The sequence below is a fragment of the Coenobita brevimanus genome, chromosome 49, assembly GCF_032717465.1.
Source record: "Coenobita brevimanus isolate Jiangsu-jjx chromosome 49, ASM3271746v2, whole genome shotgun sequence".
NCBI classification, from domain to species: Eukaryota; Metazoa; Arthropoda; class Malacostraca; order Decapoda; family Coenobitidae; genus Coenobita; species Coenobita brevimanus.
In genome coordinates this window covers 21,642,144-21,704,643 of record NC_137002.1, presented here as the reverse complement: position 1 = coordinate 21,704,643, position 62,500 = coordinate 21,642,144, and the positions used below count along the sequence as shown (strand labels likewise).

Below are 62,500 nucleotides of genomic sequence, written 5' to 3'. Positions count from 1 at the left end.
CTGTGGCGGCTGCTGCTGCTGCTGCTGCTGCTGCTGTTGCTGCTGTTGCGGCGGCTGATGCTGATGATGATGCTGCTGCGGCGGCTGCTGCGGCGGCTGCTGCTGCTGCTGCTGCTGTGGCTGCTGCTGCTGTGGCTGCTGCTGCTGCTGCTGCGGCTGCTGCTGCGGCTGCTGCTGCGGCTGCTGCTGCTGCTGCGGCTGATGCTGATGATGATGCTGCGGCTGCTGCTGATGCTGATGATGCTGTGGCTGATGCTGCTGATGCGGCTGCTGCTGCTGCTGCTGTGGCTGCTGCTGCTGCTGCTGCGGCTGCTGCTGCTGCTGCGGCTGCTGCTGCTGCTGCGGCTGCTGCTGCTGCTGCTGCTGCGGCTGATGCTGATGATGATGCTGCGGCTGATGCTGCTGATGATGCTGTGGCTGATGCTGCTGATGCGGCTGCTGCTGCTGCTGATGCTGCTGTGGCTGCTGCTGATGCTGCTGATGCTGATGATGCTGATGCTGATGCTGCTGAGGCTGATGCTGATGCTGATGATGCTGAGGCTGATGCTGATGCTGATGATGCTGTGGCTGCTGCTGATGCTGATGATGCTGCGGCTGCTGCTGATGCTGATGATGCTGCGGCTGCTGCTGATGCTGATGATGCTGCGGCTGCTGCTGATGCTGATGATGCTGCGGCTGCTGCTGATGCTGATGATGCTGCGGCTAATGCTGATGCTGATGATGCTGCGGCTGATGCTGATGATGCTGATGCTGATGCTGATGATGCTGCGGCTGATGCTGATGCTGATGATGCTGCGGCTGATGCTGATGCTGATGATGCTGCGGATGCTGCTGATGATGCTGCGGCTGATGCTGATGCTGATGATGCTGCGGCTGATGCTGATGCTGATGCTGCTGCAGCTGATGCTGCTGCTGCTGCTGCTGCAGCTGATGCTGATGCTGCTGCTGCTGCGGCTGATGCTGCTGCTGCTGCGGCTGATGCTGATGCTGATGATGCTGCGGCTGATGCTGATGCTGATGATGCTGCAGCTGATGCTGATGCTGATGCTGCTGCTGCTGATGCTGATGATGCTGCGGCTGATGCTGATGCTGATGATGCTGCGGCTGATGCTGCGGCTGATGCTGCGGCTGATGCTGCTGCTGATGATGCTGCGGCTGATGCTGATGCTGATGCTGCTGCGGCTGATGCTGATGCTGATGCTGCTGCGGCTGATGCTGATGCTGATGATGCTGCGGCTGATGCTGCGGATGCTGCTGATGATGCTGTGGCTGATGCTGATGCTGCTGCGGCTGATGCTGATGATGATGCTGATGCTGCTGCGGCTGATGCTGATGATGATGCGGCTTATGCTGCGGATGCTGCGGCTGATGCTGATGATGCTGCGGCTGATGCTGCGGATGCTGCGGCTTATGCTGCGGATGTTGCGGCTGATACTGCGGATGCTACAGCTGATGCTGCGGATGCTGCGACTGATGCTGATGATGCTGCGGCTGATGCTGATGATTCTGTGGCTGATGCGCGGATGCTGCGGCTTATGCTGCTGATGCTGCAGCTGATGCTGCAGATGCTGTGGCTGATGCTGCGGATGCTGCGGCTGATGCTGCGGCTGATGCTGTGGATGCTGCGGCTGATGCTGCGGCTGATGCTGTGGCTGATGCTGCGGATGCTGCGGCTGATGCTGCGGTTGATGCTGCGGATGCTGCGGCTGATGCTGATGCTGCTGCGGATGCTGCGGAAGCTGCAGCTGATGCTGCGGCTGTTAATGATGATGATGATGATGGTGATAGTGATGGTGGTGGTGGTGGTGGTTCTTCTTCTTCTTCCTCTTAATTATTATTATTATTATTATTATTGTTGTTGTTATTTATTATTATTTTGATGATGATTATTATTATTATTACAATCATCATCATCATCATCGTCATCATTATTATTACCATCATCATTATTACCATATTTTAAATCATTATTCTTTTTTCTGTCTCAACAGAACCATGTTGTTCTCACTGCTCTTCATTTGTTCACTCCTTTATTATTGCATTGTCTTTATTATACATTTGTGGCGTATTCTGTTTTTATTGCAGTTATGGTGTTTCTCTTCCTGTTATTTGTCGCCACCTCCTCTGCAGTAAGTCTTTTCCTTGGCTGTTTGTTTTGCTTTGTTCCTCACTTGTTCGTGTCGCATTATTTTCTCTCGCTATCTATTTCTCTTCCTGCTGTCTCCTTTTTCACTGTCTGTTTCCCCTGGTTTTACTGTGTGTGTGTGTGTGTGTGTGTGTGTGTGTGTACAGAACCATTTGTACAGAGAGGTATAAAACTTTAGCGTGTGCCTGTGTATGTATGTGTTTCCATGTGTATGTATTTGCGCTTGTATATGTGTTTGCGTGTGTTCTGACGAGTATAAAACCGCTGTGTGTGTCTATGTGAATACGTGTACATATGTGTGCATGTGTATGAGTGTGTAAGAACCTTTGTATTTTTTGTTCGCGTGAGAGCTACACCTGCACAACCTCACTACACAACAACTGCAGCGCGCGCGAGTGTGTGTGTGTGTGTGTGTGTGTGTGTGTGTACTTTTACCTGTGCCCTAACCCATACCTACACAGTCCCTCTATACCCCAACAACTACACACAAAACTAAAAGTTGCCCCGGTGAAACTGAGGCAAATTTCGCGATAACTTTCCGTGAACCCGTCAGCCAAAAAATATGACCAACATATGCGTAATCCAGCCAGACCCAAACAGTGAGAACAGAGAAATGAAGCAATAATCGGTCTTTATATGATCGTCAATGCATATATAACATGATCAGGCTCCTATAACTCATTCAGGTGCATAAAGCCTTCAGACGTAGGTTTAAATTAAATTAAAGAGTTGTCTCGACCGTAAAACTTTATTATATTTATTTCTAGATGATTTTCTTCAGAGTCAAAAGGAGTATGGGCATCTTAACACCGGCACCATCACCCTCCCACGGTTGAGATAATTCCAGCATCATATTACACCTAAACCCAGACGATTTTATTCAGCTGAGAGTGAGGTATTGGAGGGTGGAAATCTGAATACAAGCGCCATTAACCTCTCATCATGGGAACAACTCCAGTATTTATATTAGATTCAAAGTCAGACGATTTTCTAAGCTGAGAGTGAGTCGTAGGACCCTGGGAGTCTGCATACAAGCGCCATTAGCCTTTACATGGTCGGGGAAACAATTATATTCCATTCCGCCTGACGTCACATATCTTTTTTTTTTGTTGGGAGTGAGAGAGTGAGGTCTTAGGAGTGTTTTTACTAGTGCTAAGTGCCCTATTATGGGCCCGTATTCTCGGTTAAGGCAGCTCCCTAACACCTTTTCCTAAGCGATTTACCTTGCTCATTATACGTTGCTATACTCCTCTGTGTTGCTTAAATCAGTCTAATATCGCCATACTCTGCATAAGCAAGGTACAAAAGGATATTAACCAGCCAGATCTAAGAATAAATCGGTAAGGAAAACGTGCTAGTGAGCTTCCTTACCCGACGAGAATAAGGGCCTGAGAATATTGTGTTAAGCTACAAGGGAAATAATTCTCTTCCCGGTTACAGTAGTTCAGACTGCCTTAGACTCGCAGGTAATTTGATAGAGGAGGCCAAGGTGCCCTCAAAGTTAATTAGTCTTCCAGGTGTATATGGAGGAAGAGGAGAGAGGAGCGATACCTGAAGGCGTAGAAGACGAGGGAGAAGAAGTAGGGTCTGTCCAAACACGGGCCACAGGAGGCTTCGTAACACCTTTTCCTAAGCTATTAATTTAGCGTGTAACACCTTGACATTCTCTTATGTTTGTTAAATCCTTAAATATGGACATAGTTTTTCATCAGTAATATAAAGGGGGCAGTAATGTGTCATATGTAGGATAACTCGTTGGGCAAGATGTGTTACGAAGTCATCAAAGCCACTTATGATACTACCCTGAAACCTTAACCCCTTCAGTCCAGTGACGTACTCTTAACTTTATGCTTGCTACCTCCAGACAATTTTATTCACCTTAAGGAGAGAGGGGGAGACCGAGGATGAGGTGGAGAATTGGAGTGGAGAGGTATATGAGAGAGGGGTGTGTGAGCTAGGGGGAGGATAGTGAAATGGCGGGGGACAGGGCAACATGGAGGCGATTTGTTTGTGGTCGTAGAGACAAATTCCTTCCAGATGATTTTAGGATCCGGTCAGTTGCTATCCTCATGCACCTTACCTCTCCCGAGTATGAAATGTTAGAAGGATTTATATAGGAGGCATTTTATATCACTGTATGAGCCCTTTCCATTTTTCCTACCCTCCTTCACCATAGCAATTACAGCGGCGATCAAAAGTTTGCCAGTCATTTCCTCCCCCTCCAAACCGTACTGCTCTACCCTTCTCCACCCTACATACACAAGGGTCTGCGGTCCATCTTCTGAGAGGCATTATCAGAGACTCCGTAACATCTCTTCCTGAGCGATTTATTCTGGATACATCTGCATATGCACATGAATGCTGTCAGTATCCTCTTGGAGTAGTAAATATGACTTTGCTAAATCCTGGGAACGCACATCACAATTAGCATCTTCAGACAGAGTGATATCTGAAGATGTAATATACGAAAATACTCACTGACGCTACTTTCATTTCTCCTGTGGTTATTTTTCATATACAGTATATCTTTACGGTGAAGTGAAGTTTCTGCATATATACGGTATATATATATATATATATATATATATATATATATATATATATATATATATATATATAGCTTGGGATAATGGTGGAATTCCAGTAGTGGAAAAATGGAGTGATTATAAAAATACCAAAAAAAGGGAGATTTAAGTGTGTGTGGCAATTGGAAGGGGATAACTTTGACACCTGTAGTTGCAAAAGTTTTTTCCAAAATCTTGTTGAACAGAATAGAGCCAGTAATTGATAAAATTTTAAGAGAAGAACAAGCGGGTTTAAGAAAGGGTCGAGGTTGTAATGATCAGATTTTTATTGTAAGACATCTAATGCAACAAGCTAAAGAGATGAAAATGCCACTTAGTATGTGTTTTGTGGATTTTGAAAGGGCGTTTGATAGTGTTTCACGTGGAGCTATGTTGAAAATTATGAGATTCTATGGTATACCAGAAAAGTTTGTAAATATTATTAGAAGCTTGCATGAAGGTACTTTCTGTAAGGTAATGGTGGGTGGTTCTTTGAGTGATCCATTTGAAGTTAGGTCAGGAGTGATTCAAGGAGTTCTTTCGCCATTGCTGTTTGTTTTGGTTATGGATTATGTTATGAAAAATGTTGTAAGAACAGGTGCAGGAATTAACTGGAAAGAAAATAAGAAGCTGATTGATTTGGACTATGCTGATGATATTGTACTGATTTGCGGAAGTATTTACGAGATGCAGAGGGTTCTTGATTGTCTGGTGGAGGAAGGAGAAAAAGTGGGATTGGTAATAAATTGTGGAAAGACTGAAATTATTAATATGAACGTGGAGAACCAAATCGATTGTGTAACTGGGAATAATCTGGTGAAGAACGTAGAAAACTTTAAATATCTGGGAACGATTGTATCATCTAATGGATCATTAAACAATGAAATTGAGGACAGGATTAGACAGGCTCGGCAAGCAGTTGGAATGTTGAAATCTGTTTGGAATAATAATATGCTCTCGGTACATACTAAAGTGAAAATTTACAAGTCCATGGTTAGACCAATTTTAATTTATGGGCATGAGTCATGGTACAGTACAATTGCAACAGATCAGAAAGTATTAGGATTTGAGAATAAAATACTGAGAAGGATTCTTGGAGTAAAGTGGCAAAACAGAGTTACAAATGCAAGAGTATGGGATTTGACGAGAGTGGAACCAGTTAATGAATATGTGAGACTGTCTCGCTGGAAGTGGCTGGGGCACATATACAGAAAAGAAGGTAGTTTAATACAAGATGTGCCAGAGTGGATTGCTAGAGGAAGAAGAGGTAGAGGTAGGCCGAGGGAAACCTGGTTGAGGACAATGAAAAAAGAAGCAGGAGAGGAGTGTTGGTGGGACCTGAAAGAGATGGCAAGAGACAAATATTGGTGGAAAGAGTTCATTGAGGCCCTATGCATCCCGTGGGGTGCCACAGGAAATGATTGATTGATTGGTTGATGTATAAACAAATGCTCGTGGGCTCTTTGGGCTCCTCGCACTTTTTTTTCTTATGTGAGGAAGAAGGAACCAAAGGCAACGAGCCCTCAGAACTGTTCCTTCCAAGAGAGAAACAAAATACAAGAGAGAGCCAAATTCAAGATCCATTCATTTCGAGATGCCTGGACACAATGCGTTTGAAAGACTGGAGATCATTGGAAGCAGGAAATACAGACAGAGGGAGACAGTTCAAGAGCTGACCTGTTGCATAAATGAAGGACTGGGAGTAACGGTTAACTCTAGCATTAGAGAGTTGGACAGAAAAGGGGTGAGAGTTTGCTGCTAGACGGGTGCTACCCGTCATAGAGGTGGAGGAATGCATGCAGACAGTTCAGAGGAGCAGTGACCATTAAAGTAGCGATAGAAAAGTGATAAAGATGCAACAGTGCGACAAAGAGACAGAGGTTGAAGGGAGTCAGTAAGAGGGGGAGAGTTAATGAGAAGAAAAGCCTTTGACTCCACCCTATTGAGAAGAGCTGTATGTGGGGAGTTTCCCCATACCTGAGAGTTGTACTCCATGTAAGGGCGGATAAAACCCCTGTATAGAGTCAACATTTGTGCTGGGGTAAAGAAGGAATGGAGTCAGCTCAGCACACCCAATCTCTTGGAAGCAGATTCCACAAGAGATGCAATATGAGCTTTTCATGATAAGTCCCGAGTAAGTGAAACCCCAAGCGTGTTCAGCGATGATGCAGGAATAAGCTGAATATTATTAAACATTAGTGGGTATACCTGTGGAAGACTTTGTCGGGTTGATAGGTGCAAAAATTGAGTCTTTGATGCATTAAAAACAACCAGATTATTTTTACCCCAGTCACAGATACGAGCCAAGTCAGACATTAAATGTGCCATAGCCTCATCCCTTGTTTGTTGAAGTAGCTGAGAGATGGACTTTGTGGGAATCGAATGGAAAGGTGAAGGGTGGAGTCATCAGCGTATGAGTGCATAGGGTTAGATGTACAGCTTAGAAGGTCATTGATGAATAAAAGGAAGAGAGTTGGTGATATGACAGAGCCCTGAGGAACACCACTGTTAATAGACCTAGGAGAAGAACGATGGCAGTCTACAACAGCAGCTATAGAACGACCAGAAAGGAAGCTAGAGATGAAGGCACAGATAGAAGGATAGAAACCGTAAGAGGGCAGTTTGGAAATTAAAGATTTATGTCAGACTCGATCGAAAGCCTTTGAGATGTCAAGTGCAATGGCAAAGCTTTCGCCAAAGTCCCGAAAGGAGGATGACCTGGAGTCTGAAAGGTAGGTGAGAAGATCGCCAGTGGAGCGTCCCTGACGGAACCCATACTGACGATCAGAAAGAAGGTTGTGATAGGAAAGATGCTTTAAAATGTTTCTGTTTTGAATGGGCTTGAAAACTTTTGAGATACAGGCTGTTAAAGCACTTGGACGATAGTTAGAGGGTTGGGAATGGTCACCCTTCTTTGGGACTGGCTGAATGAGAGGAAACTTCCAGCAAGAAGGAAAGGTACAAGTCGACAAAGGTGAAAGAGTTTGCCTAGGCAGGGTGTAAGCACAGAAGCACAGTTCTTGAGAACAACAGGTGGGACTCCATCAGGCCCATATGCCTTATTAGTATTGAGGCCTGTGATGGCAGAAAATACATCAGCTGAAGAAATTTTAATGTTAGCCACGAGGAAGTCAGAGGGTGGAAGTGATGGAGGAACAGCACCGGAATCGTCTAAGGTGGAATTGGAGGAGAAAGTTTGAGAGAAGAGATCTGCTTTATCAGTAGAAGAAATAGCTACAGAGCCATCAGAGTAGAAAAGAAGAGGGAAGGATGATGAGGTAAAGTTGTTAGAAAGGTTTTTGGCAAGGTGCCAGAAGGAGCAGGAAGAATTTGAGTGAGAGAGCCGAGAGCATTTAGTACGGGTGAAATTATTTTTAGCTGAACGAAACAGACTTAGCACGATTGCGCGCAAAAACGTATAAAAGATGTAATTCAGGGGTGGGTTGGCTCCGGTACCTTTTATAGGCCCTCTCCTTGTTGCGGACAGCATTAGAACAAGCGTGATTAAACCAAGGCTTTCTTGCATTAGTCAGAGGATATGAGAAAGGAATGTATGCTTCCATGCCCGAGAGAATAACCTCTGTAATGCGCAAGGCACACTCATATGGCTCACGGCCATGGAAGCAATAATCATTCCAGGGAAAATCAAAGAAGTACTGCCTGAGGGCCTCCCAATCTGCAGCTCCAAAGTGCCACAGACGACGTTTCTTTGGAGGGTCCTCAGGCCGTACTTACTCCTGCGGAGGGCTCTCACGTTTATGTGCTGTTCTAGTGTAACATTGTCAGTGGATTTTTTGCACCTAACCAATTGATCTTGTTATTTGCAGTAGCTTCGGTAATGGAACCCAAGTTGTCCGAACGCAAGTCCAAAATACTTTATACTTGTGGGCAAAAAGTTCTACGGAGATCCTATGCCAGGCTCCAGGAGTGTTTTTTTTTTTTTTTTTTGTCAAAATGTGATCGCTCATTAAATATAGTAAAAGTTTTTCAATAGTGATGGGACCAAGTTTTTTTCACATCAGCGAATTTTATGTGATTTCTGTTGCAATTTTGGTGCGATTTGAATGTGTAGTTTTGGCTGCCCCAAATACACACACACACACACACACACACACACACACACACACACACACGGCTAGTGCTATAGAATATTATATATATATACAGTATATATATATACATATATATTGGTGAGAGAGTTCAAATACCTAGGTACAGTGTTAGAAAATAGAGGAAAATGTGCAAAAGAAGTTGAAAGTAGAATGACACAAGGAAGAAAAGTAGCTGGTGCAATGAAGGCCTTGATAAGAAACAGAGGCTTGAGTGTTCCAGCTGCACGAGGCTTACATGAAGGAGTGTTAGTGCCAACTTTAACATATGGATGTGAGACTACGTTGTGGCATGAAAATGAGAAGTCAAAAGTAAGAGCAGTGGAGATGGAACTGCTGAGGAATGTATGTGGAGTAGAGAGGGTGGATAGGATACAAAATAATGTGATTCGTGAAAGATGCGGAGTGAGGGAGCCGGTGGACACCAGAATTGAAGAAAGTGTACTGAGATGGTATGGTCATGTGGAGAGAATGGATAACAATAGAGTGGTGAAGAAGGTATATGTGAGCGAATTCGAAGGAGGGAGGAGGCGAGGTAGGCCATGAGAAGGTGGAGAGATATGGTGGATGAAAGTGTGCGGAAGAGAGGTTTGAAAGTCGGTGAGGCTAGGGAAATGACAGGAGATCAAGCTGGCTGGATGAATGTTGTGAGGAGAAGTGCATGATCAGGGATTTTGGGCACCCCTTTTTAAAGTGGCAGCGTTTGGATTGACTCTGTCGGATACGATTATGTGAAGCTACAGAACGTGGTGAATGTTTTTGGCATATCCGATAGAGCCAGGATTCCAGGGGCTTGAATGATGAGTAAATGGAAGCATGGCCCATTGGATTGGGCAATTTTGGGCTGTCTGGACATTGCTACTCCTCACCCTGCCCTTGGGTGGGAAAGGAGGTCCGGATGATGATGATGTTTATATATATATATATATATATATATATATATATAATGTGTGGGCAAGATCCCACTGCTACCTGGCGCATCCCCGGGTGACTGACAGGGGAAGGCCTTGTAGATACAAGGTACCGTCTTAGACGGCGCGGGCCATGGAACCCCCTATAGATATATAGGGCTCCACCGAATATAATGAATAAGGTGGCACAAAAATTACATCTCACCAGAAACTATGTGGCAGGGAGGCGAGATTATTTGCCACAATCCTCCCAACCAAACATGAGTTCTATTGCAAATGATCTGACGGGAGTTCCTGTTGGATCATCGTCTAGTAAACGTCCAACCGCACTGCCTCCTGTGCTTATGGGCAGTGTGCCACCGAAAGTGAGTAGGCACTGTGTTGGAAAATTAGACTCTTGGATATTAAACAAAGTGAAATCCTTGAAGATCTATGCATACAATGTAAGAAGCCTTGCAGAAGATTACAAACTTAATAACCTAATGGCTGAACTGGAAAGCATTGTAGGTTTGAGTGAGATCCACAGAAAAGAAGAAAAAATAATTCAGCTAAAAGACAGCAACCACCTATTTTACTATAAAGGATGGGAAAATGAGAGTTAGTGGCATTGGATTTCTAATTAACAGAAATCTTGCAGACAACATTGTTAAATTCTGCAGTGTATCTGACAGAGCAGCATTTGTTGTCATTAGACTGTGCAAAAAATATACGCTGAAAATAATACAAGTATATGCACCAACTTCTCAAAGCTCAGATGAAGAAATAGAAACATTCTATGATGACATCTCCCAGATTATGGAAGAAAAGACAACATATACTATACTCAAGGGAGACTTCAATGCAAAAGCTGGGAAGTCGAAAAATGGAGAAGCATGTATGGGAAAATTTGGAGTGGAAGAAAGGAATGAAAGAGGAGAAATTCTGGTAAATTGCTTAAATGTTTAACGTGAGAATAATGAACACATTCTTCCACAAAAGAACAGGGAGAAAGTGGACCTGTAGAAGCCCAAATGGAGAAACAAAGAATGAAATCAACTTCATTATAGCAGATAAAAATAACACGATCACAAATGTCACAGTTATCAACAAAGTAAATATGGGAAGTGATCATAGAATGGTGGGTTGCACAGCCAGATTCAATTTCAGAAGTGAAAGAAAGAAGATGATTAAAGATAAAAAGATATGTCCAATAAAAGTAAACGAAAACAAAGCAGCCTTTCAGTTGGAAATAAGGAACAGATTTCAGGCTTTAAGTAACGCTTGACATTGATGAGCTGAATGACAGCACTAACAAAAGTGCTAAGAGAATCAGCAGAGGAAGTAGGAAAACCTAATACAACCAAAGCCAAGAAATATTCAGAAAAGACACTCGAGCTTATGTAAGAACGAGAGGAAATGAAAGTAAAAACAAAGAAAGACGAAACAGAACGAGCGGAATTAAATAAGCTTATCAACAAAAGACAAAGAGAAGAAAAAAGAAAGAGTAACATACTCGTATATCAGATCAAAGAAACCATCAAAAAAGGAAAAAGTCTGAAACAGGTCCGAAGTAAAATGGCACTAGGAAAGCAACAAATGACATCACAAAGAAAATAACACCAGACGAAGTAAATATTTCTCTCAAAAATATGAAAAGAGGGAAGGCTCCGGGAGAAGATGGAATAGTAACAGATTTACTGTTGGATGCAGGAGTAGAAGTACAAAATAGGCTTGCTCACTTATTTACCCACTGTATACAACAGAAGAAAATTCCCAAAACATGGTGTAATGCAATAGTTATTTTACTCTACAAAAAAGGTGACTTAAAAGATCTTAGTAACTATCGATCTATTAGCTTATTATCAGTCATATACAAACTCTTCACTAAAGTCCTTATGAGCAGAATAACAACAATTTTGGAGGAAAAACCAAGCTCGTGAACAGGCAGGATTCCGAAGCGGGTACTCGACCACCGATCATCTACATACAATGAATCAGCTAATTGAGAAAACTACAGAATATAATAAACCACTGTGCTTAGGTTTTGTTGATTACGAAAAGGCTTTTGATTCAGTGGAGCACATAGCAATTATAAATTCATTGCGAGAACAAGGAGTGAATGAGAACATTGTAAAACTGCTCGAAAACATATATAAAGAGGGAACTGCTACGGTTAAATTACATAAGGACTCGGAAAAAATTAAGATTGAGAAGGGCGTGCGTCAGGGAGATACAATTTCACCAAAATTATTTACAGCATGACTAGAAAGTATTTTCAGAAAGCTAGACTGGGAAAACAAAAGAGTGAACATAGATGGAGAAAAGCTAAACCATTTAAGATTTGCAGATGACATTGTCCTAATCTCAGAAACAGCAGAGGCATTGCAAGAAATGTTATATGACCTGAACAGAGAAAATCTGAAAGTAGGACTGAAGATGAACCGGAGTAAAACTATAGTAATGTTTAATCCACAAACACCAAAGAGCGTCATCAGAGTATGCAATGAAATTCTTGAAGAAGTGAAGGAGTACAACTACTTGGGACAAATACTAAAAATAACGAAAGATCATGATAGCGAAATAAAAAGACGCATTGCAATTGGATGGAAAGCTTTCGGTAAACATAGAGACATTATGAAAAGTAGCTTGCCAGTTTGTATGAAACGAAAAGTATATAACGAATGTATAATTCCAGCTATGACGTATGGTTGTGAGACCTGGAAACTGACAAAATCAATGGAAAATAAATGAATCTGTTCTCAGCAATGGAAAGGTCAATGTTGGGAATATTAAAAGAGACAGGGAAAGATCAACTTGGATGAGAGAGCAGACTAAAGTCAAAGATATTATAGAAGTTATAAAAGAACAGAAATAGAGGTGGGCAGGCCATATAGCAAGAATAAGGGATAACCGATGGAGCAAGAGGCTGACAGACTGGACACCAAGAGATTGTAGGCGTAGCAGAAAAAGGCCTGACAGGAGGTGGAGAGATGAGATAGAGAAATTTGCAGGGAAAACGTGGCAAAGATTGGCTCAGTCAAGGAATTCGTGGACAAGGATGGGGGAGGCCTTTGTTCAGCAGTGGACTTGTAATGGGCTGATGATGATGATGATGATGATGATATATCTATCTCTCTATCTATCTAGATAGACAGATAGATATACTGTAGATAGATAGATAGATATAGATTGATAGATAGATAGATAGATTTAAACACACACACACGCATATATACATATCCATCCATCCATCCATCATCTAATCCTACGTTGCCCCATGAGGAGCGTAGGAACCCGGGGCTAGGAAAGTTGGTCCTGGCATTTAAGATGAGAGTGACCAACCTCACTCATCCCTGAGTGGCATTACGTGAGCAATAAACCCCAGCCACCCCTTGGATATAATCCTTCACAGGCTCAATCCGACTGGAGCACTTTTACTACCCACTAAACCACCAGGAGCCAAAATTTGGTTATATAGTTACCACCCAGCATAGTAAATGGTTTCCTGGTGTACAGCCATTTGGCTTGTCACTCAGTGTACAGTAGAGTCACCCACAGGCAGAAGGAAGAGGAAAGAATGAAGGAAAGAAAGACACAAGAGAGCGTGTAATGTCACCCGCAGGCAGAAGAAAGAAAAAAGAATGAAGGAAAGAAAGACAGAAGAGGATGGATGGAAGGAAGGATGGAGGAGAGGAAAGGGCAGACACCCGAGAGCAGCACTACATCAAGTGAGTGGATGGTGAGCGCCCCCCTACCACAAAATATATACATTATATATATATATATATATATATATATATATATATATATATATATATATATATATATATATATATATTGATATGTACACAATGATTTATCCCAGTTTATCTTACAACACCGTACAAAACGTCATCAATTGGGTGAGGTTCTTACGATGAGAATTTACAAACATTTTATTTTTAATTCAGTAATTTTATATATTTTTTGTATCCAAAGAAATTGCCACATGGAAAAGGGGGGTGTGAACTCCCAGGATCATCCTCCCCCCTCCATCCACTATTGTAATCTTTGAATGTCAGAACTGCTTACACTGTCTTGCTCACTCTTGTGCATCGCCACTTTGTATATTGTGAACAGTGAGGTATGAACGCTGGACCAGTATTGCCCTAGCATACTACAAAGGTACGGTCTGTCTGTTACTTACCTTCGTAACGCGTTATATCGGAGAGAATTATCTGTGGGTAAGAAAAATATACCAGACACATTCTGGGAATTCGCCAACAAAGGAACTGAGTGAGAAACAGAAGGAGCTGAAATATTAGGCGGAATTCTGTACCAGATTGTGCGTTCATGCGATACGACCAAGAGGAATTGCTGTTCATTCCTAGATCGCACTTCTTGTCATCCTCACTCTCTCTAGCTTCAGAGAATATTCTACCATTCATATTGCTTCGGTATTTCTCACATCACCCACACCAACGATGTCAGGCAGAGATATATCATGACTCTAAATCTGAACTAGAAATGGTAATAATAGCAAGCCTTTTGGAAAATCAAGGTTGCTGCATAACTAGTCAGTAAAATTTAGCAGGTCACTGAAGGATTGTCGTGATATTTATTTGCCTGAGCTTTGACAACCTTGTATCAGTACTCACCCTTCAGAATGTGGACAAGTGTTGCGGTAGGAGAACCAGACGAACACTGCAGAATGGCCAGGGTGGATGAATCAGGGTGTTGGGAGGTGCGAAGTGGTGTAGTGGAGGTGGAGGGGGGAGTAGGAGAGGTGGATGGGGATGTGTGAGGGGAATGGGGAGTGTATGGGGAAGGGGTTACGAGGGAGGATGGAGGCGTAATCAAGGAAAAATGATAGGCGGTGAGGTTGTGGCCTGGCTTGGTTCGTAGCACCACAGTGGCCCCTTCACTGGTGTAGCTGAAATGACACCAAGAGCAATTACTTGTGTCCTAGGATTTCACTGGTGTAGCTTAAATGAAACCAACAGGAATTGTGTGTGTCCTAGGAATTTAATGGTGTAGCTAAAATGACACCAACAGAAATTATTGAATGGTATATCCTAGGAATTTACTGGTGTAGCTAAAATGACACCAACAGAAATTACTGAACGGTATATCCTAGGAATTTACTGGTGCAGCTAAAATGACACCAACAGAAATCATTTGTGTCTTACGAAAACTGTGTCGAATTTCAGGAGGTTATTGTCTGGCTAATTTTGAGTGATACGGACGGAAGTGGCCTCTCTCATAATGCAACTCAAGATCATAAATAACTACCGCTCTGTAAAGGCTGAGAATAATTATACTCATGTTGACAGTGTGTTAATCAAAATTTCGACCAGGAAAAACCACCTGTAATTTGGCACACTTTTCGAGGTCATCAGGTATTACTCTCTCTCCACAGTCCGACCTTATAAACACATCTGTAGTAACAACCTATTGTTTTGATCTGAGTAGTCCGTGTTTTCCTCGTACACACTGCTTAGGTAGAATCAGTATTTTCTTTTAACATATAACCTCGCTGAGCCAATATGCCTCCTGCTATCTGGCTTCCTATGCAATCCCATCTACTCCTATATACTCCTGTCTAGATTCATTAAGCCTAGAGAGACGTATTTAGTCGTGATGAGATTAATGGACACTTTTTAACCTTTTCACTGCGATAGATCTCTCCATAGCTGAGCAAACTCGCCTAGAGGGAGAAAAAAAGAAGAAGAAAGAAAGCAGTGAAAAAGTTAGACACTTCATATTCATAAGCTTTTTGTTGTTGTTGTTGTTTGTGTTGTTAATGTTTTGTTTGTGTTGTTGTTAGTGTTGTTGTTGTTTGTGTTAATGTTTTGTTTGTGTTGTTGGCTGTTGTATCCTTGTGTTGTTGTTGTTGTTTGTGTTGTTAATGTTTTGTTTGTGTTGTTAGAGTTGTTGTTTGTGTTGTTAATGTTTTGTTTGTGTTGTTGTTAGAGTTGTTGGTGTTCCTTCAGGTTCATCTGGACTTAAACTTATTATACGGCAAGCCGAAGCTGCCCCTGTTGTTGCTGGCCATCATACTCGAACTGGGGGAGGGGGAGGGAAGTGAGGGACTTTTGAGGGAGGGGGAGGGAAGTGAGGGACTTTTGGGGGAGGGGGAGGGAAGTGAGAGACTTTTGGGGGAGGGGGAGGGAAGTGAGGGACTTTTGGGGGAGGGGGAGGGAAGTGAGGGGCTTTTGGGGGAGGGGGAGGGAAGTGAGGGACTTTTGGGGGAGGGGGAGGGAAGTGAGGGCCTTTTGGGGGAGAGGGAGGGAAGCGAGGGCCTTTTGGGTGAGGGGGAGGGAAGTGAGGGCTTTTGGGGGAGGGGGAGGGAAGTGATGGCTTTTGGGGGAGGGGGAGGGAAGTGAGGGACTTTTGGGGGAGGGGGAGGGAACTGAGGGGCTCTTGGGGGAAGGGGAAGGAAGTGAGGGGCTTTTGGGGGAGGGGGAGGGAAGTGAGGGGCTCTTGGGGGAAGGGGAAGGAAGTGAGGGGCTTTGGGGGGAGGGGGAGGGAAGTGAGGGGCTTTTGGGGGAGGGGGAGGGAAGTGAGGGGCTTTTGGGGCAGGGGGAGGGAAGTAGGTAAAATTAGCTTCGGGCACCAGCAAGAATTAAGTGGAAAAATTCGTCGTTGAGCTGAAGGGGTTGATCGAGATTGTTTTAGGTCCGTATTCTCGTCGGTTAAGGAAGCACCCGAACACCTTTTCCTTTTTTTTTTTTTTTTTTTTTTTATGTGCACGACTCTGAGCATAGGCTTCACAGCCTACTCTCAAGGCCCAGTAGTCCTCCTACATACCATACATCTTTACATGTCACCACTTCGGCGCTAACACCCACCGTCCATATTGAATACATGCTAGGGCTGTCTCATACAGGACTGGTGTATTGGTATGAGCGGGGGTATTTTTATGACATGTCGGCGGGTCTTCTGGTAGATCAGTAATGTCTGATTTACATTAAATTCAAATCCTTAAACTCTTCCCTGCCCCAGCGGGGATTTGAACCTGGGTCCGGTAGGACTGCAGGCCACCTCTCTACCGATTGAGCCACCTTATTTTGCTTATTACACTTTATTGATCATATCGGTGTAACAGCTCCCAAACACCTTTTCCTAAGCGACTCATTATGCATATCACACCTTACTAATCATAACCGGTGTTTGTGTAACATAAATCCTTCCAATATGACCATAATCTGCATAAATAACATACGAAAGGATAGTATCTAGGCATATCCAAAAATAAATCGCTAAGGAATAGGTGTCAGGGATCCATACCCGAATACGAACATTAGCCTCTCCCTCAGCAGAGGTCTTGTAGCGAATGAGGCGATAAATGATAATGTTGACTTAACACAAAGGAATCAGTCTTCAGGCATTATTGTGTATGTTTTTGGATGTATGCGTATGATCAAATCTCTGTCGTAAGGTATTATTATTATTCTATTATTATTATTCTATTATTATTATTATTATTATTATTATTATTATTATTAATCTATTATTATTATTATTATTATTAATCTATGATTATTATTATTATTATTATTAATCTTATTATTATTATTATTCTATTATTATTATTATTCTATTCTTCTGCTTCTTCTTCTTCTTCTTCTTCTTCTTATTATTATTATTATTATTATTATTCTCTTATTATTATTATTATTATTATTATTATTATTCTCTTATTATTATTATTATTATTATTATTATTATTCTCTTATTATTATTATTATTATTATTATTATTATATTATAATTATTATTATTATTATATTATTATTATTATTAATTATTATTATTAATTATTATTATTATTCTAATTATTATTATTATTCTATTATTATTATTATTCTATTATTATTATTATTATTATTATTATTCTATTATTATTATTATTCTATTATTATTATTATTATTATTATTCTATTATTATTATTATTATTATTATCCTATTATTATTGTTATTGTTATTATTGTTATTGTTTTTATTATTATTGTTATTGTTATTGTTAGTTATTGTTATTGTTATTGGTTATTGGCAATGATTTATTATGTGTGTGTGGATGAAAGGATGCGAAGATGTGTAAAGGATGCAAGAGTGTATAGAGGTTGGGGGAGTGGACTTTCTGACCACTACTTGGTGGTGGCCAGAATTAGGATGCAAGTAAGATAGAGGAATAGAAGAAGGGAAAGACGAGAGGAAGGAGTAGTTGCAAGGAGAGTGGAAAGGTTACAAGAGGATGATAAAATGCCAGAGTATAAGAGAGAAATGGAGGAACGATTGGGCAAATATGAACTGGAGCAGATGGGAGACGTGGAAGGTGTGTGTAAGATATTTACAGAAGAAATATGTGCAGCATGTGATGTGGTGCGTGGAAGGAAGAGAAGACGGAGGGGGGTGCAAGGAACAGCGTGGTGGACTGAAGAGGTGAAACAGGCTGTGGGACAAAAGAAGAAAGCATACAATGAATGGATGAGAAATAGGGGCGTGGAAGAAGTTGAGAGGCGGAAAAGAGTGTTATATGTGGAAAGGAAGAGAGAGGTGAAAAGATTACTAAGAGAGAGTAAGAAGAGAGTGGATGAGGAATTTGGAAGGAATTTGAGTGTAAAGTGGAGGGACTGTAAGAAAATGTTCTGGAGAGAAGTGAAAAGAGTAAGACAGGGTGGAAGGGAAGTTAGCAGGGGAGTGAAAGATAAAAATGGTAGATTACTAGTGGAGAAGGGAGAAAAAGTGAGCAGATGGAGAGAACACTTTAAGGAATTGTTGAACGTAGAGGATGGAAGTAATGCGAGTATAAGTGGCTGGGGAATGGCTGGGAGAAGGAGGGAGGTGAGAAGACAGGAAGAAATCAGTAGGATAGAAGTTGTGGAAGCAATGAAGAAAGTTAAATCGGGGAAAGCCCCAGGAATTGATGAAGTGTGTGGTGAAATGCTGAAGCATGGGGGAGAGATAGTAGTAGAATGGATGTGGAAGATGTGCAGATTGGCCTGGGAGAAAGGTAGAGTCCCGGAGGATTGGAAGTTAGGTATAATTATTCCCTTGTACAAAGGAAAAGGAGAAAAAGAAGTGTGTGATTGTCTTCTTAGTATAATAGGAAAAGTGTATGGTAGGATACTTATAGACAGAGTTGGAGAAAGAACAGAGAAATTAGTTGGAGAAGAACAGGGAGGCTTTAGGAAGGGAAGAGGTTGTGTAGATCAGATATTCATTCTTAGATCTTTAGTGGAAAAGTTTCTAGAGAAGGGAAAGAAGTTGTATGCGGCTTTCATGGATTTGGAGAAAGCATATGACAGGGTGGATAGACAAGGATTGTGGAAAGTGTTAAGAATATATGGAGTAGATGGGAAGTTGTTGAATGCTGTGAATAGTATGTACGATGGTGCGAAGGCTGCAGTGCGTGTGGATGGTGAACTAAGTGAATTTTTCTCTTTGAAAGTTGGTTTGAAATTGAGATGTGTCATGTCTCCATGGTTGTTCAATCTGTACATGGATGGGGTAATAAAAGAGGTACAAGGTAGGATAGTGGATGTTGGAGTGGCCCTGGTGAGAGAGCATAGTGTTTGGAAACTCCCTGTACTGTTGTTTGCAGATGATACTGTGTTGTTGAATGAAGACGAAGGGGAGCTGCAAGGCTTGGTGGATGAGTTTGAGAGAGTGTGTAAGAAACGGAACCTAAAGGTGAATGTAGGGAAGAGTAAAGTGATGGTCTTTGAGAGAGGTGAAGTTAGTGAATGTACAGCGAGGTTGGATGGTGAGGAATTGGAAAATGTGAGTACGTTTAAGTATTTGGGTAGTGTGATGAGTAAGGATGGAGGTTTGGAGGGTGAAGTGCTTGAAAGGGTACAGCAGGAAAGAAAGGTTGCTGGTTCCTTGAAAGCAGTGATAAGAAAGAGAGAAGTGAGCATGGAAGTGAAAAAGTTACTACATGACAGTATTGTGATACCAACTCTAACGTACGGAAGTGAAGCTTGGACATTGTTGGAAGGACACAAGTCAAGAGTGAGAGCAGTGGAAATGAGTTATTTAAGAGGAGCCTGTGGAGTCACGTGGAGAGACAGGCTGACGAATGAGGATATAAAGGAGCGTTGTGGTGTGGATGTGGTTGTGATAGGAAGCGTCATGAGGAACACACTGAGGTGGTTTGGCCATGTGGAGAGGATGGAGGGTGAAAGACTGACGAAGAGAGTGTATGTGAGTGAGGTGGAGGGGGGAAGAGGGAGGGGGAGGCCGAGGATGAGACGGAGGGATGGGGTGGAGAGGTATATGAGAGAGGGGGGTGTGAGTTGGGAGCAGGGCAGTGAAATGGCGGGGGACAGGGCGACTTGGAGGCGATTTGTTTGTGGCCACCCCAAACGGGATTGAGGCGTCTGGCAATAGATAGATAGATAGTTATTGGTTATTGGTATTGGTTATTGTTATTGGTTATTGGTTATTGTTAGTTATTGTTATTGTTGTTGTTGTTGGTGGTGGTGTTATTGTTGCTATTACTATTATTATTATTATTATTATTGTTGTTGTTAGTTATTGTTATTGTTGTTGTTGGTGGTGGTGGTGTTATTGTTGCTATTACTATTATTATTATTATTATTATTATTATTATTGTTATTATTATTATTATTTTTATTATTATTATTATTATAGTTATTATTATTATTATTATTATTATGATGATGATGATGATGATGATGATGATGATGATTGTTATTATTATTAATATTATTATTATCGTTATTATTTTATTAAAATTCAAGGAAAGGAGAATGCATAACCTCCCATAACTCTTGTCTTTACTCCAAAAGAATAAATTCCTAATCACTAGACAAACGACGGCAAGAGAAGGTAACAAGATTCTCACCATGTTTTCTGTGCGTCCTGGAACTAATAAGCTTGGAGACGAGACGAAAAATACTGCGAGATAATATGTGGATTTCCAGTCTGTTAGTCTGGGAATAATTGGCTTAACCTGTTCTGGCAGTAAATATAACAGTTTTTGAGAGAGAGAGAGAGAGAGAGAGAGAGAGAGAGAGAGAGAGAGAGAGAGAGAATTTGTGAGGTAGGGACAGTATGATAACACCACCATGTCTAGGAGGGCAACAGACTTCAGAGGATTGCTTCACAGGTAAATCGCTGTGATGGGATTCAAGGTTCCTTCATTTTACCAAGTGCTATGGTAACCTTGCCTGATAATGTCATAAGATATTTCTCTTGTGTGGTGCTTGTGTGTTTTTGTTTGATTTGATTGATTAATTGATTTCTTTTGTTACCGTCAGAAGAATTCATCCAGTGAAGTAGAGATCACTGGCAGCGAATTGGCTCCACACTGGAATCGATTACACGGTGTAAAAACAACGTCATTCGAATATTGTGTGTATGTTTTACACTAATATTCATGATTATAATAAGTGGAAATAGATGAATGAGAGATACATAAATAGTTATAGAAAGATATATAGGTAGACAGGTATTGACACAGACAGATATGTATTGATTTTCACTTGCATAAATTATTGTTAAGACTTTATTTACTTAACCACAACAATGCAACCCTTACCTGAGTGAGTCGTCCAGGTGTTGCACTGACCATCCGGCGGCCACAGGAGGCGAGGTGGTGGCGAAGTTAAGGTTGCTGGCTGAGTGTGTGGGTTGGTGAGTGACTTGGTGAGGGGACGGAGGTGAGAGGTGGTAAAAGGGTTGTGGTGAGGCCTGGTGGGGTGTCTGGGGTGGAGGTTGAAGCGTGGGTTGATGGGGGACTTGATGAGGAGAGTGTGGTGAAGGCTGGTGATCTGGGTGAGGCTGAGGCTGGTAGGGGAAGTGGTGAGAGGTGTGAGGGGAGCTTTCTGTGACTATCTCTGGTATAGACTTGGTCTCCTCGTAAGAATATGTGGTTTGGTGAGAAGGCTGTGAGGTTTGGACACCAGGCTCAGTAGCGAGTGGTTGATGAGTGGGAAGAATGACCTGTGCTTCGTGAGTGGTGGTGCCAGAGTGGGGAGAGAGGGATTCTGTGGTGGCGGAGGGGGAAGGGGGCCGAGCTGTAACCAGAGGAGGTGTAGTCATGAATGTTGTCTGTTCCTTGTGAGTGGAGGGAGTGGTGGAGGGGTGGGGAGGAAGGAAGAATGTTGTGGCTGAGTAACGAGTGGGGAAACGAATGGGGGGAGGGGGACGTGTGGGGTACGGTCGAGCGGTGGTGGCATAGCGAGTGCGGTGGGTGAAAATGTCGCCTTCTGAAGTTTCATATCTCACTTTTATTATTGACTTCGACCTGGCTTGTGTACTCAGCCTCCCTCCCTGCCTCCTTCTTCCCGTCCTCATCACCTTCCTCTCTCTCCCTCTTTTCTGGCTCGTTGTTGTTTTTCTCTCTAATGCTTTGCCACAGTCTTTCACCTTTTCTCTGCCTTGGTCTTTATCCTTCTCTAGACTGTCTTTGGGAGGCTTTAACTTCATCATCATTTCTTTCTCGTCATCCTTCTCTCTTATCTCTTTTTCAAGATTCTTCTCAAGCCGTCTCTTCCCGGGCGATTTCAATTTTCTCCCTTGGTTTTTCTTCCTTAATTTATCTTTTCTATTTCCCTCGCCCATTTCAGCGTTCTTCGTCATATCTTCTTTTGTATCCTCTTTGGTGTTATCTATTCCTGTCTTTTGTCTGCGTTTACTTTTCTCCTGGTCCGTTTTGCTTAGTTTCTCTAGGGTGTTTTGGTGGAGATCTGATGGAGATGGAGGTGGGATGTAGAAGAGGGAGCCTCCATCAGGGTTTGTGGACAGGTGGCTTACTTTCCCGCCACATACAAGACGAAGGAGGATTGGCAAGTCGGCTTCTTTTTCCATGGTGTTTTCTTTGACGGTTTCTTCTTCTGTTTTCTCCTCTGTATTTCTATCAGTGTCTTTTTTAATCTCTTCATCAGGTTCTCCTATTTCAGCCAAAAACTTGTTGTCGGATTCCCCCCCGACTTCTCTGTCATTCGTTCCTTTCGTCCTCTCTTTTATTTTGCCCTCTTTATCAACAGCGTCTTCTTCGATTCGTACATCATCATCATCATCATCATCATCATCACCAACATCTCTCTTTCCCTTCTCAATGTCAATATTATATGTGTTGACTTTCACGTTAGTTTCTGTGTCGTTCTCTCCTCCATCCACTTCCTCCCTGTCAATCCCGGGGTCCTTCTCGTTGTCGATCACTCCTTCAGCTGCTCCTTCTGTCCTTTCATCAGTCAGTCCTTTGGCTTCTCCCTCAGCCACTCCTTCAGTTCCCTCTTCAGGTACTTCGTCGTCATCTCCCACTCCGACTCCAGTTTTTCCTTCGGTCCATACAGCCATTCCTTCAGCCCCTACAGCCACTCCTTCGGCCCCAGCAGACACTCCTTCAGCCCCTACAGCCACTCCTTCAGCCCCTACAGCCACTCCTTCAGCCCCTCCAACTACTCCTCCAATCCCTCCGTCAGCTAATCCTTCTGTCCCTCCATCACCCACTTCCTCGGCCTCACCATCCACCACTTCAGTTTTTCCATCACCAGTTTCTTCCTCCTCTCCAGCTGCTCCTTCCTTCCCTTCATCACCATTCCTTCCAGTTACTCCAGCCACTCCTTTACCTACTTCTTCAGCACCGCCAACACCATCAATCTCTCCAATCACTCCTCCAGTCTCTCCTTCCTCCACTCTCATTTCCTCTCTTCCTCCGTGCCAGGGTGTTGGGTCTGGGGTCGCGTTTGCCTGGTGACCTGTGGAGGAGAAAATAATGACCTAGATTAGGAGAGAAGAGGCTGGTGTGAGGAAAAGATTAATTGGTTTCTCATATCACAAGACTTTCACTAATCAGCAGGTCCAGTTGCCTTTGATGGATTTGGTCTGTTTAAAGGAAAATAAGTGAAATAAAGAGGAGGAGGAGGAGGAGGAAAAGTAAAAGGAGAAAAGAAGAAGAAGAAGAAGAAGAAGAAGAAGATGAAGAATAAAAACAAGACTAAGACCAAGAAGCATAATAGCAAGAGCAAAGAGAACAAGAAAAAGCAAGACCATTGACAAGAACAAATCGAAACAGGATGGTAAGTGACATCTCAGCACTGATTTACAAACCCCTTCACCCTGATGAGTTCTTCCTGGTAAATATATGCGTCTGGAGTTAACAAGAATGAAACACCATCAACAACCTCGTGCCGAAAGGATTAAGAAACATTTGCAGTAACTGGAAGGTTGTGTTGTAAAACTGAAGAAGCATCGTTAGTATTACAGTATATATCATTACCACTGAATGAGTGTGTGAGGAAGAGAGGTATGGAAGTTGGTAAGGGTAGGGCACTGACAAGAGATCGACCCGGCTGGATGAATGTTGTGAGAAGACGTTCATGATTAGGGATTTGGCACCCCTTTTTAACGTGACAGCGTTCGGATTGATTCTATCGAATACGTTTATGTGAAGTTATAGAACGTGGTGAATGTTCTTGGCGTATCAGATAGAGCCAGAATTCCGGGGGCTTGAATGGTGAGTGAATGGAAGTGTGGCCCAATGGAATGGGGAAACTTGGTCTATCTGGACGTTGCTACTTCTCATTGGAAAGGAGGTCCGGATGATGACGATGATGACCATTCAGTTGCAACATCTTTTCTGATAGTGCTGCAGTCTCTTCCATAATCAAAACCACAATCACGGGCTGGGATGGAAATATATATACCAAGTGAACATTATAGAAACGCCAGAAAAAATCTCAATAACCAGCTAAGAGAGAGAGAGAGAGAGAGAGAGAGAGAGAGAGAGAGCGAATTTACTACTCCACCAATATCACTGAATTGCCCCCTCAGTAACCAACCACACAACGTTGATTGTAAGTTTTCTCATTTATCTTGCCTTCTTTTTTTTCATCACCAGAAATATTTAAGACAGTCATTGCTTCTGCCTTGAACTATCTGATTTCGTGGATCAGTTTATAGCCATTAATCCATCTCCAATCAAACACCTGATCCAAAAATTCATCTAGGTAAGCCTCCCCAGAAATAAATAAATAAATAATCCAGGCTCGTCCGTCACTTCTGACCATTCGTATTATCGTTGGGTAAGGAAGCTCCCTAACACCGATTCTTTAGCGATTTATTTTAGGATACTGGTGGTTAATATCATTTTGTACCTTACCTATGCAGTGTATGGCGATATTGGAAGGATTTATGTAACACAGAAGAGGAGAGTATGGTGTAATAAAATCGCTAAGGAAAAGGTGTTAGAGAGCGTCCTCAACCGCCAAGAATAGGGACCATCGGGATATTGTACTCTTTCCTTGTCCTTCCTCCAGAAAAAAAGATATAACCTAAGAACATTATTTTTTTCTTGTAGATGAGATTTTCTTTTTCTAGGAGGAGAGACATGGGAAGACTTGGCCCTCTCCTGCCCTTGTCCCTCCTGCAGAAAGAAGTCCAAGTTACGACAGAATAGGGGGAGGAGGAGGAAGAAGAAAAAGAACAGGAAGAGGAGGAAGAAGAGGAAGAGGGGGAAGAAGAGGAGGAGGAAGAGGAAGAGGAAGAGGAGATACACGGAGTTGCCCATGTACAGTATAACACTCCATTGCCACGCCGCTGGGTGATTTCTCGTGTGTTGTGGGGACGGCTCAGTCAGTGTTATCAGTATCTATCCTACACCATTTATTAAATTCCCACTCCCACTGTCACACCCACGCCCACACCAGCCGACTGGGCCGTCCACAGAACACGTAAGACACCGCTGTTGAGTTCCTAATGGGGCGCAATTACGAGGAAGATAAAGTAAGGCGTTAAGAGGGAAAATAACCGCTAAGGAAGAGGCCCTAGGGAATCACTGAACCCAGCTGAAGAAACACCACCACTGGTATAGGTGGGACAGGACACAGTGGCATATTTTATTCTGCGATTTATTTTACATATTACATCTTTATAATCTCTCCTACGCTTTGAATCAGTATAAATAACAGAAATGAGATAATGAAGGGTTTATACAGTACTGTATATACTGAGTAATTCGCTGGAGTTGCCACGAATTTTTCAGGATACCAGTGAGAATACGGCTTGCACTCGGAGTTCATCCACATGGAATACTGTGTCGGGATTTGGCTATCTCGAAAAAAAGAAGCTGAAAATTTTAATCCGACAGAGTTATGGAAAAAAAGAATGAATGCAGCAGTTCGTATTTTCGCGTTCGTAAAAAAAAATATATATATAGCCTATTCGTATCGACGGCGTGTATTTCTATAATTAGCTGCAGGATTTCCGGCCAAAAGCGAGTGTGATAATTATTTAGTTCCATGACGTAGCCAGATTTTGAGATCTACAAGCCACTCCAACAAAGGCCAGCCTGACCCTGACACCCACATACACTGTTCCTAGGTTTGGCCTCCTTCTTTCCTAACCTTTAAATTCTGTGTTCCTGTCTTTGGCATCCTGCGGTCTTAATTTTGGCATCCTTCAGTACTAACTTTGGCATCCTTCTGTCCTAACCTTAGCATTCTTTGGTCTTGAGAATGGCATCGGTGGGCCCTAACCTTGACATCCTTCGGTCCTATTCTTGACATCCTTTCCTTCCTAACCTTGTCATCCTTCGGTCCTAACCTTGTCATCCTTCGGTCCTAACCTTGTCATCCTTCGGTCCTAACCTTGTCATCCTTCGGTCCTAACCTTGTCATCCTTCGGTCCTAACCTTGCCATCCTTGACTCTAACCTTGACATCCTTCGGTGTCCTAACCCTGGCATCCTTTGGTCCTAACCTTGCCATCCTTGACTCTAACCTTGACATCCTTCGGTCCTAACCTTGACATCCTTCGGTCCTAACCTTGTCTTTTTTCAGCTCTAACCTTAACATAGGAAGTAAAGTTAGGCCTTGTTAGATGTGGTCTGTGTAATAGCCATAAATCAGGCTGCCCAACTGTGCTTCAACTCTTTATTCCGGTGACGTATTTCTGGTGTATTTTCTCCCCTTCACATGAGTCTGTTCAACTGAAGTAGTATCCATGCAGTAGAAGGGTAAATGAAGGCTCTGTCTAACCCTCCCAGTAAAAAATAAAATAAAATGTTCTAAATAAAATCGTATGAAGAGAGCGGGAATATTTATAAGACATGGAGAGGGAATAATTAACAAAAAAAAAAAAGACATGAGAGCGAGAATAATTTAAATAAGACATGAAGATAGAGGGAATAATTACAAAAAAAAAAAAAAAACATGAAGAGAGCGAGAATAGTTTAAATAAGACATGAAGAGAGCGTGAATAATTCAAATAAGACGAAGAGACCGAGAATAATTTAAATAAGAGAAGAAGAGAGCGAGAATAATTTAAATAAGACATCTTCTCACCGATGGGGGTGTTTATTAAGGGGATGGGTTATTTGCACGAGTCTGGCTGTGGTGGTGCCGATAGCATACAAACACGGCCGGAAGTCATTAGCTGCGGCCAGATATTGTTTCCTGATGCTGGTGTGTGTGTGTTTGTGTGTGTGTGTGTGTGTTTGTGTGTGTGTGTGTGTGTGTGTGTGTGTGTGTGTTGTGTGTGTGTGTGTGTGTGTGTGTGTGTGTGTGTGTGTGTGTGTGTGTGTGTGTGTGTGTGTGTGTGTGAATATTCCGTACATATTATTTACATATTCACGTTCTTCATTATTTTGTCATTCATGTTATTTTTCTATTTACTAAAAATTTCCTGTCTTCATCTTTCCATACTCTGTTCACTTTAACTAGGCGTAAAACTGGGATCTCTCAGTCTTTAATGTTGAGTTAGATGCAAGAAATTAACACAAGATTACGGTTTTGGTCTCTGAGGAGGGCTGTGGAAAGGATGCCGAGCCGAAGTAATGACTTTTTCTGCCACTGAACGACGGGAAATAATCTACAAATGGACGAAAATTTATGCCAGGTTAAGGTGAATGAACTATAGGTAAAACAGAGGAATTAGTAGTAGTTCAAACAGCTACATTTTCCTCTCAATAATTTAGCGGGATTATCAAGACGGAACGACAGCTTTGAAGGGAACACAAGGGAAGGCAGTTTCGATTGGGGGGAAAAACTGGAAATGACAGGCAACAGTGGAGCTTGGAGTCATTTTTGTCGCGTCCATCTAAAATGAACTTTAGGTTATGGATTTCAACATTAGAATGATACAGTAGATATAGGTAAATTGTGGATAACGCTCTCTATTTGGCCTCCCCCGTGTGTGCTGCAAAAATCTATCTATTGCCTGACGCCTCAATCCCGTAAGGGGTGACCACAAACAAATCTCCTTCATGTCGCCCTGTCCCCCGGCATTTCGCACTCCTATTCTCAGCACACACCCCTCTCATATACCTCTTCTCTCCATCCTTCCATCTCATTCTTGGCCTCCCCTCTCTCTTTCCCCTCTCCCCCTCACTCATATACACTCTCCTCGGTAGTCTCTCGCAGTCCATCCCTTCCACATGGCCAAACCACCTCAGTGTATTTCTCCTAACGCAGAGAAATAATAACACAATCATCATATTAGCATCTTCAGCCCAAGGACGCCATTTTTTCATTGTTTTTGCTGCTAGCAGATAATTATATTTTCGTTATATTACATATAAAGGCGTTAATGATGGCCAATAATTACAGCATTACTGGTTCGCAGTGTCCCTCAAGAGCTGAATAACATCGGAGGGAGGGAGCAAGAAGGAGGAGGAGGAGGAGGAGAAAGAGGAGGAGGAGGAGGAGGAGAAAGAGGAGGAGGAGGAGGAGGAGGAGGAGGAGAAAGAGGAGGAGGAGGAGGAGGAGAAAGAGAAGGAGGAGAAAGAAAAAGAAAAAAAAAGAATAGGAAGGAAGAGAAGGAGAAGGAGATGAAAACGAAGACGAAGGCGAAGAAGACGGAGAAGAAGAAGAATTTAAAAAGAAGTAATTAGAGTGAACGACTTAAGTAATCCTGTCTTCATTATAACACACACACACATACACACACACACACACACACACACACACACACACGCTAGCTCTGTTCCACCGTGTTACTAGTCCCCTTCACTTGGATAATTACTTGACCCAGGCCCGAATATTAAGTGGAGAAGCAGCACGTGAAGGGTTAGAGGAAAGAAGTTTGGAGGAGGAGCCAAAGTGAGACCAAACTGAGACCAAAAAAGTCCAAGTGAGACCAAACTGAGATTAAAGTGTGCCAAAATAAAACCAGAGACCAAAATGAGCCAAAGTGAGACCAAACTGAAGTAAAAATGAGCCAAAATGAGACCAACTGAGCCAAAGTGAAACCAAACTGAGGCCAAAATGAGCCAAAGTGAGACTAAATAGACCAAAGTGAGCCAAAATCAGACCAAACAGGCCAAACAGACAAGAGTAAGCCAAAGTGAGACCAAAGTAAGCCAAAGTGAGACCATACTGAAATCAATGTGAGCCAAAGTGGGACCAAACAGACCGAAATGAGCCAAAGTGAGACCAAACAGACCGAAATGAGCCAAAGAGAGACCAAACTGAGACCAGCCCACAACACCCGGTGATCATGACATTAACCAAGTTCCGTAGAGTTGGGCGAAAAACAGGTAACTGGACATAGGAGAGGGAGGGAAGAAAGGAGGAGGAGGAGGAGGAGGAAGAGGTGATGAAGGAGGAGGAGGAGGAGGAAGAGGAGGAGGAGGAGGAGGAGGAGGAGGAGGAAGAGGAGGTGGTGAAGGAGGAGGAGGAGGAGGAGGAGAGAAGAGAGGTAGGATAAGAAAACAGACGTAGGAGAAGGAGAAATCGGCAAGGAGGAAAGTAGGAAGGAAGGAAGAAAAGATAGGAAGAGACGTTGGAGACGAGGACAGAGACATAGTAGAAGGAGAAGAGAAAAAAAAATTAATAGAGGAAAGCAGGAAAAGAAGAAAGGAAAAATTTGGAGAAAAGAGAGGTGGAGGAAAAGGAAGAATGGATAGGAGAAGAAAGCAACGCAAGAGGATAAAGGAACGAAAAAGGAAGAGAAAATAATGAAATAGGAAAAATAAAGGAGGGAAAAGACACTGAGAGAATGGAGGAAGAGAGAGAAAAGGGGAAGAGGAAACGAAAGAACTGTAAATACGCGAAGAAAGATGAGGAGATGGAAAGAAAAACAAAGTAAGAATGGAGGAAGGACCAAGAAAGAAGGAGAAGAAAAAAAAGGGAGGCAACAGAAAGAGGAGACAAATGAAGGAAAAAAAGGGGGGGGGGGATGGAAAGAGTTTAAAATATATATATATATATGACTGAAGAGTGATAAAATTTGTGAAGGAAAACATAATAAAGGAAAAACTGAATATAATTTAAAAAGAAACAAAGTACTGAGGAAGATGGAATGGAAATGGTGGAGAAAATACAGGAGAGAGAGAGAGAGAGAGAGAGAGACCAGAAGACGGAAGGAAATGAAGATAGCAAGTGACGAAAGAAGGGAAGGGAGGAGAAGGAGAGAGGGAAACACAGAGGAACATGTGAAAAAGAAAGCAAGATATTAAAACAAACCAGGAAGAAAGAGTAAGGAGGAGGAAAGAAGTAAGGGTGAGGGAGGGAGAGTAGAAAGGAGGAAGTAGGGAAGGAGGAGGAAAGAAGGGAGAAGGGAAAGGTAAGGAAAGGTACACCTGTGATGGGGTGGTGATACTGCCGTTATCAGTAGGCACGTGGGCTTCAAGAGAGAGAGAGAGAGAGAGAGAGAGAGAGAGAGAGAGAGAGAGTCAGCCTAGTCCCTTACCTGACATGGGAGATAGGGACGGGGAATGGGGAGAGAGGGGTGGATGAAGGGAGGGAGGGAGGGAGGGAGAGAATTGGGGGAAAAAGGGAGGGGGCTAGGGAATGGAGGGAGGAAGAGGTATGAAGGAAAGGGAGAGAGTCAGGGGCCGAGGGGACTTGAGGGAGAAGGGAGGGAGATGAGAAAGATAATAGGAGGGGAGGGAGATGAGAAAGATAATAGGAGGGGAGGAGAGGGGAGGAAATGGAGTAAAGCAAAAAGTAAAGGACAGAGAGGGAAGGATAGAAAATACGAGATGGAGGAAAGGAATGAGGGAAGGTACGGGAGGGAGGGAGGAACAGAGGAGAGAAAAGAGAGAGGGAGGGAGGAACAGAGGAGAGAAAAGAGGGAGGGAAGGCGGGGCAATGGAAAGAAAATAGACGGATGCACCTGACAAGAGACGGATATAATGAATGAGAAAAGGGGAGGAAGCAGAGGTAGTGGGAGGGAAAAAGACAACGTGAGGGAGGGAGGAAAGGTTGATGTGGGAGGGAGAGGAGGGACAGAGGTAGGGAGGGAGAGGAAAAAGTTAGGGAAGGAGGGAGGAAAGGGGGGAAGGGCTGGAGACGCGAGGATGTAAAGCAGAGATAGAGTAACAAGTGAAGATAAAAGAGGAGGAACGTGGAGAAAGATAGAGAAAAAGTATAAGTGAGAGAGACGAGAGTAAATGCATAACAAGCAATTCCTTACAACCCCCTTAGGGACGTAGGAGGCCGAGGCTAGTCCACAAAATTGGTGAGTGGGGACTTACCTACGCCCTTTGTGGCATTTCTCTTATGTGACATCCAGACCTTCATTGCCCCCATCGGGAGCGTAGGGGGACGTGGCTACATAGTAATATTTTAAAGCAATGGGGTGCTTTCAAAGCTAGTACTCCGGTAGATGTCACCACCTTTGGGACAGACACATCCCTGCGCTGTTTAAAATGCATATTTTTCTTTGTTAAATATCTACAGTGTTGTGTGAAACTGTGAATCATGGTAATGTCATATACCGTAATATAAATAATACAAATAGAAAACGTATATATAACGTAGCGTGAATTGTTTATATTTATCATAAACGGAAATTTAAATATCATTGATGGCATGTGATGGCAACCCGCCATTTTAGTGGTCCCATATTATTTAACTTCTGCTACATTTAGTGCAAGTTAGGTTCTTAATACATAGTTTGTTCAGACGGTACATTACGCCTAGTGGGTATCTTGACTCATTCAGTCTCTGTGTGGGCAGATTTTTAATGTTGAGTAAATACTGGGACTCAACATTTTGCTCATTCCCTTCACGCACTTAAGCACTTCACCCTCTAAACTTCCATCCTTGCTCATCACACTACCCAAGTACAGTACTTAAACGTACTCCTATTCTCCATTTCCTCACCATCCAGCCTCACTGTACAATCACTGACTTCACTACTCTCGAACCATATTTTTACTTTTCCTTACATTCACCTTTAGATTACGTTTCTTACACACTCTCTCAAACTCATTCACCAAGCCTTGCAGCTCCCCTTCGTCCTCACTTAACAATACAGTATCATCTGCAAACAACAGTACAGGGAGTTTCCAAACACTGCCCTCTCTCATTGGGACCGCTCCAACATCCACTGCCCTACCTTGTATCTCTTTTATAACCCCATCCATATACAGATTTAACGACCACAGAGACATGACACATCCCTGCTTCAGCCTAACCTTCAAATAGAAAAATTCCCTAAGTTCACTATCCAGTTCCTTCAGGTTTAATGGGAAAATGTCTGTAAGGGAGAGAGACTGCTGACTTGGAGGTTAGAAAGATTTTTTTTTTTTTTTTGCTGTTGCTAAATCTCTCTCTCTCTCTCTCTCTCTCGTCTTATGCAACCTAGACCACTGTGGATATTTTTCACCCTGTCTCCAGTCTTTGTGTAGCGGCAATAAACACATGCTATTCGGAAACCTTGCCTTTGCCTCTGCTCTCGAGGGGGATCTCTTGAAAACAATCGGTAAAGCTTGGTTCTGGGGACGCAAGCAGGACCAAACGAAGACCCAAGGAGGCACGAGAGACCCAAGCAAGACCTAAGGTGCCACGAGAGAAATGCTTGAGGAGGACTAATATAGACCCCCGAGAGATATGAGAATATATCTGAGAAAGAAAGAGAGAGAGAGAGAGAGAGTACAACTGTGGTTATATGTGTGTGTGTGTGTGTGTGTGTGTCCTACAGCGGTCAATGCTGAACTTTTGGCTCCCAGCGTATAGATAAGGCCCAGGGAAATACGGTGTTTGGAAGGAGAACTGAATGGGAAGGAGAACTGGAGAGAGGAGGACTGAAGGGGACTAAGGAGGTAGGAATGAGAGAATAAAGGAAAGCAAGGAACGGAAAAGGAACGAGGGAAGTTAGGAAAAAGCGTGGATGAAAGAAGGCAGAGATAAGATCATGAATAAATAAACAATCTTTTGAACGAGGAAGGAGTAGGAAGAATGTGTGGGAAGAGGAAGGTGGGAGAGGTAGGAAGGAAAGGAAAGATGAAGGAACGGAGGGAGGGAAGGAAGAGCCACGAAAGGAGAATTACGGTCGGGAGGGGAGGTAAGAGGATGGGAGGAAGCGAAGTACAGTTGGACTGAAGATGAAAGAAGAGTAGGAAAAGTAGGCGTAACGACCGTAGCCTGTTAAGACAAAATCCACTAAATGAGAGTAGAGGTTTAATTTTAACATTCTTGCCACCACCAGACGGTTTTATTCAGCTTCGTAGTGGTGTCTTGTCGTCCCTTCAGCTCGAGGACTATATTAATAATGCCACTAAACGATTTCTTCCCCAGCGGTGAGGAAAGTTTTCAAAGTGGTTTAAATACCGTCTTCCTTAACCCCTTCTCCACCAGGTGGCTGTCCTTCACAGTATATATAAATCCTCTGATGGTAGCGTGAATATAGAAAAAAAAAATGAATTCACTGTCACGGGGGGGGGGGGTGAATTTATGAATGAATATATGCTGGATGTTACTTGAAATTAGAAGCAAGGAAATGACTTGTGAACATCAAGCAGTAAGTTTTACTTTATTTCGGCTTACTTCCCCAATTCTCTAAGGACGAGAATTTATAAACTTTCTCAACAGTACACAGCAGAGACTAATTACTCACCGAGTGCTGTTTGTAGTACTGTTAGCCTCTAGAGAAAGTGATTCCACCCCTGACAATCAATAACTAATGCTAATAATAATAAACAGGTTCTTGCCGGTGCTTAACTCCTGGCTGGGACAACGGGTTTATCTATCTATCTATCTATCTATTGCCAGACGCCTCAATCCCGTTTGGGGTGGCCACAAACAAATCGCCTCCAAGTCGCCCTGTCCCCCGCCATTTCACTGCCCTGCTCCCAACTCACACCCCTCTCTCTCAAATACCTCTCCACCCCATCCCTCCATCTCATCCTCGGCCTCCCCCTCCCTCTTCCCCCCTCCACCTCACATACACTCTCTTCGCCAGTCTTTCACCCTCCATCCTCTCCACATGGCCAAACCACCTCAGTGTGTTCCTCATAACGCTTCCTATCACATCCACATTCACACCACAACGGGTTTATGCTTGATACAAAAGAACTGGCCTAAGTACCAGTTATGAATATTGTAAAGAGTTTGTGCAAACCAGGAGCAGCAACTAAAATAAGCTTAATGTGGAGAAATAAAACACGAGTCTAATTACATTAAGCTCAAAGAAAAGAACTAAATTTATTGATTACAATAAATAAATTTACGTTATACGAGTCTCAAAACAAATTCAAAAGGGAAATTTCATCATCGCTAGGGGACTCATGAATTCAGATAAGGGAATACACTCACTTGCTCATTCAAAAACTAAAACTTAAGCCTAGAAAAATGAACAGAAATACTGGTCAGTGGAGGGGAGCCGAAACGAAAATCTGGGCGCCTGTGATGAACACCAACGCTGCTATTCGCTCCAAGCCCGCTTCGCCAATTCACCGTCTAGGTGGAGATTCAGGAATTCGCTGTACAACGGAGACGCTGCTCTACGCTGGGCACAAAACGATACTATCCTCCCGACGATCCCGGGCTGACTGCGTACAGAGTACAGACTGACTTCAAACTCGTAAGGAAGGTACGAGCTGGCCGTGTTCGCAGGAAATAGGCGTGGCCTAACTTCAACGGTCAACGGAAAGAAGGTGAACGATATAGGCTCACAATAAATCACTCAGTGAAAGCACTAATGTCGTGGATAAGAATGGTCACTTGTGAAACAGTGACAAATGTTCTGAAAACCATCCCGATCGAAGTGAATACGATGACGGTTGAACTGAGTGATGCCCAGTGGGAATTACACTAGAGTTCGTGGTTTTCTCATTAAAGTACAGTGTCACGAAATTATATAAATACGCTCTCGCGAATTCGTGATATTCACCGCCACGAAACAGAATTTACACTAGCTCTCTCCTCCCGAATTTTGTCCCAGCTCGGCTTAATGACATTCAGAAAACATCATTTATCAGTACATTTCTCCTGCCGACCCGCACCAGAATTATCATGTGGTCAGAGGAATAGATACTCGTATTTTTGGCACTGTGTCTTGCTGGTGGGACATAAACTCGATTAAGTATAAAGATTTTGACGAAAATTCCGAAGGCTTGGACGATGAATGAAGGGCAGATGCACTGGCGTTTCTCATTTGTACACAATGGTGATAGTTCTCAATCATTTTTTATCTTTTTTTCTTGTTTCTGATTATGGTTTAGGGATTAGGACGATGATGGTGATGGTGTTGGTTGTGATGATGGTGATAATTATGATGATGATGATGATGATGATTGAAAACCCAGAACAAAAATATACACTTTAAGCCCCTCACTATGACGGGCCCCAGTGATGAATAAAATCGTCTGGCGGTGGTAGAAATATAACTAATTAACAGGCTATGGTCGAAGTGCAGTGGGTGTGTAGTTACACAAAGCTGCGCAGGTATACAGACCTCACAGACTAGGATTTTAATGATGTGGTCTGTCCAGCCTTAATTTTATCTTATTTACTCTGGTGCTGCAGTGGGACACCTTCACTTGGTGTCTCTCAGCTCTCTCCTTATTTTCCAAAAGGGACGTGGTGGCCTGTACGAGAGGACAAACTTCAGCCTGTGATTCACAGCTGTACATCCAGATGAGCCTAAGACCACCACCACCACCACTACTACTACTACAACTTGACTCCATCTAGAGAATTACACAACATAGGTCTCGTGCATGATGTGCCTCCCTTTCCCGTAAAAGACTAGAACCAGGAAAAACGCACTGCAGACGAGATTACCAGAAGGAAATTTCACTGGAACGGAAGAAAGAGTTTCAAATACTGACCCAGGGTTGTATTCTGAGTAGCATTGGAGACATTGTAACACCCATTCCCTGAAGATTTATTTTCATATTGTGTCTTAATTTCGTATTATATTATGGATGCAAAACATGTCTGTATTTAAGCATAAATAGGTTGCAAGAGAAAGCTTCGGTATAATATGTGGAATAAACGCTAAAGAAGAGACATTACGAAGCCTCCCGTGCCACTTACAGTCCGGCCCACCGACACATCCACACAGACACAGCCCCCTCCTCACCACCTCCACCGACACATCCACACAGACACAGCCCCCTCCTCTCCCCTCCTCACCACCTCCACCGACACATCCACACAGACACAGCCCCCTCCTCACCACCTCCACCGACACATCCACACAGACACAGCCCCCTCCTCTCCCCTCCTCACCACCTCCACCGACACATCCACGAAGACACAACCCCCTCCTCTCGCCTCCTCATCACCTCTTCCAAATCTCGCCGTTGCATTAAAAACCTCTGATTCATTTCCTATTGTCGGGCTCTTAAAAAACTTCGCCCAAGTTTTAAATCGCCACCACAAAAATTGCCGCTGCGTTACCATTGTGTGAGATAAAGCATGGTAATTTGGTTCTTTGTATCACGTCACATACACCGACCCAACTCCAGGCCAATTAGGCTAATACAACTTATTATGCCAGATTCCCTGACCATAATTAATTTTGGTGAAAATAATTATCCTCGCAGTCCACAGCAACAAATGAGCTTTGGAAATGGCGGTCGCTCATAATTATTAAAGTTCTTCGCCTATTATTATGGTTGAGTGAGCGCTTTGCTGATGACTTCACGAGGATCAGTATCAGCCATAAAATAGCGATGCCTCATTACAGACTTATGTTGCTTACACGTATAGTCTTTAGCGGAATGCAGTCACGGAATGCATAGTGAGGCTGGATGGTCAGGAAGTGAAGGATGCGAGTTTCTTCAAATATTTAGGTAGTGTGATGAGCACAGACGGAAGTTTAGGGAGTGAATAACATAATAGATTAGAGCAGAGAAGAGCGGTTGCAAGTTCACTGATACCAGTGATAAGAAATAATGAACTGAGCATGGATGTAAACTGTTGCTGCATGACTACTGTGATCCTTGCTCTGACCTATGGAAGTGAAGGTTGGACTCTGTTGGAAGGATACAGGTCAAGAGTGAGAGGTGAAGAAATGCATTTAGAAAGGAGGACGACGAGTTACGTGGAGAGACAGGCATATAAGGAAGTGAAGGAGCGTTTTGGTGTTGATGTAGATATGCTGGAATGCATTAGGAGTGCAGATGTGAACAAGGAACAGAGACACTGCGTTATCCTGGATGCCCAAAAACTGGTGATTTACAATGAGGGAATCAGAAAGTGATAATACCGCTTTTCCTTCACTTACATCCATCTCATACCACTACCCCAACTCTCCCCACACTAACTCATCAGCTAGATATGATACAGCTCTTGTGCGCCTGGACTCAAGGCGGTGTCTCAGTTCCTTTGTGAGCACCTGTACATTGAGATGGTTTGGCCATGTGGAGAAAATTTAAGAACTGGTATCGGCTAGGAGGAGTGGGAGACCGAAGATAATTGGGCGAAAAGGTATATGAGAAAGGAGTTAAGAGTTATGAACTGGAGATGTGATGGCGATAGGCAAGGTGACATGGAGGCGATTGATTGTGACTACTGCTTTCGGCATTAAGGCGTCTAGCTATAGGTAGAGTGATAGGTGACAGTACACAGTAATTTTCCTTCACTCCTCTTTCTTCAGCTACTCTCTCCCTGAATCAGCTCTCACTCCTATCTGTCAGAGTCATGATTGTTACAACAGTGAACTAGGCAGGTGTGTAGGTTCTAATCATGACCTAGTCTAAAGAAAATGACCGAAATTGAACTGGCCATCAAGGAATTACCACAGCAAGGGAAATTAAAACACTTTGAGAAATTAGAAAAATAATGTAATAAAAGATCCACAATACAAACTCACCAGACAACTATCAATCACTTGCACATGCACACTCCACCCACCCACACACACAAACACATTAGGGACATAGATGAAGAGCGAGGTGATCCCCAGGGTGACCGTGCTCATCTGGATAGGATCCACTGCACTACAGTATAGGAACAACCATTCACTATGGCTGCAGAAGCTGAACAATGTCCAAACTCCAGGGTTACCACAGGCAGGCAGCAGCACAATACCCTAGACACCAGGGCACTGGAGAAGAAGGGCACACTCCTTTGCCTTCCCGGAGGCGGTGTTGTCCTGGCAAGGCTCCAAACACCAGGATTTCAACAGGCAGCCAGCAGTACAATACCCCAAACACCAGGGCACTGGAGAAGAAGGCACACTCCTTTGCCCTCCCAGAGGCGTCAGTTGTCCTGGGCAGCAGAGCTACGCCACTGCGTCTCTCCCAAAGGTGGCAGTCATCCAGGCTAACAGTGCTACGCCAGTACATCACTGCATCCCACTGCCAAAACATATATATACAAATGGCACAAGACTAATCCACAATATACATACGTATCCACAACCACTCTTAAACCGTATGACAATAACAACACGTATTGTAAGTTTAAGGGAAGAACGAACAGTGAAGTGAAGAAAAAATAAAGTAACACTTACTCTAAGTTAGAAAGGATGGGAACACACAGTTGAGAGGGCAGTTGTCCTGACGCCAGTCTGGAAAGTACTAACTCACCACTGCTATCCCTTCAGCTTACAACACTTCTGTTGAGACTACAGAAGCCTCAATCCACAAAGCCTCGAACATCTTTTCAGACCATTCAAGCTAAACCGAAGCCAAATGATAACTTCTAAACAAAACAACGATACCGAACTGAGAAATCAAGACTGGTTCAGTGTGACTTACCCTGACACATCCCCCCAATCAAACTTATATTAAACTTAATATAAGCACGCAACACAGGGTATAGTCACACTCACTTAGGATATAGTTCCTCTACAGCCTGTCACGGCCTACTTAACACACCAGCTATGACATTGTCTTCCCCAGGTATATACTCGATGTCAAACTCATATGGTTGCAATGCCAATGTCCATCTCAATCTCCCATTCGAATTCTGCATATTACGAATGTAGGTCAGGGGCTGATGGTCAGTTTGTAGGATAAATTTCTTACCTTTCAGATAGAAATCAAAATACTTTAATGCCCACACAACTGCTAAGCACTCCTTCTCTATCGTAGAATACCTCTTCTCTCGATCTAGTAACTTCCGGCTTGCATAGGAAACCGGCTTCAACACTCCACCAGCTTCTTGAAGTAAAACTGCACCCAACCCTTCATTACTTGCATCTGTTCTAAGGAAAAAGGTCTTGGTACGGTCCGGCAAAATTAGGATAGGTTCTCTAGTCAGGGCCTCTCTCAACTCAAAAAACTTCTCCTCCAAACTTGGAGTCCAAGGAAGATTATTAGGACTATTTTTCTTCAACATGTTCGATAGAGGGCCCGTAAGAGTAGAAGCAATAGGGATGAACTTCCTATAAAAATTAATGGACCCAAGGAATGATCTTAACCGAGACTTAGTTTTAGGGAGATTAATATTCTGAATAGCATCAACCTTACCTTCCTGGGGCTTAATGGTATTATTCCCTAAAGAATACCCAAGATAATTAATACAACTGTACCCTAGGAAGCACTTCTTTGGCCCGGCAGTAAGCCCATGCTCACGGAGACGGTCAGGACGTTCCGAAGTTCACTCATGTGGTTCTGCCAATCTTTACTGTGAATGACCACATTATCAAAATTGCAGCATGTGAGCTGCAGGCCCTTAACCCGAGACGTCCCGTCAATGTATTGATATGTTGCAACATTTTGCATTTGCCAGTCCCATCGACGTACTGGTACGTTTTGCAGTTGCAAGTTGCATAATTTCCACAATTTTCAAAATTCGCGCAAGATTTTTGGTACGTAGCATCGCACGACCTTCCCCTACTTGCCACCAGGCAGGGACACTTGGTGACCCTGCGCGACCCGCGCTCACCTGCGGCTCGGTCACTCACCTGTTAGCAACGGTCCTGCTCAGACATGACGTATAGAGGTCTCTTGGAGGAGGAAATTCAAGCTGCCCTGGATGCCTTTACTGGCAATAGTGATTCGCCACTCGATGACGAGGAGATGGACAAAGATTATGTCCAACCAGAGGATGTGGAAAGCAGCAGCAGTGATGAGGAAGTCCCGTCCCCCAGGAAGTGGTGCTATGTTACTTATCATGCTTCGAGGACGAGGACAAGGACGAGGACAGAGCCGTGGGACGTGCTGCCACGTGGTACGGCCGAGAGGTTATTACTCATCGCGGCCCAGAGCGCATGCCACATCGTTCTAACAGGTATGGGCCAAGTGTTTTGTTTGGGGATGGCGGAAGTGGCATTGAGGGAGTGGGGAGTGAAAGGGAAAGTGTTGGGAGGAGTGTGGAGAGTGAGAGTGGAGGGAGTGAGTCACGTGGTGGTGTGAGACAGGGAAGTGAGGATGGGTGGTGAATCACGTGGTGTGGTGATGGAGCAGGGAGGTGAGGAGGAGCCACTCCCCAGCACATCTTATGCTCCCCAATATTCCCGGGCTTCCTCCCCACAGCCCCCTGATGTTCCCCAAGGCCGTAAGGGTAAGGGAAAGGGGAAGGGTAAAGGCTGAGGGAAGAGGAGTGCGAGTCGGGGAGCCCTACACACTTCTCTTCCCCAATCTCCCCCACCATCATCTCCTCCCCACCCTGATGAAGGCGAGGATGGGGATGATCGGAACGAGGATTTTGTGTCTTGGAATTGGGAGGATGGGAGTGATTTTACTCCCCTCATTCACCCATTCACTGAGCAGGGGCGTGCTGGATGCATTGCTCCCGGTATTCACCTTAATTCAACCAGGCTGGATTTTTTCCACCTTTTCTTCAGTGAGGCTTTTGTGGAGGAAATAGTGGAACAAACAAACCAGTTCGCTAACAGCCAGCGCCGTGAGAGTGAAAGACAGGGCACAAGGAGCAGGCATTCTGTCCTTTATGATTACCCAGTCTCCCTTGCAGAAATGTTTTTGTTTTTGGCCTTGGTACTTTTGATGGGTATTGTACGGAAGAACCGAATTCCTGCATACTGGACAAGGGATCCTATTATGCTTACACCAATATTTGGCCAAGTAATGAGCCGTAATTGGTTTCAGCAAATTCTAAGCCGCCTCCATTTCTATGATGCTGATGATCATGCAAATGCTAATGACACAGATAAGATGAGGCAAATTAGGTTGGTTTTTGATCACCTAAGGCAGGCATTCCGTTCCTCATTTTATCCCTATAGAGACCTCGTCATAGACGAGAGTCTCGTGTTGTGGAGAGGCAATATTTCATTTCGGCAGTACATACCCAGCAAAAGGCACCGTTTTGGGTTTAAGATCTTTGTTATGTGTGACTGGAGGACTGGGTATGTGGAAGACACAGTCTTGTATACCAATGCACAGACAGACATAATAGAAGATCAGAGTATTGGTCTGTCGGGAGCAGTGGTAAAGACAATGATAGAAGACTATCTTCATCGTGGTCACGTCCTTTACCTTGACAACTGGTACACTAGCCCTCTTCTCGCTCGATATCTACACAGGCATGACACGGGAATCTGTGGGACCGTCAAGGTGAACCGGCGTCACATGGTCAAGATGGGGCAGAAACTTGACAGGAATGAGGTTGTCTTCTTCCAGGCAAACAATATCCTTGCAACAGTGTGGAACCACAATGGAGAAGTCCGCCTCTTGTCCATGGTTCACCGCCCCTTGATGCACCGTACAGAGTCGGTAGATTATCAGAGCGAGAACAGGTGCCACGTATGGAAACCCGAGTTTGTGCTTGATTATAATATCAACATGCGACTGGTGGACCAGTCAGACTCCATGATATCCACTGTCGAGTGTGCCAGGACCACGATGAAGTGGTACAAAAAACTATTCTTTCACCTGCTTGACATTACTGCCCTGAATTGCCACCACCTTCACGCCATGACAACAGGAGTTCAGGAAACCTTTGAAGGGTTTGTGAGGGAGCTGACACGAGAGATTGTTGCAAGATATGCGGTTGAAAGGCCCCAACACCGCACCCGCACGGCCCCAGGTGCCCACCCTCCCCTGAGATTATCCGCCCGCCATTTCCCCACTCCCATACCTCCCCAAGCAAATAGACCAAGGCCCCAACGCAGGTGTCACGTGTGTAGCAATTCCCGCGTGAGACCCACCACTCAGAGAAAGGACACCCGCTTTGAGTGTGTTCAATGTGACGTGGGTCTGTGTATTCACCCATGTTTCAGTGAGTTTCACATGCTCCTGCACTTCTGATAAGGTGTGAATGCGATAGGACGCTGATACTCTGAAATAAATGCCACAAACAGACGCTCAGTGTAATTATAAGGCCTGTAGATCTGTAAATAATAGTATGGAAGTGAAAACGGGTGTAATATAAGTGGAAAATTATTATGCAAGTGTATGAATGTTATCTAAGTGGAAACATACCTTGCGAGGGTATTTTGATGCGATATTCAGACGCTCAGTGGAATAAATAAGGCCCGTGAATATGTAAATAGAAGTCTACAAGTGAACACGAGTGTAATATAAGTGGAATATTAGTATGTAAGTGTATGAGTAATTTCTAAGTGGAAACATACCTTGCGAGGGTATTTTGATGCGATATTCAGATGCTCAGTTGAATAAATAAGGCCCGTAAATATGTAAATAGGAGTCTACAAGTGAACACTGGTGTAATATAAGTGGAATATTAGTATGTAAGTGTATGAGTATTATGTTGGTCGAAACATTCATTGCGAGGGTATTTTCATGTGATATTCTGACGCTCACTAGGATAAATGTCAGTAAATATATATAGTGCAGAATAGGGTGTAAATGGGTGTAATGTAAGTGGTAAAGTATATTGGGATTGAAGAAATAAAGTAAAAGTGGAAACACGAGTGTTAGAGAGTGTGCTTGCTACGAGATTATGCGCTAGCATTTCGCTAAATGCCCTCGTAATGAATGTAAATAATTGAAAACGTTTACAGTGGTGGAGGAAAGGTTCAATGTAAAGAAGAAAATATTATGAATGAAAGTCATAAAACAATGTTGTATGTTGAAATACGAGTCGTAGCGAGTGCACTGAGTATGCATGTGTGCTATACTTACGCTACTTGTCAGAATGAAAACAGATGAAAACATTTACATACAGTACAAAATGGTAAAATGGCATTGAAACAGTAGTATACAAGTAGAAAAAATGATATGTTGACTGAAACAAGAAACTTTGCACATAGCATTTTACCAATCGGACCAAACTCGCTATGCTCACGCGAAGGTACAATGCTTATTTTTCATATATATGTCATTGAAATTCATTATATTGTTATTCTTATTGTTTATTAGTTCAAATTCAATAAATGTAGAAGTGTTGTTTGTTGTTTCTCCCAAAATTACCTACCATAGAAAACGTGAGCGCCTCACACCTCTATGATAGAATACGATACCTGTTGCATGGGACCTCACCTGTTCTGACCAGTTGCGGACCACGGTAAGCCTTTTTTTTATGATTTTCCTTTGTTTCTCAACATAAGCGGAAGTTTTAGCCAAAAAAAATTTTCTTCCAAAAGTGATCGGGATTGGGGGGTGTCAGAGGTGCGAAAGTGGTCGGGACGTGACGGGTTAAGAACCTTCCGCATCAACTTAATGAAACTTGAACAAGCTGTCTTAAGTCCAAAAGGCATCCTGGTGAACTGCATAAGCCCTTGGCTAGTTTCAAAAGCAGTTAGAACCCTTGAATCTGGGTGTAATGGAATTTGCCAGTAACCTTTACAAAGATCTAATTCGGAAATATATTTATCACCAACAAAGTCCGCGAGGTGATCGTCGCGAGTCGGCATAGGTTCCGCATCGAACAGAGTAATGTCATTAAGGGCTCTAAAGTCAACACACAACCGGTAACCTTTCTTCTTAACCAGAACAACTGGGGAACAATATGGGGAAAAGGACGGTTCTATGATACCTAACTCTAGCATCTTCGCTACCTCTTCCTCCATCACTTCTCTCAAGTGATCGGGCACAGGATAGGGTTTCTTATGTACTGGAACGGAAGATGTTAACAATTTCGTGAGTAAAGGAGCTAGTCTTACCCGGCTTATCTGACAGCACATCAGAGTATAGATCTAACAACCCTTTCAATTCTACCTTCTGTTCTGGGGACAGTTCAGGGTTAATATTACATTCTTCAACCTTGTCGCCTATGCTTTCATTTACAAGCAGCAACTCTCCCTCGCTTGTGTCATCTAACTCAATTAGACCAATGCAAATCGACTGAACTAGGCCAGACTGTTCTTTCTCATCCTCTCTCCTGTGATATTTCTTTAGCATGTTGATATGAAAGAGTTTCATCTTACCCTTAACTCTAATGACAATCTACGTTATTACGACATTCTACTACCTCATAAGGTCCCTTCCATTGCATAGTTAGCTTATTATGGCTGCTAGGTAGCAGAAGTAGTACCTCATCTCCAACAGATAGACTTCTGGGCTTGGCTTTCTTGTCAAAATATTCCCTATATTTTCGTGCACTGATCTTTGAATTGGAAATTGCCAGCTCAGCAGCTTCCTCCAATCTCTGATGCAACTCGAGAACGTGTCGGTAGGAATTTCTAAGGTCCTGATCAAGTTCTTCATTAGTGAGTAATTCATGTAGGATGGTAAGGGGACCCAAAACATTATGACCATACAGCAACTCAAAAGGTGAAAACTTAAAGCTGTCATTGGGTATCTCTCTATATGCGAACAAAACTTCTGGGATGTACTGGTCCCAATCTTCAGGGTGATTAGTAAACGCCTTGCGTAGCATGGACTTAAGAGTGCCATTCATTCGCTCAACACAACTGTTGGATGCAGTGAGATAGGGACTGGAGTGCACAGCTTTTACGGAGAGAAGTTTATTAATCTCTTTCATGAGATCAGATTCGAATTGTGGGCCAGTGTCTGATAGTATCTCCTTGGGAATACCTACCCTAGAAAATATATCTACCAAACTCTCAGCAACAGTAATGGTGTCTGTCTCCTGCAAGGGGACAGCTTCCGGAAATCTGGTAGCACAGTCTATCACCGTTAAAATATAATGGTGTCCTCTGTCGGACACTGGAGATATTGGGCCAATGATATCAACAGCCACCTTGGAAAATGGTTCACATACGAGGGGCATCATAGACATAGGCACAGGTTTTATTCTACCCTTATGAGTTCATTTCTGACGTCCCGCAAGATTTACAGAACCTCTCGATATCGGCTCCTATCCCTGGCCAAAAAGAACTTTTGATAAACTTTCCCTGCCGTCTTACGATGGGAAAAATGGCCAGACAGCAGTCCATCATAAGCAAGCTTCAGTATCTGCAACCTATATGATTTAGGTACAAGAAGCTGCTTGTCTCCTACTTTTGTTGGGTCCCTACTGTCAACACATACTTGGTATAATAAGCCATCAAATACCTGGTAATTGACGGTATGCCCATGGTGAGAAGTAGAATGGCCCTTCTGCTGTAGGCTCCACACAGACTTCAGCATGCTACACTCATGCTGGGCCTTTAGAAAAGACTCTTTGTCGGTTGGAATGTCCATATCTGTAGTATGCAAAGGTGTGTTGGTTAACCCGCCCCATCCCGACCACTTTTTCACCACTGACTCCCCCCAATCCCGACCTTTTTTGGATTTTTTTTTTTTTTTTTTTGCTCAAACCACTGCATTTGGTGAGAAACATCGAAAATCCATAGAGAAATCGCTCACCTGAGGTTTAAAATACTTGATACAGATAGGAGTACCTCCTTACCTTACTGTGTTTTCTAACAGGCTGGCACCAAAGAAAACGAGTTCTATGGGAGGATAACTATTTCACACCACTCATAAAAGGTATTCATTTATTTACTTGGTACAAATTTACATGTAGTATGAGAGTATATTGGTTTTCAAGCAGTAATATAGGCATTATAAGCATTGTTTCACTCACTAACTCATCACCATACCTGACCTTTTTTTGCCACATTACCTGATCATCATTTCTGACTGTTTCTTCCTCTAATGCTATGTAAAGTTTGTCCTCCACATTGTCATTGATTGGGGAATCACTCTAGCCCTGAATTTCGTACCATGGCATGACATGGCTTTACTGGCCAGGTCACTGATAACAGGTGCATTGCTGAGACAATGGCATGCAGGGGGGGGGAGGTCATGCTGGGTAAGGCATTGTCCCTGCCTGGCATCTTGTAGAGGAAGGTGTCACATGTACACGTACCAAAAATCACTCGCGAAAATTGAAAATTGTGCAAATTAGGGACCTTGCAATTTTTTTGCGTTTATGTACGTCGACGGGATTGGCAGTGACAATACGTGTGGACGTTAAAGAACGTCGACGGGACGCCGCGGGTTAAGGGCTTCTTAGCCGCAGTTCTGGTCTGCACAACAGTGACAGAAACCTCAGCTTTATCCTCCACCTGCTTCAACTGGTCACAGACTGTGAAAGGAGGCACTGTTACCATGGAAACCAGGCCTAACAAAACATCTGTAAACCTAACAGGGGCTATGACAGCCCTTACCTCACCTTCAAAGAACTTACTCTTGATAGTAACCAAAGCTGTGGGAAAGTGCTTAGGTGTACCTAGAAAATCGTACACTGTACAACGAGGGCCACCTCGTGCACTCTTATGGACCAGCTTGGGGTTGATGAGCACAGTTGAACAACCAGTATCTAAGATAACTTCAGCACAACGACCGTTAACTTTCCCATTTGGATCCACGATTGCACCAGGAGGCGACGGCTCACTTTCGAATACGAAGCTAACCTTAGGAGACGTATGAGGGGTGGAGAGCTCCGGGCACTCTGGCTTCTTGTGACCTTTTTTTCCACAAAGGAAACACTTTGGGACAAACTGCCTACTAACACTGGGCTTACTATCGTCCTTGTTAGAAGTAACTCCCTTACTAAGTATCTCACTTTTACCCTCACTCTTACCTGGTTTACTAGGCCTTAGGTGTCTGTCTGAAATATGGGCACTCCTAAACAAATCAGCTGCCTGAGCTAGTGCCGAATTATTAACTTGGCCCTTTTCCTTCAAGAACACACCCAATTCAGGCGAACAACTGCTCAAAAACTGGTCTCTGACAACAAAGTTAAACAATGATTCATAGTACTCTCCTACCTCGGAAAGTGACAACCATCGCTTTAAGACGAGTTCAAGCCTAGACAGGAACTGAAGGTAGGATTCGTCAGCTTGAACCTTCATGCTCCTAAATTGCCTATGATAGGAGCCTGTGTCTACCTGAAAGGCTTTTAACAAGGCACGTTTAAGCTGACCATAGTTACTAGAAACCTCTGAAGGCAAACCTACATATATTCTCAATGCTTTGCTCTTCAAATATGAACCGAGATGTAAAGCTAAATCTTCGTCCTTCCACCCATAGAAAGCCGAAACTTTTTCAGACCTAGATATATAAGTATCCATATCCTCACCATCTGAAAAATATGGAATCCGGGGCTTTCCTGAATCATCTTTTGGACGAACAGACCCACCCGGTTCTGGAGCTTTAGCCTGAGCCAAAGCAAGCTCGTGGTCTCGCTGTTTCGCACGCTCTTCTCTCTCGAGCTTTTCCTTAGCAGCTTCCCTCGCAGCCTGTCTTTCTTCACGTTCCTCAGCCTGCTTAATGAGCTTCTGAATCTCGTCCAAAGACAGTCCCGAGTCTTGACCCAACCGTAATATCTCGGCAATGTAAGACATCCTGAAAATGCTATAAAACCCTAGAAGCTAATCATGGAAGGAGGAGTGTATGTGAAAAAAAAAAATAAAGAAAAGAAAATAAAGTAGAAAACAGACAAAACAGCGAATTAATTACCCCACTGAGGCTACCTTAAAGGCCAGTCACATCCTACTCACTGCGCCAATTGTCAGGGTCATGATTGTTACAACAGTGAATTAGACAGGTGTGTAGGTTCTAATCATGACCTGGTCTAAAGAAAATGACCGAAAGTGAACTGGCCATCAAGGAATTACCACAGCAAGGGAAATTAAAACACTTTGAGAAATTGGAAAAATAATATAATAAAAGATCCACAATACAAACTCACCAGACAACTATCAATCACTTGCATATGCACACTCCACCCACCCACACACACAAACACATTAGGGACATAGATGAAGAGCGAGGTGATCCCCAGGGTGACCGCGCTCATCTGGATAAGATCCACCGCACTACAGTATAGGAACAACCATTCACTATGGCTGCAGAAGCTGAACAATGTCCAAACTCCAGGGTTACCACAGGCAGGCAGCAGCACAATACCCTAGACACCAGGGCACTGGAGAAGAAGGGCACACTCTTTTGCCCTCCCGGAGGCGACGTTGTCCTGGCAAGGCTCCAAACACCAGGATTTCATCAGGCAGCCAGCAGTACAATACCCCCAAACACCAGGGCACTGGAGAAGAAGGCACACTCCTTTGCCCTCCCAGAGGCGTCAGTCGTCCTGGGCAGCAGAGCTACGCCACTGCGTCTCTCCCAAAGGTGGCAGTCGTCCAGGCTACGCCACTACATCACTGCATCACTGCGTCCCACTGCCAAAACATACATGTATACAAACGGCATAAGACCAATCCACAATATACATACGTACCCACAACCACTCTTAAACCGTATGACAATAACAACACATATTGTAAGTTTAAGGGAAGAACGAACAGTGAAGCGAAGAAGAAAAAATAAAGTAACACTTACTCTAAATTAGAAAGGATGGGAACACACAGTTGGGAGGGCAGTTGTCCTGATGCCAGTCTGGAACGTACTAACTTACCACTGCTATCTCTTCAGCTTACAACACTTCTGTTGAGACTACAGAAGCCTCAATCCACAAAGCCTCGAACATCTTTTCAGACCATTCAAGCTAAACCGAAGCCAAATGATAACTTCGAAACAAAACAATGATACCGAACTGAGACAACAAGCCTGGTTCAGTGTGACTTACCCTGACACTATCTCATACCAACTTTCATCTTTCCATTTCTTCTCTACCTTTCTCCTGATATGCTGTCCCTTTCTCCTCTTTCCTCTCTCAGTCCTTTACTCCTCTGTATTTCTATTTTCATCTCTTGCTGCTTCTCTCTGTTCATCATCCCTTCCACCTGTCCATCACACTTCCTCTTTTACTTTCCCATTCTCTTTCAATCTCTCTTGCCCTGCTTTGTGCCTCTGTCCTTCTGGTCATTTCTCCCTTCCTCATTTCTTCTAATCTCCCCTCCTTCTTTCCTCCAGTTTCTCTCCTGCCAACACGTTCTCAGGGGTCATAATCACATCATGGGCAGCATTCCACCTTAGACAATTCCGGTGCTGTTCCTCCCTCACTTCCCCCCTCTGACTTCCTCATGGCTAACATTAAAATTTCTTCAGCTGATGTATTTTCTGCCATTGTTGGCCTCAGTACTAATAAGGCATACGGGCCTGATGGAGTCCCTCCTGTTGTTCTCAAAAACTATTCTTCTGTGCTTACTCCCTGCCTAGGCAAACTCTTTCGCCTTTGTCTGTCAACTTTTGTACCTTTTCTTCTTGCTGGAAGTTTGCTTTCATTCAGCCAGTCCCGAAGAAGGATGACCATTCCCAACCCTCTAACTATCATCCAATTGCTTTAACCCTTTAACCGCGGGTGTCATCCCAGAATGACATTGCAAAAACTGGACCAAACCGCAGGTGTCATTCTGGAATGTTTGTGAATATATTGAATACCGCGCGTTTTTTCTGCACGCCAATTGTTTCAAGGGAGAGTAGATATTAACCCTTTAACCGCAGGTGTCATCTCAGTATGACATTGCAAAAACTGGACCAAACTGCGGGTGTCATTCTGGAATGTTTGTGAATATTTTGAATACTGCGTGTTTTTTCCGCGCGCCAATTGTTTCAAGGGAGAGTAGCTATTAAGTTCTTTCACTCTAGCCGACCCCCACCTCCCTCCTCCCACCCCCCGGGCCCCCCACCCCACCCCTGACCAAACACGCATCAGTATCTGTCCAGCTGTGTGAGTGACAACACTGGTGATGTGGCAGTGAAGTGCGGGCAATTACAGTGCCTTTTACCTGCCTCAGTGAACACAGAGTGGGTGTTTATCGTATGTGCAGTGTTCATATATGTTTATAGTATTATTATCAGAATGAGGTTGGCATTTGGTAATGGTGTGTGAGCGAAAAATAGTGATTTTAGATCGCTCACTTCTAATGGCACTGCCCATCCAGTGATAGTCAACGAAATCATGAAACCTACATCATTGCAAATCCGAAGGTTAGTACTTTCTAATGGTACCTTATTTTTCGCTCTAGATTTATTCTGTGCAGAGTTATAAAGGTTTAAAGTTTGTTTACATTTTGGCTGGAACCCCCGCGGGGGGGGCCAGTCGGGTCAAAACAATGCCCGCGGTTAAAGGGTTAACATCCTGTATCTCAAAGGTTTTTGAGTCAATTCTTAATAGAAAAATTTTAAAGCATCTTTCCTATCACAACCTTCTTTCTGATCGTCAGTATGGGTTCCGTCAGGGACGCTCCACAGGCGATCTTCTCACCTACCTTTCAGATGCCTGGTCATCCTCCTTTCGGGACTTTGGCGAAAGCTTTGCCATTGCACTTGACATCTCAAAGGCTTTCGATCGAGTCTGGCATAAATCTTTAATTTCCAAACTCCCCTCTTACGGTTTCTATCCTACTATCTGTGCCTTCATCTCTAGTTTCCTTTCTGGTCGTTCTATAGCCGCTGTTGTAGACAGCTATCGTTCTTCTCCTAGATCTATTAACAGTGGTGTTCCTCAGGGCTCTGTCCTATCACCAACTCTCTTCCTTTTATTCATCAATGACCTTCTAAGCTGTACATCTAACCCTATCCACTCATACGCTGATGACTCCACCCTTCACCTTTCCATTTGATTCCCACAACGTCCATCTCAGCAGTTACTTCAACAGGCAAGGGATGAGGCTATGGCACACCTAATGTCTGACTTGGCTCGTATCTCTGACTGGGGTAAAAATAATCTGGTTGTTTTTAATGCATCAAAGACTCAGTTTTTGCACCTATCAACCCGACAAAATCTGCCACAGGTATACCCACTTATGTTTAATAATACTCAACTTAATCCTGCATCATCATTGAACATGCTTGGGGTTTCATTTGCTCGGGACTTGTCTTGGAAAGATCATATTACATCTCTTGTAAAATCTGCTTCCAAGCGATTGGGTGTGCTAAGCCGACTCCGTTCCTTCTTTACCCCTGAACAATTGTTGACTCTATACAGGGGTTTTATCCGCCCCTGTGTGGAGTACAACTCTCATGTGTGGGGAGGCTCCCCACATACAGCTCTTCTCAATAGGGTGAAGTCAAAGGCTTTTCGTCTCATTAACTCTCCCCCTCTTACTGACTCCCTTCAACCTCTGTCTCTTCGTCGCTGTGTTGCATCTTTATCTCTTTTCTATCGCTACTTCAGTGGTCACTGTTCCTCTGAACTGTCTGCATGCATTCCTCCACTTCTATGACGGGCACGTAGCACCCGTCTAGCAGCAAACTCTCACCCCTTTTCTGTCCAAATCTCTAATGCAAGAGTCAACCGTTACTCCTAGTCCTTCATTTATGCAACAGGTCAACTCTTCAACTGTCTCCTTCTGTCTGTATTTCCTGCTTCCTATGATCTCCAGTCTTTCAAACGCAGTGTGTCCAGGCATCTCGAAATGAATGGATCTTGAATTTGGCTCTCTCTTGTATTTGTTTTTCTCTTGGAGGGAACAGTATTGCGGGCTCATTGCCTTTGGTTCCTTCTTCCTCACATAAAAAAAAAAAAATCTTAAACTGTCTCTGGCATAAAAGTATATAAGACTGCTTGTTTATACATTTGTCTTCATTCATACAGTTACCAAAAATTTCACAGCCAAACTATAATGAGATGGAGGGATGGATTGGAGAGGTGTATGGGGGAGGGGTGAGCTGAGAGGGCGACATGGAGGCGATTTATTTGCTGCCACCCTTAACGGGATTAAGGCGTCTGGCAATAGATAGATAGAAAATATACATAATTCCTGGTAATAATTAGTTGTTATGGATATGTGTTTAGCGCAAAAAAATGGCTAAGCTCCTTCATGAATACAAAGGCAGGTCACTATAAGGCACAGTGCATGGCAGCTGAGGAGGAGGACAAGTGAGATGACCTGACAGGGAGGACATGTTACACCAGGATCAGGACACGACATCAGGACACAACATCAGGCCACGACATCAGGACACAACATCAGGCCACGACATCAGGACACAACATCAGGACACGACATCAGGACACATCAGGACACGACATCACACGACATCAGGACACGACATCAGGACACTACATCAGGACACTACATCAGGACACGACATCAGGACACAACATCAGGACACGACATCAGGACACATCAGGACACGACATCAGGACACGACATCACACGACATCAGGACACGACATTAGGACACGCCATCAAGACACGACATCAGGACACGACATTAGGACACGACATTAGGACACGACACTAGGACACGCCATCAAGACACGACATCACACGACGTCAGGACACGACATCACACGACATCAGGACACGACATTAGGACACGACATCAGGACACGACATCAGGATACGACATCACATGAAATCAGGATACGATATCAGGACACGACATCAGGACACGACATCACATGACATCAGGACACGACATCAGGGCACGACATCACATGACATCAGGACACGACAACACATGACACCAGGACACATCAGGACACGACATCACATGACATCAGGACACGACATCAGGGCACGACATCACATTACATCAGGACACGACATCACATGACATCAGGACACGACATCAGGACACGACATCACATGACATCAGGACACGACATCAGGGCACGACATCACATGACATCAGGACACGACATCACATGACATCAGGACACGACATCACATGACATCAGGACACGACATCAGGGCACGACATCACATGACATCAGGACACGACATCAGGACACGACATCACACGACATCAGGACACGACATCACACGACATCAGGACACGACATCACATGACATCAGGGCACGACATCAGGACACGACATCACACGACATCAGGACACGACATCACATGACATCAGGGCACGACATCAGGACACGACATCAGGACACGACATCAGGACACGACATCACACGACATCAGGACACGACATCACATGACATCAGGACACATCACATGACATCAGGACACGACATCAGGGCACGACATCAGGACACGACATCACACGACATCAGGACACGACATCACATGACATCAGGGCACGACATCAGGACACGACATCACACGACATCAGGACACGACATCAGGACACGACATCACACGACATCAGGACACGACATCACATGACATCAGGACACGACATCACATGACATCAGAACACGACATCAGGACACGACAGACGCAAAAATAAGGAAGTAGATTAATCAGTATAATATTCCCTTCGCTATGACGGCCTCATGTTTTTCTTTTTGTCTGTCTGTCTATCTATTGCCAGACGCCTCAATCCCGTAATGGGTGGCCAAAAACAAATCGCCTCCATGTTGCCCTGTCCCCAGCCATTTTACTGTCCTTCCCGCCAACTCACACGCCCCTCCCTCATATACCTCTACACTCCATCCCTGCATCTCATCCTCTGCCTCCCCCTCCCTCCCCCCTCCTCTTTTTGTCATTTCTTTATTTTTTCTTTCTTTTTTCTTCCACTCATCCTATTGAAGGGGTTACACAGTCTCCATTATTTCAGAAAGAAGACATTTTTTAATATCAACAAATCTAGGTCTTGTTCCCACTGGATTATTTCATTTGTCTTGCGAGCAACCCCTGGCAATGAAAAGATTAAATAAAAAGAAAGATAACAAGAAGACCGAACGTAAGAGCTAGCGGTGTGTGAAAATTGGCTTTAACATGTAGTGTGAGAAACTGAGAGATATTACAGGACGGAGAGAGGAAGATGACAAGGAGAGAGAGAGAGAGAGAGAGAGAGAGAGAGAGAGAGAGAGAGAGAGAGAGAGAGAGAGACAGAGAGACAGACAGACAGACAGACAGAGAGACAGACAGACAGTGAGACAGACAGACAGAGAGACAGAGACAGAGAAATTAGGGACAGAGTACGAAGAAGAGAGTTGTAAGAGGGGAAAAAAAGCCAATAGGAGGAGACGAGGGAAACAAGAGAGAGAGAGAGAGAGAGAGAGAGAGAGAGAGAGAGAGAGAGAGAGAGAGGTGAGGGTGAGTACTGAGCCTAGCCCCACGCCTCCATTACTAAAACTAAGGCAGGTCTCTGTGTTGTTGTGGGGTCTTAAGGGAAACGCGGGTGAAACAAGTGAAGCGGAAGGAGGGATTGAGTGAAGCAAGATCAGGTGAAACAGAAGAAAAGTAAGAAAGTGAAACAGAAGACAAAAAAGTGAAAAGGAAGGCAAGTAAGAAAGGGATCAAATGAAACAGGATTAAGATGATACACTTAAAGGTGAAGGATTAACTACTCGTATTCAGGCCTATGGTAGCCTAGCCTCGGGACCCTACGCCTCAGAAGGGAAGTATGGTACTGACAATTACTGTTACGGAAACTGGGATGGATAAAATATCAATGGGTTTCTCTCTCTCTCTCTCTCTCTCTCTCTCTCTCTCTCTCTCTCTCTCTCATTCTTATCTGCTTTCTCTTCTCTGGTCTCTCCTGTTTCGTCTCACCCCTTTCCTCTCCTCTCCTCTCATCTCATCTCATCTCTCCTCTTTCTCTCGCACCTTGTCCATACGCACGTTCTCAGCCTACCTCTTCTTCACCCATGCCTCTCCACTTACACACACGACCTTCCTTCATACACTCACCACCATATTCTCACTTATGTTTCTTGGTCTATCTCTCATTCTCATAAAAACCATCACGTTCACACGCCACCCTCCTTTATTATTTCTTTACCTTGCCCTTTCACATAGTTCTTTTCCTGCTGCTTCCTCTACTACCCATCCCTGCTCTCAAATATCACTCTTTCTCTTATAGTGCTTATGTTTTCGCCTGATTCTCGGCCTACATCGCCTTCTGCTCCCACCTACACCCACCCTTCACACTCGCTCCCTCTTATACTCAACCAACTTACTCTTCTACTTGATTTTCAGCCTCCTTATACTTCTGCTTCCAACCACCCGAACTTTGGCACTCAAGATCATCCATATACTTCACCACATCATCCTTTCACCAGGATTTTGGTCTTCCTCCTCTTCTTTCAACCACCTTTGCAATTCTCTCACTGCGCTTTTTTATTATATTTCCTGTTCTTCTCCTTCTATTTAGTTGTCATCTTACTTCTTCCTCTGCTCCCAGTCTTCCCATATTATAGACCTCTTTTCCCTTCCACCTTGATCCACCTCTCCTTCATACTGCAAACAACCTTGTCCTTCCGCCTTGTCGTACCTCGTCTTCATTTTAAACCACCTTGCCCTTCCACCTAGATCCACCCCTCCTTCATTTAAGCTACCTTTTCCTTCCATCTCGGTCCACCTCTCCAGCTCCGGCTCCCATCCACCCTCATATACTTTCACCCACTTCCACCCAGTGACGTGGACCCAGAGCCAAAAATCGCATTCCACCTGCATAAGCTGGAGTTGTAATGAGAGTCCATCAATACTTTAGGTCTGGTGTTCGCTGGTGTTTATGAATAACACAAAACGCCCCGGCACGCATTACCCTCCCGGATAACCGTATTTAATCAGCCAACTTTACACAAATACGGTGAGGCAGGTTAATATGCACTCGCCGCTCCAGCCCGTTTACTTTCGTCTGATTTACCCTCCCAGCTTTTTAATGAAAGGATTCCTGCTCTTGGTTAATGTACTAGGCTCACTCTTTACCAACTCACTTGATCCTCCCCAGTCTCTTTCCTTCTGTCTGTCTGTCATGGTCAATATATTGAGCCCTTCTTCACTGGCACCACCCTTGAACCTCCTCTGTGTCAGGTTAGATCACTCTTTGTTAGTTCTTGACTACATGTGATACGATCATTATTATACTGAAAAGAGAGATTATCGACTTACTGGACACATCGGAGCAATTTAGTTACTTAGTATGAACTCCATGCCATCAAACCAGTATTATTATTTTTTTTTACATTTCCTCACATGTATATACTCTCTCTCTCTCTCTCTCTCTCTCTACGTACTGGATACATCGGAGCAATTTAATTTCTCAGTATAAACTCCGTGCCATCAAACCATTATTGTTTTATTCATTTACATTTCCTCCCATTTATATATTCTCTCTCTCTCTCTCTCTCTCTCTACTTACTGCTGGATACATCGGAGCAATTTAATTACTCGGTATAAACTCCGTGCCATCAAACCATTATTGTTTTTTTTTTACATTTCCTTCCATTTATATACTCTCTCTCTCTCTCTCTCTCTCTCTGATTTTCCCTGCATTTCCTATCCTCAGTTTTCCCCTCTTCCTTTAGCTTCTCCCTCCCCCTTTCCCAACTTTCCCACTCTGTTTTTCATTCTCTCCTCCGTTCCTCCGACAGCCTCTTCTTCCCCTCTCCCCGTCTTCCTCTCTTCCTTCAGCTACTTTTCCCTCTCTGCCCTCTTCATCTCTTACTTATTTCCCAAATCCTCTATCTGGTCTTTCTTTCTACCTAGTCTCTTTCCCCTGTCCCCTCATACTCAGCCCCTCTCCCCTTCCACCTCCCCCTATTGAACCCCTCTCCCCATCCCTGTCCTCATTGATTTCCATCACCCTTCTCATTCTTTCTCCCCTCCCCCAGCACTCTCTTCTTTTCTCCTCCCTCCTAGCTTTCCCTCCCCTTCCTCACCCAACTCCCCATCCGTCATCCCCCTCTCGGTCTTTCTCTTCCCCCTCTCCTTTCCCACAGTTCCTCATGCTTCTTTTCCCCACTCATCATTTTTCACGCACCGCTTCCCCCTTGACTCCTCGGCTTACTAATTCCCTCTCTTCCTCTTCCTTCCCCTTCTTCTCTCCTCCCCCTCCCCTCCTTACTCTTTTCCTCCCCTCCCCATCACTTTTTCCAGCTCCTCATCAACCCTCGCATCCCATCCTCTCATTTCTATCTCTCTGTTTACCTTCCTTTCTTTCTCAGGCTCACCTTACCGTGCTATATTTTCTCACCCTCTCCTTAGTCTGCTCTCTGTGTCTCCTCTTCCCGTCTTCCTCGCAACTCTTCCTGTCTCCTCTTCTGGCCCCCCACCCTCCCCCTCTCATCCTTTTTCCCGCACCGCCTCTTCCCTTCCTCCTCGTCTCGCTGATTGCTAATTGTCAGAATAAATACAGGCTTATCCAATACACCCGCCGCGTTGCCGCCAGTTGTAAAGGTGATGTAGTGTCATAAGAAAAACTATCGTTACCATTCAGAGCTATGCACTATGACACAACGACGCAGTGTTGTGGAATGACGGGACAGGAAAGTTGTACCGCAAACCCGTCAATGTCGGTTATGTGAGACACAGATATTAGAATTTGTGCTAGAGGTAATAAAAGCTAATTAGATCGTTTGGCCTCTGTGCATAGAGACAGTACGTTTTATTATCCGGCACCGAATTCATTAAATAAAAATTTAACAGAATGGTGTAGAGTCGGCAACACACATGCAGACAGGCAATGAGTATGTGCACCCATGCCAGGCCTATGATTGTAATTCAGCCGATGCAAACCAAGTTAGTAATTTTCAGTGTCATAATGATAAGCACTGCTCTCTACATATAATAGATGTTGAGTAGAAGGAAAATAATAATACGTGTTCAGTCTCATTGCTTCAGTATTTTGTATACCCACCCCCTGCATCCACAACAGTCTCTGGACGTCGACGCATGGATGCCACTAACTGAAGCATCCATCTGAAGCATTTAACCACCATCTAAAGCAAACAAATGAACTCGTGCACCCCTGCTACACTATGATAAAAAAACAGTCAATGCCTATAGATTTAATACCCTTAAACATAATTTATTTGTTGTATTCTATAGATAACAAGTGTTGAATAGTAGGAAAATAATAAACGTGCTGAGTTTCATTATTAATCCTCGGCAGGGAGCAGAGGGTAACGCAAACACGTCATATATATTTCCCCGCCATATGGCTCATTCTTGCTCATTATTCCAACTCTTGTAATGGGATTGTGATATGGCAACACTAGATAGGGAAGGGACGAACAGCAATGATCCGCCCACATAGCCCAGCTAACGTTCGTTGTGCATCGAACATAATTGGGGGTAACGATAGTTTTTCTTATGACTGTACACTCAGCTACGGTAATATCCTGACTACTTTGGTGCTGTACATTTTGAAACACATGGGTGTACTTTTGTGGGCATAGGAGAATTCGTAGCATCTCATTCTTATTGATTTATTTTGCTTAGTCCATCTTAATCAGTTCTTGCATATATCATTTGAATATTGGTTTGGTGTGCAACAATAACATACGAGAGGATAATGAAGTGTGATTTGCAGCATAAGCCGCAGAAGAAGTGATATTGCGAAATATCCAAAGCCACTAAAAATACGACCCCTTCCAACCTGGCACGACCCACCAGCCTGCTTTACTATCTATCTATCTATCTATAGCCCGACGCCCTAATCCCGCAAAGGGTGGCTGCAGACAAAACGCCTCCAACTCACTCTGTCACCCACCATTTGACTACCCTCCCCCCAACTCACCCCCCCCCTCCCTCATATATCTCTCAACTCCATCCCTCCACCTCATCCTCGGTCTACCCCTCCCTCTCCCTCCCTCCATCTCACCTACATACACCTCTTAGTCAGTCTTTCATTCTTCATTCTCTCCACATGTCCAAACCATCTCAGTGTATTTCTCCTAATCTTCTCAACCACATCCACATCCACCCCACAACGTTCCTTCACTTCTTCATTCGTCAACCTGTCCCTCCATGTCACTCCACACGCTCCTCTCAAGTAACTCATTTCCACTGCTCTCACTCTTGACTTGTTCCCCTCTTGCAAGGTCCACGCCTCGCTTCCATACGTCAGGGTAGGGATCACAATACTATCATGCAGTGACTTCTTAACTTCCATATTCACCTCCCTATTTCTCATCACTGCTTTCAGTCAACCAACAACCTTCCTTCCCTGCTGTACCCTTTCACGCACTTCATCCCCCAAAGCTCCATCCTTACTCATCACACTAACCAAGTACTTGAATGCACTCACACTCTCCATATCCTCACCATCCAACCTCACTGTACATTCTGTGACTTCATTCCTCTCAAACACCAGAACTTTACTTTTGTTTACATTAACTTTCAGCTTCCTCCTCCTACACACTGTCCCAAATTCATTCACCAAACCTTGCAGCTCTCATTCATCTTCACTCAACAATACTGTATCATCAGCAAACAGCAACACCGGAAGCTTCCAAATCTCACCCTCATTCATTAGAGCCAACCCCACATCCACTGCCCTACCCTGCACCTCCTTTACAACCCCATCCATGTATATATTAAACAGCCATGGAGACATCACACAACCCTGTTGCAGTCCCACACTGAGATAAAAAAATTCACTCAGCTCACCATCCACTCGCACCGTAGCCCTAGCTCCTTCGTACTTACAATTCACAGCATTCAGCAATTTCCATCCACTCCATATATTCTTAATACCTTCCACATACCTTGCCTATCTATTCTGTCATAAGCTTTCTCCAAGACCATGAAGGCAGCATACACTTTCTTTCCCTTCTCTAGATACTTCTTCACTAAACATCTTAGAACAAATATCTGATCTACACACCCTTTTCCCTTCCTAAATCCCCCTTGTTCTTCTCCAACTAGCTCCTCTGTCATATGCCTAACCCTATCAATGAGTATTCTACCATATATTTTACCAGTCACACATACTTCTCTCTCCCTTTTTCCTTTATATAAAGGAACAATTATACCTGATTTCCAGTCCTCTGGAACCCTTCCCTCTTCCCAAGCCAATCTACACAACTTCCATATCCATTCCACAACAATCTCACCTCCATACCTCAGCATTTCACCACACACTCCATCAATTCCTGGGGCCTTCCCTAACTTGATCTTCTTCATTGCTTCCACTACTTCCGTCCTACTGATCTCTTCCTCCCTCCTCTCATCTTTCCTTCTCCCAGCCATTCCCCAACCACTTATACTCGCACTGCTGTCACTCTCAACATTCAACAAATCCTCAAAGTGCTCCTTCCATCTCCTCATTCCATTTCTCTCTCTTCTCCACCAACAATCTATTATTCCTATCTTTCACTCCCCTGCTATTTCCCTTTTCACACTGCCTTACTTTCTTTACCTCCTTCCAAAACAATTTCTTACTCTCCCTCCATTTCACACTCAGATCCTCCCAAACTCTTCATCCACTTTCTTGTTACTCTCCTTGACCAGTCTCTTCACCTCACTTCTCCTACTCACATACAGTATACCTCTCTCTTCTCTCTCTCATCTTCTCCCCTACCTCTACTCGCAAACCATTCAGTATATGCCTTCTTTTTTTGTTCCACAGCTCGTTTCACCTCATCATTCCACCATGCTGTCCCTTGCACACCCTTGCATCTCCTCCTCACTCCACAAACCACCTCACACGCTGCGCCTATCTCTTCCTTAAATATCTTGCATACGTCTTCCACCCCTTCCATCTACTCTAGCTCATACCTTCCCAATCTTTCTTCCACTATGCTCTTATACTCTGCCATTTTCTCACTATCTTGCAAATTCTCCACTCTTCTCATAGGAGCTGTTTCCTCCTGTCTTCCCCATCGTCTCCTCATCCATTTTCTTTTGCAGCTTCACCTTGGCCATCACTAAGTGATGGTCTGAGACTCCATTCCCCCACCCTCTCCACACTCTTGCATCCAACGCTTGTCTTCTCATTCGCTCATCCACACACACGTAGTCTATCATCGCCTTTCGTTCAACAAGTCCACCATCCATCCGCCTCATTACTCTCCATGTATACTGCTTTACACTCGCACCAAAATATAGGGAGAAAAACTAATGACACCTCTTTGGTTCCGCGTCACCCTCCACTGGCGTCAACATTCCTTTGGGTGATTGTACACTGATGAACCCCCGGGCGAGAATTTATATGAACCAACAGCCAACACAGCTTCAGTGGGCATAGGACACTTTGTAGCATCTCCTTCTTAGCGATTTATGTTGCGTGTAACACCTTGACCCAAACACCTGGAGGTTTCCCAAAGATATAAATTTGTTGGAGTGAGATAGATAAATCGTCCCTCGAGGCTTAGTAATTAATGCAAGATAGTGTTTTTTTTTTTTATTATTAGTTATTTGAGAGGTGCATGTGGAGTTACATGGAGAGACAGACTGACAAATGTGGAAGTGAAAGAGCGTTGTGGTGTGGATGTCGATGTGATAGAAAGTTTTAGGAGAAATACACTGAGGTAGTTTGGGCATGTGGAGAGGATGGAGAGCGAGGGACTAACGAAGAGGGTATATGTGAGTGAGGTGGAAAGGGGGAGAGGGAGGAGGAGGCCGAGGATGAGATGGAGGGATACAGTGGAGAGGTATATGAGAGAGGGGGGTGTGAGCTGGAGGGAGGGCAGTGAAATGGCGAGATGCAGGGCGGCGTGGAAGCGATTTGTTTGTGGCCACTTCTTACGGGATTGAGGCGTCTGGCAATAGATAGATACCGGTAGTTTATATATATATATATATATATATATATATATATATATATATATATATATATATATATATATATACTGTATATATATATATATATATATATATATATATATATATATATATATATACCTAGGACTATTTGCCACTGGCTTAACCCAGAATTAATTAGTTAGCAATGTTTTCCCTTTAGGCTTAAGGATTAATTCTGTTAAGGCTAGACGCCTTAATCCCGTAAGGGGTGACCACAAATAAATCGCCTCCACGTCTGCCATTTTGCTACCCTCCCGCCAACTCACACTCCTCTCATATATCTAACTACTCCATCCCTCCACATGCTGTTAAATTTTGTTAATAATTATCACTCTGCATATAATTGGCCTGTGTGGGATACAAGAGGATAATTATGAATGTGAATTAAACCAAAAACATCTCTAAGAAGGAGGGATTACGAAATATCCTAAACGAACTCGAAGCTTCTGTGTCCTACCAAGTCAATTCCTTATTTTTATCAGCCCCTGTAGTACAAAATCCCTTACTGAATAAAGCGTTTGGAAGCAGCTAGAATAGTCTACATAAAAGTGTGTGTGTGTGTGTGTGTGTGTGTGTGTGTGTGTGTGTGTGTGTGTGTGTGTGTGTGTGTGTGTGTGTGTGTGTGTGTGTGTGTGTGTGGGTTGGTGGGTGGGTGGGTGGTTGTGGGTTGTGCGTGCGTGCGTGGGTGCTTGGTCTGTGTATATAAGTGCTTGAATGCCTTCTCCTCACGCAAACTTCCCGTACACAAACTCGCAACACAAACACAGCATACACACACTAAGTCATTACCTAATGTAATAAACTCCACCGTGTTTGCCACACTGTAATATTCAGCAGATTCCTTGCTTGTGTTTCTTATATATTTGACCTTCTCTTGGTTTATGCCGAGTTCTTTCCCCCAGGCTCTGTGGCATTTGCTCTCTGTTCCCTGCTCTCTGGTTTCTTCCCACTGCTGTCTGCCTTCTGTTCCCTGCTCTCTGGTTTCTTCCCACTGCT

General features: G+C 43.7%; 1 protein-coding gene across 1 annotated transcript; it reads right to left on the bottom strand.

The window, feature by feature from the left end:
- Positions 1 to 37,900: 37,900 nt before the first annotated feature.
- LOC145399551 (uncharacterized) lies at positions 37,901 to 47,502 on the bottom strand. The gene is made up of 4 exons (XM_080272149.1): positions 46,324 to 47,502; positions 44,241 to 44,909; positions 39,688 to 39,750; positions 37,901 to 38,197 (listed from the first exon to the last, which is right to left on the bottom strand). Exons 1-4 carry the CDS (start codon positions 47,500 to 47,502, stop codon positions 37,901 to 37,903), a joined length of 2,208 nt encoding a protein of 735 aa, XP_080128275.1.
- Between the last annotated feature and the right edge of the window lie 14,998 nt (positions 47,503 to 62,500).

What these genes read in the sequence shown, in the direction of transcription:
- LOC145399551 (XM_080272149.1), bottom strand. Translation starts at nt 47,502, where the DNA reads ATGTCTTACATTGCCGAGATATTACGGTTGGGTCAAGACTCGGGACTG. An exon ending in GTAAGTTCTTTGAAGGTGAG is followed by an intron (nt 44,910 to 46,323) that starts GTAAGGGCTGTC and finishes CCATTTTCCAAG; the next exon opens with GTGGCTGTTGATATCATTGG. An exon ending in GTCTATCTGTTGGAGATGAG is followed by an intron (nt 39,751 to 44,240) that starts GTACTACTTCTG and finishes CGTTGCTAACAG; the next exon opens with GTGAGTGACCGAGCCGCAGG.